This window comes from Arvicanthis niloticus, chromosome X (genome assembly GCF_011762505.2).
Source record: "Arvicanthis niloticus isolate mArvNil1 chromosome X, mArvNil1.pat.X, whole genome shotgun sequence".
Classification (NCBI taxonomy): domain Eukaryota; kingdom Metazoa; phylum Chordata; class Mammalia; order Rodentia; family Muridae; genus Arvicanthis; species Arvicanthis niloticus.
The window spans coordinates 12,922,190-12,984,064 of record NC_047679.1 but is presented as its reverse complement, the minus strand read 5'-3'; the positions used below and the strand labels follow the sequence as shown (position 1 = coordinate 12,984,064).

At 40.9% G+C, this 61,875-nt stretch overlaps 1 long non-coding RNA gene and 2 pseudogenes across 1 annotated transcript; all 3 read left to right on the top strand.

Annotated features, from left to right (window-relative positions):
- The first annotated feature begins 13,601 nt into the window (after window positions 1-13,601).
- Window positions 13,602-14,427, top strand: LOC117694880 (non-selective voltage-gated ion channel VDAC1 pseudogene; annotated as a pseudogene).
- A 16,888-nt stretch (window positions 14,428-31,315) lies between these two features.
- Window positions 31,316-32,302, top strand: LOC117694603 (GTP-binding protein Rheb pseudogene; annotated as a pseudogene).
- Window positions 32,303-34,485: 2,183 nt separating this feature from the next.
- LOC143435521 (uncharacterized) lies at window positions 34,486-45,460 on the top strand. Its single transcript, XR_013105892.1, has 3 exons — window positions 34,486-34,678; window positions 40,084-40,304; window positions 41,269-45,460. It is a non-coding gene; the product is annotated as an uncharacterized LOC143435521 (long non-coding RNA).
- Window positions 45,461-61,875: the final 16,415 nt, after the last annotated feature.

The following is a 61,875-nucleotide window of genomic DNA, read 5'->3' as shown; positions in this document are numbered from 1 at the left end:
GCTCACTCCCAGTGTCCATGGAGTTTCAATCTCAGGACTTGGCTTTGAGAGTTCCCTTTGGCTTCTATTCCATCCTAGCTTCAGTGAATCCTTCTGTTGCACTCTGTATGATGGTGGGAAGTGTAAGGCTCTGTCCTAGCCTGAACCATTCCCTTTCTCCCTCTGGGCCAACAAGGTCCCTGAAACCTAGTGTCTACCAAGGACTGGAAAGACATCCACTGAAAGAAACATTGTGAGCAAAGTTCCATGGATCCCAAAGGATCATTATGCTCTTTATTCTTGAGTCTGTGAATTCCCTAAATTAAGATTGCTTAACCCTGGAGAAGTTCTCAGTCTCTCTCTCTGTCTCTCTGTCTCTGTCTCTCTCTGCCTCTCTGTCTCTCTGTCTCTCTGTCTCTCTCTCTCTCTCTCTCTCTCTCTCTCTCTCTCTCTCTCTGTGTGTGTGTGTGTGTGTGTGTGTGTGTGTGTGTGTGTGTGTTATTTATCACCATGGAAGATAGAACTGTGTGTCTTTCCCCACTCCCACTTTCCCTTTCCCTCAGGGATGGCAGTGGATTTATAGTGGATCTCCAGTAGGTAATTCAGCAAATGTTCCCCCAGGGATGCAATGACTGGAAGACAGAAGGGCCCAGCATTCCTGATGTGGTTTCCTGTTGACTTACAGGCTATATTCAGATACTCTTCTGTGCCTTTAGGAATGATTCGATGTCTTGTAGACTGGAAACAATTTCTAGTATTAAACAAACTGAGTGAAAAGCTACATTTTGCTAACAAACAGCAGAAACCTGAGACGAATCTTCGGAGACAGTACTCATCATCCACGCTGCAATAGGCATTGCATTTGTCTTCTTTTGTACAACCTTTTAAAAATCCCTTGGAAGCAGATAACGTCATATGCACATGGGGAGGAATAACATTAAGATTCAGAGCTATGCAGCATCTCAGTATCTAGCAGTTAGATAGGCACATGAGCTCAAATTCTAGGGTCCATAGGATGGACTGCACCACTCAGGAAGTCCCCTTCAGCTTCCCCCAGCTGCTGTGTCAGTGCTGTCCCTTCTTCTGGTTGCTTGGGCTCCCAAGCCTATTCAGGAATTCCAGTTCTCAGCCTCTCAGAATCTCCTTGTGTTAAACACTATCTCCAGCCCCATTATCCAAAGGGAGCCAAAGTCCACACTGATTCCCACTGTGTTACTGAAAGAGGACAAACCTCAGAACTGTCAAACAGAGGGAATACTTGCTCTGTACATGCCAGTCTTGAGCAAGAAGGTGTATCAGCAGAGTTAGTTTACTAAAAGGTATATTTTACTATGTTGAGAGGCAGTACACAAAATCCTTGCATAAATGCTAACTGTGATCCTAAGCCTATCTCCCCAAGGCTGCTCAGCTCTGTGATGTATCTTAGCTGAAGGTCAGGCCCAGTCTCTAACAGACTCTGATTTTAGGTCAAGAACCAGGGGGAGACTCTCCAGCAACAGGGCAGTTCACGGTGTTCTCTCTCCAGATGTGCAGAGCTGAGCATTGCTCTTGGGTTTTGCTTGTATACAGTCCAGTTAATATCTTGGAGTTCCACAACTGTATTTGGTCATCTTTAGTGAGTTATGTCTCTGGCTTGTGGTTATCAGGTACAGCCTTGGGTATAGCAGGATTCCTGACTAAGCTATTTTTCTATGTCAAAGTGAATTTTTACTATACACATTAAGTGTCCTACCTGCATTTGAGGGACACAGGTCCTTGATTCAAGATGGTTTTCTGTATCCCACAAAGGTCAGGGTATCTTCTCATCCCTCAAGCCCACACAAGCTCCATGAGAATATAGTTTATTTATCAATCATCCTGCCACCCAAAGGCCCACATACAATGAACCCACCAGCACCCTCAGAGGCCACCAGGCTTGGGATGGCCAGCAGCTGTTTCACCAGGGTGAAAGTCCACTTGATGACCAGGAGGTTAAGACAGATAATGTCAGAGGTTAAAACAGATGGGGAAATGGTATCTCTCTTAGTTCCTCAGAAAGGTTTGTATAACAGCATCGATAGTAGCCTGCTGTGGAGAGCTCTGCCCTACATTCCAAAGGCAGCTTGGTCTTGAGCTTTGACCCAGCATTGTCTTCTGGGAATTTCAGCCTGCATGGAGAAACAGCACTTAACTGGCTGGCCTCCTGTCTATCTTTCAGGTTATTTAAAACATTTGGAAAAGGCATCACAGGTTTTATTCTCAGTTTTCCAAAATACCATAACTAATAGGCAGAGAGGTCATAAACCTTCCTACACTTCCACCAAAGGTTTTAGTGATCACCCCGCATCCCAGAAGGGACACATTGATTTCATTCTTTAAGAGCCATTCTATTCTTTATGGGCCCCTAATTTTGTTGGAAACCATCTCCCTTTCAATACCTCATATTAATTTATTTAACTTTTTAAAATTATTTCCAGGATGGGAACATATACTCTAGATTACGTGAGGGAATCAGATGGTAATTTTGGATGGATCCAAGAGGTCAAACTCGGGATATCAGGCTTGGGAGCCTTTACCACTGAGCCAGCTCACTGGCCAGAATTCCTTTTAATTGTGGTATCTGAAGCTCCACAGTTCTTCATCTGAGGTCTGCCCATGGGTCAGGTGTTTTTCACATTTCACTGACAACATTCAGAGATCACTGTGATCTTCATTCCGTGTTCCTAGGTCATTAAAGAACAGCCAGGAGACTGCAGAGAGCACATCCTCCTTACCACAGAGCTTGAAGCCCCAGGGCTAGGACTAAGGTGAGGGTTCTCACAATCCCCTGCATACACTGTTTGTCAAGTGTGTACATTCCGTTCTTCTTTCCTGAGCTTATGAAACATGTTTGGTTGGGGAAGGGGTCATTTTTTTGTATGGAGAACAGAAGACAGTCTCGGGTTTATCCCTTGGATGCTATCCACATTTAATTTAATTTTATTTTGTTTTATCTTAGTTTTTTGACACTGCGTTTCATATTGGTCAGTAAATGCTGGGGAAACATGGATATTCCAAAGTCTCCTTCTTCGTGCCATGCACTGAGATAACAACTCTGTACCTGTAGACGTGGCTTTGTTGTTGTTGTTGTTGTTTAAAAGTACATTTCAGGGATTGAACTCACATCCTTATACTTGTATGCCAAGCACTTTATTGACTGAAGTATCATCCACAAAATTCCATTTTGATGTTGTGAACTAACTCTCCTATGCTTGCATGTCATGGATGTAAACTTTTAAATTCCAGAAAGTAAAAACAACAGGCTCCGCTATTTACTTGTTCAGTTTCACTCCGACAATGTATATTCTTCCTTTAAGCTGCTATATTCATAAAAGCATGAGGTTGACACAATTGAAAGGAAATATATGTGTTCATATGATGACTATGGCATGGGAAGTTTGACTTCAGCATATCCTGTGCTGAAGGCTGCCTGTATACTAGATGTCTGTGCCCATGGACCTCTGCACCTGACTTCTGAGTCCTCCAACTCCTATCCAGTTCCTCTTCACATGAACCACTGCCCCAGATTCTAAGTCTTCTAACCCCTACTGACTTCTTGTGCCCATGGACCTCTGTCCCAGACTTCTAAGTCCTCCTCCACCTCCTATTGACTTCCTGGTTAGTTTTCATGGCACATGTTGTCACCTATAATTGGTAGATGAGCATGCTGGATATTCTGTTTCAGTATGAAGGATGTTTATTGTCCAGACCTCCTGGGAAAGCCTACTGTGTTTCATGTAGAGTGCTTGATAGAGAATATGTCAAGGTCCTAGTCCAATATCAGTTTGTAGTAAAAGAAACAGAGATAGGGGGAAACCTGATTCATAACTGTGCACAAAGTACCCTGGCTATGCCAAGAAGAGGAAGGAGGAGAAAACAAAGAAAAGCAAGGAACTCAGAGCAGGAGGAGGAGCAGTGTGTCTCTGTCAATGTGAATCAGCATACCTGCAGTAGACATTCCTATGATTTTGGAAGCCCCAGGCTTGACTCCATGCTATTAGACACTGTTGTAGTTATTAATGTAATCTATTTCAGAATTCTGTACATGAGTTCTGTACAGACCTCATGTGCATCATTTTCTGCTGTGCTGACCCCACCTCATCCTGTACAGATCCTTCTCAAATGCATTCTTCCTCCTCCTGTTCTTCTATTAGGATTATTATCTCCTATATAGAGATTAGCACGTGTATACAAACATATCCAATACATATTTTATATGAACACAGATGGATGAGTCTAGTTGGCCTTGCTTATAGGTGTATGTGGTTACTGTATTCCACCAGGGGTCATATGACCTAGCAGGGGCCTCAGGTTTGCAGAAGACTTATCTCCATCTCTCAGCAACTGTTGTGCTGCTGTAGTTCTTCCTCTAGGGGTAGCACTTGTGAGATTGTCTCCAGCCATGTCGGCAGGACAACTGACATGGTCACAGTGCTGCCCCCCTTTCAGGTAACCTCATTGTTAAGGTTATATTGGTGCTGCCCCCTGTCATATACAGGGGCCAATGCCTCCCAGACTGACATGCTAGTCCTCTGGCTCTATGGTCTTTCCTGTCTTTCCTCTGCAATGTGCCCTGGGTCTTCCTGTGAGCGTTGCATTCTAGATGGGTTAATTATGGCTGTGGACACCACAGTCATCGTTCGTTCTCTGATTTTTGACCAGTTGTGTATTTCTGAATGGTCTCCCTCTGGTGAAAAAGAAGCTTCTTTGATGAGGGGAGGAGTGACACTTTTAACTACAGAGTTTTAAGGATAAGTATTTCTGATGCATTTAGAAACTATACAGGTTTAGGAAACTGGCAGTAATCGGTTGTACTCTAGGTTCCATGACTACCTGGACAAAACAGGCATTAATTCCCTCCTTTGGAGCTTGTCTTTAAGTCCAACTAGCTAGCTATTGGTTACATCAAAAGTATAAGTCCATTGTCGCACCTTTTGGGATATCTTGCCATTTGACTATTGCTGTGATCTGTGTTACAGCTAGATAGGAGTATTGATTGAATTTGTCCTGTGGATGCTTGAATAGCTCCAGTTCTGTGTCCTCAGAGAGGAGGCTTCCTGATTAGACACAGTTCAGTGTCTGAAATGTATGGAGCCTTCAACAACTGTGTTTTAGTTTCAAGTTGTGGGTCAAATAAAGACAGTGGCAACAACCTTTAGTAACCTTTGGGCTCATTTCAACCCCCCCCAATCAGTAACTAGAAGGGAGGTTTGCCATGCCTGACACTGGGGTTTCAGTCTGCTGTTCTTGGTAGGAGCATTTTCTCTCAAAATGGAATTACATTTTTAAAACTTTGTATTCATATGAGTTTTTATATACATACACACATGTATCTTATACATACAAATACATGAAATTTGAATTCATCTTGTATTCTTCAATTAATATCTATATTGCATTTTAATGAACTATAAAATAAAGTTACTAGAGCATTTTCAAACATCCCAAGTGTTATTAATACTTTCCCCACGTCTCTTTCTCTATCACTGAGGGAAGTCAGGGAGGGAACTCAAGGCAGGAACCTGGAGGCAGGAACCCATGCAGAGACCACTGAGGAACACTGCTACTTACTGGCTTGTTAGCTCATAGTTTGCTAAGTCTGCTTTCTTGTAGAACACAGGATATGGTATCCTGCACAATGAGGTGAGTCCTTCCACATCAACCACTATTAAAGAAAATGTCCTCCAAGCAAGGATGCTTGCATTACACAGGGAAGGAGGAATGGAATGATTGTGGAAGGCAGATGGAGGGAGCGTGGTGGTTCTGGGTAAGATATGGGGAGGCGCAGTGAGGATGGCTGGATGGCCGGATGGCCAAGAGAATCAATGGAAAACTAGAACTGACTGAATGTTACTCAGCATCTCCAGGAAGAGAGAGAGACCTGGGGATAAGGGAGGCACCAAAGAATGAGCTGGGGTGTCCTTAACTTTGACTCACAGCACTGGGGATATGGAGCCTGGGGAGGCTGCCTCCTGTGGCCTCTGCTCTCCCATCACTCCGGGTTTCACTTTCAGGTCCTTCAAACATTTGGGGTTAGTTTTAGTGCAGGGTGATACATTTTGGTCTAATCTCATTCTTCAGTGTATCCAAGTCCAGCATTCCCCGCCCAGAAGCTCAAGATGCTGTCTCTTTTCCAGTGTGTATTTACCATCATTTTCAAACATCGGGTGCCTGTAGGTACCTGGACTTAGGTTTGGATTTTGGCTTTGGTTTCATTGATCTACATGTCCTGTGTAGACCAGGACAATGCAGTTTTTATTGCCACAAATCTGCAATGTCTCTTGAAATCTGGACTGTTAGTGTCTCCTGTATCCCTTCCACACCCTCCTCTCTGGGCTCTTTTGTGCTTCCAAATCAATTAAAGTGTTTTTAAGTTTTTCTCTGAAGAGTGTCAGGAGGATTTTGATTGGGATTGCATCAATTCTCTGCATCGCCTTTGGTATAATGGTCGTTTTCACATTGTTGTTTTTGCTGTGCCCAGGAGAATTCTTTTCATCTTCTTGTGTACTTCCCATGAAGATATATTGAATTTTGTGAAAGCCTTTTTTAAAATCTATTGAGATGTTTATGTAAATTTTTTTCAGTCTAGCATATTAATTATTACGCACATTGGCTAATGTGGATGAACTCTCCCCGCGTCTCCTGTATGGAGACAGCTTGAATGTGATGTATGATTTTTCCCCCATATAATACGTAATAAAATAGATTCTTTGGGGGATCCACACCATATATTCCTCTCAGATTTGCTTGTCAGTTCTTCCCTCTCCTTCCTCCAACATTGTTACCACCTCCTCTAGAAAAAACAACCAATCAACCAAACAACCAAACTAACTAACTAACTAACTAACTAACTAACTTACTTACTAACTAAATCCAAAAACATTCCAATTTCGGTTGTCTGTGCATCCACTGAGATGCTTTCAGACTCTCAGAGGCCTGCCCCCTAGATGATGGTGAGTCCTCTGCCTCCTGCAACCCTGCTGGAAGTCATCTACTGTGGAGGGTTGACACCCCAGCATCCTGTTGCAGTTTTTAAGAGTTTACTCTGATGGCTTCCTATCTGGGCTCTTGCTATTTGGAGGGTGTTGGAGGGTGTTGGAGGGTGTTGGAGGGTGTTGGAGGGTGTTGGAGGGTGTTGGAGGGTGTTGGAGGAGGTGACTGTTATGGTGGAGATAGGGGTTGTCACACAATTCTTCCATGTCCATCTTCCTCAACTGTGTATCTGCAGTCATTGATAGCACTGTGAAATTAGCTTATGTGTTCATTGTGGACTAAGGGAGCATGGCTTCTGGGCTTCTACATGGTTTCTGGCATCAGCACAGACCAGGAACAGGACTCTCAGTTACAGTAGAGCCACAAACCCATGTGAGACCCTATGTTGCAGCTGAGATCATAGACATCAATGTGGCTCCAGCTGCAACATAAAGCATGGATATCCACGTGAATTTCAATGGCAACTCAGGCCACACTGAGACATGGCTCTCTGTGTCAACAAAGAGAAGACATCACCATGACCTTGAGTAGCAGAAAAAAACCACTCAGAACATTTTATCCCCAGCAGCAGCCACGTGACCTTCCATGGCAGCATGTCCTAAGAATATCAACACACGTCCTGCTGTAACACCTGTCATGAATACCTTCATGGCTCTCAGTGGTAGCATAGAACATGGAAATCAACACAGACCAGGCCAAAATAAGACCACGGACCCCCATGGCCCTCTGTGGCAATATAGGCCAGATATCACCATGGACGCAGGTGGTAGCCCAGGCCACCTGCATGGATGTGCACCACCCTCTCACCTGTGCCCACAGACATGAACAAGGCTTCAGGCTGCAGCACAGACAGCAGACATTCATATGGTCTTTGGCAGTAGCTCAGGCCATGGCCATCAATACAGCCCCAATCTCATTAATGCCATGGAACCAGACATGGCTCATGGCTACAACCAGGACCAGATTCTCACTAATGTTCTCATGTTGCTGAGCAGGCCACTCACATTAATATGTCCCCCTAGGTCAGCACAGCCCCAAGACATGAACCAGGCAATGGAACAGGACATGAATGTCCATATGTCATGAGGTGACAACACAGTCCTGAGCCTGCGTCTGTGTAAGTTCCAGGCTGCTGCACACCCACCATCCTGTCGAACCCACCGGGCAGTACAGAATCCACCATCAACCTCAGCCCCCTCTCTCTCCAGTCCCCACAGTAACATCCCCAGTTCTATGTCTCCCCACAGCTCCTGCTCTGCCTGCAATGCTCAGTGCCTTCATTTCAGCCATCTCACTTGTCACCTTTGCTTTTGTTGCAGTAGGACCCGTCAGGGTAGGTTTACCGTGCACATGCAAGCTTCTGGTAGTGTGTGTGCCAAGCCTGCCAAGCTGGCTAAGCCGGCTTACTGGGCCCACAGAACATATGATCTTTTTAACATATGCTTGTGTTCTGTTTCCAAGTATTCTGTGGAAGAAATTTGAATCTAAAATGCTGGTGTATATAGGATTGTAGTATGGTTGCTGTTGTTGTGTCTTTAAAGGGTTTTGTGGTTAGAATAATACTGTCTCCCTGGATGCTGTGTGAAAATGCTGCTTTTGCTTCTAGTTTTGAAGTATTTAGTAAGTTGAAACTTTGAAACTCTGTTAGATTCTGCTGTGAATCCATCTGTGCCGGGGCATTATTTAGTCAGAAGGTTTTTAAAAATTGTTTTAATCTTTTTATTTGTTTAACCTGTTCACCTCTTACTTTAACTTTCCGAGTTTCCCATGAATCTAAGAATTCATCCATTTCTTATAGATTTTCCAACTTAATGAAGTATATAGTTTTAAGTATTGTTTTACAATGTTCTGAGTTTCCTTGGAGTCTGTTTAACTGGTTCCCTGTTCATCTGTGATTCTGTTCATTGAGATTATCTTTTTCCTTCATTTGATGAGTTGGGCAAAATCAATCTTAATTGATCTTAATTTACTGCTGCAAAAAAAAATCAAATCAAAGAAAAGAACAAACAAACAAAATGAAACAAAACCAAACCAATAAAAACACCTGCTTTCAGTTTTGTTGGTTCTTTGCAATACTTTGTTTCTATCTCCTTAAGTTCTGCTCCAGTCTTCATTCTTTCTTGCCATCTACTGGACATCTGTTAGTTTTGTTCTTGTTTCAAATTCTTGAGTGGAATTTCAGCCAGTTATTTGTGGTCATTCTCACTTTTTTATGTGTAGGAGTTTAGACTTAAACGTATTGCTCATGGGACAATGTTTAACACGTATCTGAGATTTTCTGGTGTTCTTTTCATTTTTATTTAATTTAAAGAATATCTACCTTTTCATGATGTATGTTTGAGTGTTGGTTAATCTCTACGGGTTTGTATTGTGTAAGTACTAGGAATTCCTGTGCTGTTCATTTTGGGTTCCATTCCAGGGTAGGCACAAAGGATGCATGGAGTTATTTCACTTTTTCTGACTGAGTTAAGGTTTGTTTCATATTTCAGGGTGTGATCTGTTTTAGGAAGATTTCCTGAGGTGTTGAATACATGTATGTTCTTTGGCATTTGGGTGATATGGCCATAGATGTCTGTTTAGCTCATTAGATGTATACTGTCAATTATTTCTGATATTATTCTGTTTCTTCTCCAGAGGACCACTCTGCTGTAGAACATATGGTAGTGACATCATCAGTTGATGCATCACAGGTAATCGGTGTCTTTTAAGTCCAATCTAGTTTTTATGAAGTTAGATGTGCCACAGTTTGGTACACACATGCTATATGAATTGTTCTTACCTCTTGGCTTTGTGTGTGTGTTTTAAAGTCTACTTTAGTTAGGTACCAGGATAGTAATACCTGCTTGGTTCCTGGTCTCACTTGCCTCAAATAGTCTTTCCACTTGTTTGCTTTAAGGTAATGAAGGTTAAATGAGGTTCTATACAAAAAGAAGCTGGATATTGTTCATTCATTCATTCATTCAGTTAATGTGTATCTTTTGATTAGGGTGCTGATGCCATTAATATGATTATTGCAGAGTAAGTGCTAATTGTCATTTTCTAGGGGTATTGCTTTTTTATTACTTGTCCTTTTGTGCTTCAGTAATTATAGCTTCATATGTTCTTATCTTTATAGTCTCTTTGCTGTGCTTTCTCTTCTCTCTGGTCTAACAATCTGCTCCCAGGGTCCACTGCAGGGCCCACTGCTGATCCTGTCCTTTAGCCTGCGTCTATCCTGGGAAGCTGTTCTTTCTACTTCAACTTGTACAGATAGTTTTCCTAGCTACTGCAGTCTAGATTAGCGTTAGCCATCTCTTAGGTATGGAAGTACATCTCTCAGGTTCTTCTGGGGTTTACGGTTTCTATTAACAAGTCAGTTGTCATTCTGAGGGGTTTTCCTTCATATGTGACTTGTGGATATTTTCTCCTTCAGCTTTCAGTACTCTCTTGTTATTCTGTTCCCAGGTCTTTTACAAATGATGAGCACTGGGGAGTTTGTTTTCCTGTCCTGTCCTTTTGCTGTGCTATGCTTTTGTGGAATCGTGGTGGGATGTCTTTTCTCACTTTAAACAAGCTCTTACTATGACCTTATTAACGATCTGATCAAAGCCTGAGGTCCTTTTCTTTCTTTTATACCTTTCACTCAAACATCAGGGCTTTCATGGCATCCCATATTTCCATTATGTTCCTGGACTATTTTTGTGTTTCTTTCTTATGTTTGGCATGTGTGCTTCACTTCCTCTATCCTAAGTCCTGATATTCTGTCCTGCACTTGATCCATCAATGATTAAGACTTTTTTCCTGAGTTTCCTATTTCAGTTATTGAGTTATTCAGTTTGCTCCTCAGATGAAATCGGGGACATACAGGGTATGGTATGGCCTTAGACTCACATCTTTGTTTCTGCTTAACTTCTCTTCAATATGTCTACCCCTACACTGAACCCAGTTTTCAAATCTTCTCGTTTCATTTAGCTGGTTCTTTTTTTTTTTTTTTTTTTTTTTGACATCTCTCAGACGTTCATTGTTATCCCTTTTTTCAATCCATGGAGCTCTTTGTTTGTGTGTTCTTTAAACCCTTGACTTCTTTGATAATGTTTATGAGTTTTTTCAAACTTGTGTCCTTGGGTCCATCTGGGTACTAATTCTCCCTGGAGGACAATTCTGTAAGACTACTGGATTCCGGGGTGGGGATGCCTTTTTGGCTGTTCGTATTGTCTATGCTTCTATGATATGACCTCATCTTGTAGACTTCTTTCTTTCTCTGTGTGTCTGACATGTGAGAGTCTGGCCAGCTTCAGGCTGGGCCAGTGCAGAAGGTCTGTAAGCAGAACTAGTAGGGTGGGTCGTCTAGAGATGGTAGAGGTGGGCTTGTTTGTGGGAAACTCACTGAGGAAATTCTGCCAGAAGCTACACATCTAGTGTAGCCTGACAGCATAGACATACTGTGGGCTGGCTTGGTTCCCTTGGGACTTGCCAGGTAAAGGCTGTGCAGGAGATGTTAGACTGGAGCTAGGCAGAAATGTATGAAGATAGCAAGGGGAGGCTTTTATACACACATGTTCTGTACCTAAACTCTTAATGAGGTGAATTATACATCCATTCATTGATTCATCCTGTTATATTTGTTATCATCTTCTGTCTCTGTCCCTTTATTAACAAAGCATCGGTGAGTTTCTTGAGTAATGCCAAACACGTCATAGAAAGCAAGAAATTGTAAGAAAGGCTGACTTGACTATGAAAGGCCCTCAGTCACTTGCTGGTGTAATAGCACAGCTTACTCCATGATGGAAGTGCCATTCGGGCTGGAAAACTCAGCATATAGACAGGGTCACCTGCCAAATATGAAAACATGGCTAATCCATAGTTCTGGGAAAATCTCTGGATGCAAGAGCCTTGCTTTGTGCCTTCTGTAGTTCTGCTTCTGGCTAACTGTTTGTGTCAACTGAAGTATGTCAGCCCAGAACTTGCTGAGTCTGCTTAAATGCTTACCCTGAGAAAGGCTCAGTTCTACACTGGGGTCCCAAAGAGTCAGTGTAGTCACTGGCCAGTGAGAGAGTTTCTATAGGCTTAAACCTATGTCTGAGTAGTCTTGCCTGGTGATAGCCTACATTTCTGGAAGTTCGATGGATATCCCAGAGACTAGACCTTGAGACACAGGGGATCTCATAGTCCCATAGAGCACAGAAGGATGCAGTGGTCAGGAGACCCCTCAGGGTGCACAACCTGAGATGTTCCAGGTCCCCAGGGCTCCCTTTGATTAATCACTGCCTAATGCATCTGAGGGGTGTGCCTGATGTACCTTCTCCCCAAAATGAAACTAATTATAAAGTCAAATGTTCTGTCACCTCTGAAGCTGTGTCTGGTTAAGGCACGTTCTGTTTGGACACACAGAAGAGGATAGATACAGCTGCTGATTCAGTGTCTTTGATCCATAAAATGTCACTGGATCCTTCTCTCTGTTCAGGTTCAAGAATGCATGAATGTGTGGTGGTCAGCCCTAGATGTTCTCGTTCTCTCTCTCTCTTTCTCTCCCCCTCGCCCTCTCTCTCTCCCTTCCCCACTCTGTGTATGTGTGTGTTTCTGTCAGTTTTGTTTTCCTGTATTGACCAGTAGCTTTCTCTGGTATATGACCCCATTCCCAGCCAGCTTAAGACCTGTACTCTCTTCTGTTGGGACCAAAATCTGTTTGACTCTGCCAGGTCACCCTGCGAACATACAAAATCCTCCACCTGTCCCAATCCAGGAGCAGGAGCCCTACTTACTTTATTTTTGCTTGACTCCTGTTCAGCGTCTGGGTTCTTCAGTGTATGGAGGAGTGAAGGACCAGGGCCTCTTATCCAGAGACCCTGCCATCTAAGAGGAATACACAGGGGGACCGAAATAGTTCCTCCCTGGTGAGCATTCCCTGAGCGCCAATCCTTCCTTGTCTAAGCAGCTCCAGGAAAGAGAAAAGTTCAAAGGAAATAAGAAAATTCTACTTTCTTTTTCTTGATTCATAGCACCTTTTTAACCAATGATTTGTAAAACCTGTCATTCTCTTTAAAATGTTTAAAAAATAATGCCCCTGTGCTGATGGTGTGGCCCAGCTGATCACAGCCAGATACTGCAGCCTGGACAGAACTTTGTCCAACAATGATCAAGTAGACTTTAAACAGCTTTCACTAGAACCCTTTTAAAAAGTTTTAAAGACAGCGGCTAAAAAGATTGCCTTTGTCACCTGTTATGATTTGTATATGCTTGGGCTAAGGAGTGGCACTATTAAGAGGTGTGGCCTTGTTGGAGTAGGCGTGTCACAGTGGACATGGGCTATAATTCTCTACTCCTAGCTGCCTGGAAGCCAATCTTCCACTAGCAGCCTTCAGATGAAGATGTAGAACTCTCAGCTCCTCCTGCACCAAACCTGCCTGGATGCTGCCATGTTCCCACCTTGATGATAATGGACTGAACCTCTGAACCTGTAAGCCTGCTCCAATTAAATGTTGTCTTTATAATAGATGCCTTGGTCATGGTGTCTGTTCACTGCAGTAAAACCCTAGCTAAGACATCACCTGCCTATTTGCTGTGCTCCCAGCCTCCTCCCAGCAACCCCTGCCATAGCTGCCGCTGCTCCCACTGTCACCACCTCTGAGAACATGGCTGTGCCTCCCACATACACTGACCTTGTCACGTCTGCCAGGGATGTCTTCACCAAGGGCTAAGGCATTGGCTTAATAAAACTTGATTTGAAACAATACCTGAGAATGGATTGGGATTCACAAGCTCAGGCTCTGCCAACACGGAGCCCACCAAAGTGAACGCAGTCCGGAAACCAAGTACAGGTGGACTGAGTATGGGCTAGCATTTACAGAGAAATGGAACACAGACAACAACACTCTGGGCACTGAGATCACCGTGGAAGACCAGCTTGCTCGTGGACTGGAGCTGACCTTTGATTTATTTTTCTCTCCTAACACTGGGGGAAAATGCTAAAATCAAAACAGGGTACAAGAGGGAGCATATCAACCTTGGCTGTGACATGGACTTTAATGTAGCTGGGCCCTCAATCTGGGGCGCTCTGCTGCTTGGCTAGGAGAGTTGGCTGGCTGGCTACCAGATGAATTTTGAGACCTCGAACTCCCAAGTGACCCAGAGCAACTTTGCAGTCATCTACAAGACAGATGAATCCCAGCTTCACACTAATGTGAACGATGGGGCAGTTGGTTGGCTCTATTTATCAGAAGGTGAACAAGTTGGAGACTGCTGTCAATCTCCCCTGGACTGCAGGAAACAGTGACACTCACTTTGGAATAGCAGCCAAGTATCAAGTCGACCCTGATGCCTGCTTTTCAGCCAAAGTGGAACAACTCCAGTCTGATTGGCTTAGGGTACACGCAGACCCTAAAATTAGGTATGAAACTGACGTTGTCAGCCCTGCTGGATGGCAAGAATTTCAATGTGGGTGGCCACAAGCTTGGTTAGGAGTGGCATTTCAAGCATAAACGAATATTGTACAATCATTTAATTTTAAACTATTCTGCAGCATAGCTACCTTCAGAATTTAGTTACCTTTTAATGTTGTATGTTGGGGATGAGAGACTTGATAAATACATTAGACCTCCAGGCTAAGGATGACTAGGCTTTAAGGTGTTTACCATTTCAGAGATACAACAGAAATACCATGTCCTTTTTAGCTGTAGGTGTGGGTTGGGGAGGAGCCCCTCTAGAGATGCCAGGCTGCAAGTAAAATGTGGGAACATGTGGACCCTTTGTAAATCAGTACCCAGTCCCCAGATGAAATTCTGACTTCCTGAGCATGGCACCCTGGTGTCCCAATCCTATCTGCTCAGAAGATGTACACACCTTCATGAAAGAGATGTTTTTAGACAGATTGTCACACCCTGTTCCCATCATGCCCTGTTCCCATCCCAGCTCATCGGTTACCTCTTTTACACCAAAAGTAGTCTTTAAGGTGTGGTTAGCTATTTCTTTTGTGCCATTTTAGGGTGGAGAGGGTGGGCATGATGTAGCCAGTGTTTCAGGACTTAATTCTTCCTTGTGTTCTGGTGTGTTTTTTTTCTTTGTTCTATTTTTTAAAATTTCTTTCTTTTCTTTTTTTTTTTTTTTCCATTGCACCAGAGTATGAAATAGCTTCAGGGTTCTCCGTCTCTAAGTTGGTGAGGGGTTGTGGTCACACCATGACTACACTAGGTATCTCAACTGACTCCTCTTGTACCCTCACCACTATTTTCTAGCATTTTAATGGGTACATTATAGTCTTCCATTTTGTGTGGAATTAGCTCCTCCCCTTCAAATGCTGTAATTAAGATCACTTAAAATAAAACTTGAATAAAATACTGAAAAAAGACATCACCCATTCAGCCCAAGATATTAGAAAATTTATAATTTTTTTAAAAAAAAAAATAAGTAAATGTAGTCCCAAGTTGCTGGAGTTAGCTTAAAGTATGCTTAACAACAAAGAACAATTTAGGCATGATTTTGTGGATATTCTGAAATCTACCATCTCCTCTGAAGATAAGACATAGTTAAATATACAAACAAAACAGAATTTTGGTGTCTTACCCTCTGTCAGAAGAAACCAACCCCCCAGGACTAGCCTAATACCAAGTTCCTATAATTGTTCAACTAACCAGTTCACCTACCTACGTCCAGATTAAACAAGACCCAGTGATCCTGGCAACAAAAGGGGAAATTGCCATCCTCCATATTGCCTGGTTGAAGAGACAGACATCCTGGTGCCCTGGCTGTCACCCTGGAACATACTCCTCCTACCTGTGAGGAAACCTGGACCTCCAATTCTCATGAGTCTGATTCGTCCAGAGAAACAGGTGTTCACTGTTTGCACCTGAAAAAATGTATTCTTTATCCTCTCAGAGGTGAGTAAACTAATCTTTGCTTTCAAATGGACAGACACAGTGGGAATTTACAGCAGATGACACACCAGGATTAGGTTGCCCCAAGATTTCAAGATGCTACATGCAAACACCCCTGCCCTTCCTTTGAGGTTTCCTGAGAACATGGAATATAAAATGACCACTGAGGGACTACTGCAAGAGCTACACTCCATGGGCTACAGAATATCAGGTAAGAACGCCAGCTTAGAATATCAGAGGTTACATATCTAGGCTACTAGCTGAGAGGGAAGGCAAAAGGAGGCTGTCTCAGAGTACGATGGCTGCCATCTTTCAGATCCCAACTCCAAAGACTAAAGAGAGACTCAAGTGTTCTTAGGTACAGCTGGATATTTCTGCCTCTAACACAGCTAGTATAGCCCAGCATCAAGACTATTATAGACCAGCAGAAAGGATATTATAGTCTAGTTCAATGTGGGACACTAGCCCCTACTCTCCACTGAGACTAAACTAAACAAAAGAGGTTTAACCTAAATGTTTGAGACATGAAATGTCCTGTGACATACCTGTCCTGTGACATACTTGTCCATAGAATGGGACCCTGTAGCCACGGGTTAGCCCATCTGTCTAAGAGTTGTTGTAGCTACTGCTAGGCTAAAGAAAGAAAGCAAACAAGTTAACTCTCAGTCAGGATCTTTTACTCACAGCACCCTATGACAGAGTAGAGGCCTTCCTCTAAGGAGGACCAGAATCCTGGCTGTCTAATGACTGTGTGACCCAGTACCATTCCTACTCCTGGCCCACCCTCAAGTCTGGTTTGAGAAACCCACCTCCATCAGTTCAGCCATGCTCTTGCCTGATGACACAGGTGCTCATCCATGACTGTCAGGAAATGAAAGGTGAACCCAGCTATCTGGGAGCTTCAGTATTTACTATAATGAAAACTATTTGGGCCCAAGCCAGGTATCTTTCCCCAGAGATCAGAACTGATAGATCTGACCCCGGATGTCAGATGTGGAAAAGGAAAGTCCACCACAATATACACAGACCTTAGGCCCATATGGTTTTACTACCTCACATGACCACAGTATGATTTATAGAGAAAGAGGACTTCCCACTGCTGGGAACATTAAAAAATCTTGGCCCTCCTAGAGGCTACTTGGCTTCACCACAAACTGGTATCCTCCATTGCCAGGCTGCTGACCTGGCTGCCTGACAAACAGCCCTAAAACCAGTGGGACCATTGATATTCCGTCGACATACCACAAAGTGATACTGCCTAAGACTCCATGCTGAAGAAGAAATGGACAGCTCAACCCCTCAGGTTGGTGGAGGACGCCCGAGGGAAAGATCATTCTCCTAGAGGCAACTACTGACAGGACTCGGTAACTGACATTCACCAGGCTTCTCATCCGGGGTCCACAAAACTTTCTGAGTTGACCAGACCAAGGTGTGTTATACCTGGACTGCACAGCCTAGTGCAGTCTAACTCAGCCAGGTGCCAGGTTTGTGCAAAAGTAAATAAAAAACAGAGAGCTCTTTCCCAGAAAGCTGTCAGAATGAGAGACCAATGCCCTGGTGAGTTCTGGGAAAACTCTCTTCCCCAAGATCCAGCCTGCTAGGGGATGAGCAAACTTCTTGCAGGATTTTGTAGATAGCTTTACTGGTGGGAAGAAGTGTTCCCCCACCAGACTGAAAATGCTCAAACTGTAGCTAAAATGCCCATCCAGGAACTGGTGTCCTGATTTGGCCTCTGCCTAGTAATGGGGTCTGACAATGGCCCAGCTTTCCTAGCCAAAACCTCTCAATTAATAGCTCAGGCTTTAGACATGGATTGTAGAACTTCACTGTGCTCATAGACCTCAGAGTTCTGGCCAGGTAAGACAAATAAACAGGACATTAAAAGAAACTATCAAAATTCTCATTAGAGTGCAGAGAAGGATGGGTGGGCCTCCTTCCCTTGCTTTGCTTTAGACCTACTGCACCCCATACAGGAAAGGATTTACCACCCATGAGATTATGTTTGCACGGCCTGCCCCTCTGCTTCCCAGGCTCAGAGACCAGCAGTTGTCAGAACTCTCTAGCAATTCCTTTGTCAAGTCACCACAGACCCTCAGTCCTCCATACAGGTTGTTCATTGGACTATCTGAGAGATTCAGCTGGCCTCTGAGTTCACCATAGTTTCCCCATGTTTGAGTCCACTGATACTGTCTGGGTTAAGACAGTAGCCAAAGCCACACTGAAACCAACTTGGGAAGGTCCCTATAAGTGATTCTCTCCACCCCTAAGGACATGAAGACAGAGGGGAGCTGGAACTAACCTAGAAGGGCAAGCATGAGGTGATTCTCTCCACCCCTAAGACCGTGAAGACAGCTGGCATTACAGCATCGATCCTGACCACACCCAGGCCAAGAAATGGGAAAGTCACAGAGGCTGTTGCCAAATGGACTGTCTCTGGACTCTGGACCAACTGAAACTAAGGTGCCATTGGACCCAGGGCCCTTCCACTTCCTGCCCCTCTAACTTCTTACAATGAGTATGTTTGATATGAATACAGAATTATGGTCCAACCCCTGCCACCCTCAGGCCTCAACTGGAAACTGAGGAAGACAGACACAAGCAACATGTTAGCTAGTGTGACCTCTACTTGCTGATGGCTACCTTAAGTGCCTGGTTGTATGGAGACAAAACACATGGGAGAATTTATGTTTTGAGGGAGGAATACAATGTAGATGCGTGCCTTGCATCTGAGTCCCCTAGTTGTCAGACACAAGGAAGGTTCCAGTGCAAAAATTGGGGTTGTAGAATGGAAGCTTCCTAAAATTTTCCTTTAAAAAAGTCTGGCCTTTAGGAAACAGGAAACCTGGGAAATCAGACTCTATGCCACAGGAAAGGACCCTGGAGATAGCGTTAAGCCTTCCTAGTCAGCAGTCTTCCAGGATTGCTGGTTATCCCTAACCATTCAGCCCTGTACTACACAGGGATAGGCACCAACTACAGCTACAAGAAAAATTAATTCCAACATAGTGGTTTAAGCAGTGCACACTTGTTTTCTGGGTCCCACAGTCTGGTGCCGGCTATGGATCTCTTGAGTTCTTACGTTAGGTTCACCCAGAGGTGAGGTGGGGTTGGGCTCTTACCTGAGACTCAAGTATCTGCTTCCAGACCTGTCACAGGAGGGACATAAATCAGCTTCTTCTTTATAGAATCATTAGGAAGTCTCTCACTCCAATTTTTCTGTTTTCCATATCTGAGACTAGTCCTACCACTGTACTCCCTTTTTGGTTACATAAAAAAAAAATGTATGGAGGTAAATAACGCATTGTCACACAATCCAAATGTATGCTAGCATAACCTGCAACTGTGAAATCAAATGCTGTCAAAACTACAGTGTCCACTCTAAGTCTGTCTCTGCTCCATGGTGGTGTCTGCCATGCAGCTCAGTGGTGGAAAGCTATGCCTTCCTTTCTTCCCAGTGCACATGAAGCCTGTTTTCTCTGTCACTGCTGGCGTCAGCTTTGACGGGTCTGTTCTGGTCGTGTTCCCAGGTTTCTCCACTCCAACCTTGTTTTCATTTGGACACTGAAACATCCTGATTTACATCTTCAAAAATAGATCTTCTTTCGTAATTTAGGAAGGGTTCTTCATTGAAGCTGCTTCATGGTGGTTCACATTTTACAATCATTCTCTTTTGTCATATAGTCAACAGAAATATGGTTTGTGGTCTGAAAACTGAAGCCTTTAGTTTAATTTTCTTTTCTTTTTTTTCCTTTTGTAGCTACATTAGAAAATCATATTTTCTTTGAATAAAAATAGTTTTAACTCTTTCTTTTTGTTATGGACAATTTTAGCCATCCACTTGACTATGTATGGAGTCAAGTATAACCTAACCAGCTGGGGAAACTGGTGAAGGATTTTCTTGATCAGATCATTTGTGGTGAAAAGGTCCACCCTAATTCTGGAGTATTTGAACTCAGAAGACCCACCCTCAATCTGAGACACACCATCTTCTCTGCTTGTAGTCCCTATCAAAGGACTTGGAAGAAGGAAGCATCTTTTTTTTTGCCTACGTACCCTTTTCTGGTTATTTTTTTTATTTTTTTGTAAACTTATAGCTCACTTAAAATAATCTTAGTGGAATTAGAACTTTATCATTGTTTGAGGCACGCTGTTAAAGTAGCACTTAAAAGTGATAACATGAATTTCAATTAGCAGTGACCATATAAATCAACAGTAGATCAATTTACCCAGTAATAAGGAAAAAATGGAGTAAATATTCCTAAAATAACAATAAAATATCAGACCACCCAAAGGTCATTCTTTTAAAATACAAGTAAAAACAATTGACTCTACCTAATAAAGTGACTTGGGCAGAAACAAATTACCAATACTGGACTTAAGACTATAAATAATTTCTGAGCTCCCCTACGGGAATCTTGTGGAAGAGTGTTTGGGGGTTGGGGAGGATTGACGGATCTGGAGGGATCTATGACACCAAAAGAAGACTTACAGAGTCAACTAACATGGGTCCTTGGGGCCTTACAGAGACTTAACTACCAACCAAAGAGCATACAGAAGGTGGACCTAGCCCCCACACACATTTGTAGCAGATGTGCATCTTGGTCTTCTTGTAGGTCTCCCAACAAGTGGAGCAGAGGCTGTTGTCTCTGACTCTGTTGTAGGCCTTTGAATCCCTTTTCATCACTGTGATGCCTTGTCTGGCCTCAGTGTGAGGATGTGCTTAGTCCTGCTGGAACTAGATGTCCTAGGGTCAAGTAGTACCCAAGGGGGAGGAGTGGATTGGTAAGGGTGAGACTAGGAGGAGAGGAGGGGGGCTGAGATTGCCATGCAAAATGAATAAATAAAAAGTTAATGGAGTTAATGAGCAAAAAGGAAAGGAAGGAAGGAAAGAAGGAAAGGAAGGAAGGGAGGGAGGGAGGGAGGAAGGAAGGAAAGAAAGAAAGAAAGAAAGAAAGAAAGAAAGAAAGAAAGAAAGAAAGGATGGATCATTGTGTTCCTATTGGTTGCAACGATTGTGAAAGAATGCACACCAGTAGATGACGCCTTACATGTGATGGATGAGTTTTCCAAAGCAGGAGTAACAAAATCTGTCATTTCATCACTTCTTTTCCTTTGCTTTACTTCATTTTTCTGGGATTTCTTACTTACCTCAACATTGATGATTTGGAGCAGCTTTCATTTTTTTTCCTCTTGGCAGTGCTTGGATTGTACCATATGATATCTTCCGCCAGGCTACATCCATGAATTTCCCCAGTCAGGTTGTACAGATGTTAAGTGAAATGTGTAAGTCTCACTTCCACTTATGCCCTTTTATCTCACCCACTTCAAAGAACCTTTAGCCTGGATGTTGAGATATGTATTTCTGAGACACACAAGAGGGATGAGCCTGTGGGCCTCTTTGCAGGTGATGAGTTGTATTAAACAAGGTTAAAATAAATATAAATAATGTGTTCTTATTGTTAAGAGTCCTTCTGATGGGGTTTTCCCCTGTTAATAAGCAAAAATGATGAGAGATAGGCTGATTTGATTCCTGAATTCACAGCTAATAGACTCTGCCTTGCTGCTCTAGTTGCTATGTGCAAAAACAAAACAAAACAAAAAACCAACAACAAAAAAACCCCACTATCAAGCAGCCAACTGAACCCCCTTAAAATACTGCTGCCAGTTTTGAGCAGGCTCAGTTGTGGCCTGGCCAGCAACTGTTTCAAGTAGCTTTTGAGGACTTTGCCAGAAACTTTTTACTTCAGGCTAAAAGGAGGCACATGGACTGTTGTAAACTGGTCCAAAAGAGACAATGGACGCTTAGTTGTTCAGCTCACTCAGTGAGACAGCCAGGAGACACTCTTTGGTTCTGCCTCCCCCAGTTTGCAGTATTTGGCCAGGAAGACAGGGTGGTATTTTGTTGGCTATTTTAGATTTTTATCATTAGTGCATTTGGTAACATGAGGAAGAAGTAGACATGACATTGATAGCCACAAAAGAATCACCATGACACAAACAGAAGGAACTGGGGAATGGGCAGAGAACTAGGGATATAGAATAGAAGACTAAATAGCCAAGAAAGAAAATCTACAGGTCCTGACCACTGAATGCATTCCATAGACTTGTCTTACCTTGAAAGCAAGTGCAAAAGGTCCCAGTTAACGCTGGCCACTATGAAGAGCTAGGGAATCCTGAAACCTAGGCTCAGAAGCCGCAATGCCAAGGGCTGATGAATCCAGAATTCCAAGACTACACAAGAGCTGTAGCACTTGGAGGGTAAAGGTCCTAGAATCTTAAGAACACAGAAGAGCTGTAACAACATAGTGAACCATCTGTGGCTGGTCTTGTCTGTCTGCACCTTCTACTTTGTATTGACAGGTGTCAAGGAACATAAACTTAGCCAGGGACCTGCTACTCTTCCTCTTCCCATGATTGCCATCCCCAGTAAAACAAAAGGACCCCAACAGATGACAGGTAATGCTTCCATCATAATATGAACAAAATTGACAAGTGAAAGATTAAATTGACATTTGCACTCTTCCTATTTTTCCTTCCTTCCTTTAATGATTTGTCTTCCTATCTCTCTGAGAATGTTTCCATAGTCGAATTTTTAAAGATCTTTATTTCATTGTCAGTTATGTGTCGATATATGTGTGGATATGCACATGTAAGTACAGTTGTTTGTGGAGTCTAGAGGAGGGTGTCAGATCCCCTGGAGTTGTAGTTAAAGGTTACTGTGAACCACTTGACCTGGGTGCCGGGATCTGAACTCTGGTTCTCTGGAAGAGCAGTATATGCCAGTAACTGCTGAGCTATCACGTTAACGATCTGTAGTAGCTTTATCACAGTTAAACATAAATATTTTCAGTTTTGTTGTTTGTTTACATCTGCAGGTGTCTTGATTGATCCTGTCATTTTAGAAATCTGTTTAAGCAGATATAAAATTAATAGCTAAGAGTTTATTTTAGCACTTAAAAATGCATGGTACATCCTTTGAGAGTACATGGTCTCCAATGAAAACACATTGCCATTCAGTTCGGCACAGTATTCTATTGGTACGCATGATGAATAATGACATATAACCAAATTATCATTTTTCTCTCTAAAAGTTTTATATTTTTTCATTTCAGAAGTTTATGATGATCTTAGGATGCATTTCTTTTGATTTATCTATCAAAATATCATTCCACTTCTTGATTATGTATGTGCCTTGCATAAATTTGGGCTATTCAATTAATGACTTTCTCAAATATTCTGTTTTACCTTTTTCTCCTCTCTGGAATTTAGAAGAGACATGTTATCTCCTGTGAAATGCTATGAAGCCCTTTCTATCTGGTTTATCTCTGTTTTTCAGATTGGACAATTTCTATTCGTTTTATGCAAGCTCTGTCTTCTATCATGCTCATTCTACCAAGTTTTTGCCTAATTTCAATTATTATTAATTTTTCATTTTTATAATTACATTTTGGACTGCCAATATTGCCCAGTGGATAGAGGTATTTGCCACGAAGCCTCATGAGGTAGGATCCATCTCCAGCACCCACATATTGAGAACCAATTCCTGTAAGTTGTACTCTGTCCTTTACAAGTATACTGTCACTTGTACACAGACACACACACACACACACACACTCACCAACTAAATAAAGGTTAAAATGTTTCAGTTTTTTAATAAATTAAATTTATTTTTATATTTATTTTTGCTCTTTAAAATTTTTTACAGATTTATTTTATTTTATTTTACTTTATTTTATTTTATGTGTATGGGTGTTTTGCCTGTATGTATGTCTCTGTAACACATGCATGTCTGGTGCGCATAAAAGTCATAAGAAGACTTCAGATGCTCTGGAACTGGAGTAACAAGACAGTTGTAAGCCATCATTTGGGTGCTGGAAATTGATGCTCTTGAAGGGCACTCAGTACTCAACCTCTGGGCCATCCCTCTAGCCCAGTGTTTTCTTTTAAAAATTATTTCATTTTATTACTTAGTACTATTACTGATGATGATGATGATGATGGAATATAGGCATGCCATGGTGCACAGGTTTGTTCACTTTGTGAGAACATAACTTTTTTTTTTTTTTTTTTACAATTTGCACACTTTTAACAAAGAGGGAATGGAAGTAAGGATAAATAACATTGAGAATGTTTAACAAAGCTCAATCCTTCTCCTGACACTTCCTCAAGACTCCCAGAGATCCTCCTAATGCTTGGCTAGGGGTCCTTCCATTTGTTTTTATCAGCTGCTGGATGAAGCCTCCAGAAGACAGTTATTCTAGGTTCCTGTGTACAAGCATAGCAGGGTATCAGTTATAGTGTCAGAGGTTGGCTTTTCTCCCATGGGGTGGGGCTCAAGTTGGGGCAGTCATTGGTTGGTTGTTCCCTCAGTCTCTGCTCCATCTTTATCCCTGTGCATCCTGTAGGCAGGACACATTTCTGAGTCACAGTTTTTCTGACTGAATTTTATAAGCTTCCTAATATGTGGATATTAAAAAATAGTCTAATTGGAATTGCTCTATATGGGGGAATAGATAATGTTCCTTTTAAAAACTCTAAACTCTTAAACAAAAAGGCCAGTAGCAGGGATTGGGACACCTCCGTTTGAGTTGTTGGTCACGTGGGTCCCAAAGTACAGGGTATTGCCACTGTACCTTGTTGACCATCAGAATTTGAGGGTAAGACTCCATTGCTGAAGATGCCACACACTCTGGTCACACGACTGGGAGAAATCAAACCGGTACTGAACTGGACGCCTTGTCCTTAATGGCCAGCTTCCATACTACTGCAGTAGCTAGGAAGGCTTCCAAGGGAGAAAATGTACAGTCTTGCCTTGATATGAACCTTGTGAAAGACAAATCAAGATATGCCCAATGGCCCAATAGTAGCACAAATGTCTTGGGGGTAACCAAAAAATTTGGGTGGATTTAAGGCTCACTCAGCAGGTAGAAACTCGTGTCTGGTGTGAGTAAACCTCCCCAAGAACTCATAGAAAGGTCATAGCCCTTAGGGGAGCACATACTATTATAATTTTGCTAAACTGATATACATTCTAATTGCTTTCTAAATACTTATCCTCATACACATAGATCTGTCTAGCTCACACCTCTTATCAGAGAAGGTTCTTTTTGCAGTGGTTTACACAAATACCCACAGATCGTCAAAATGCAGGGAATGCATGGCTGTGGAATTCTCATTCCCAAATGAGACCTTTGTGTCACACCCTCTTCCCCCAGGCTCGGGGAACAATGTAAAACTGTCTTCTGGACATTAAAGGAAGTAGCACTCATGAACTCTCAACATCTACAGTTGCTTACACAAGAGATGTAAAAGATTAATCTAGTCAATATTCCACCAGGAATAAGGCACGGATGTTTCCTAAGGTTTTAGTTACAGTTAAGAAGCTACAAGCAATCACTGACTCCCAGAAAAGAGGAAATAACTCAGAGGTGGGGCCCCTGATCCTGCTACAGCAGAGCACCTTGCACATAGGCAACTAACTGGACTCAGTAAGGTAGGTGTGTGTGTGTGTGTGTGTGTGTGTGTGTGTGTGTGTGTGTGTGTGTGTGTATGTGTGTGTGTGTGTGTGTGTGTGTAAAGTTGAGAGGGAAATTGGAAGGTATGTGGGATGGGGGACCCAAGAAAAAGAAGAGATGAGCTTACCCATAATCTAACCGAATTAAAGTGGATTCATATAGAATTAAAATGTAATACTATGAACATTATTAAGACAGATATATATGTATGTTTAGTGTCTTTTGCTATGTGATTCTATCCATCCTTGGGACACTGCAAGCAGCAAGACAGTTATTAACAGATTTCTCCTTCCACCTTGGCCCAGAAGTATCAGTAAAAATTCAATTTACTTCATAAGGTTTTTTAAAAATTTTTTAGTATTTTATTATTAGCAACAGAAAAGATATGAAGACAGAAGAAAATTCAGACTATACATGGTAAGTTTTTATCTTGACACCATCTCCTAAAGACCAGTTTTTTTCTCCACACTCTTAAGCCATTTTTCAAGCCTATAATTTTAAGAATTAGAGTGATGTCCCAACACCTCACGTACATACTCATCCTTTTCATATATTCTTGATAATGGTATTTCCTCTTCATTGAAAATGTAGCCTCATTAAAAAGTTGGATGGAAGGCCATCTCCTTCTTCAAAAGAATACAAAAGTTAATTCAGCAAGGAACATGTATAAACATCACCCCCGAACAACATTCTTCCATTATTTTGGCTTGCTAAGTTAGGATTCTACCTGATGGAAAGTAGTTATTTTCAGCTACTGCTTGTGGGGTACCATGATACTTGAGCTGGGATTGTTCATACCACATTTACTGAGTTGTACGTAATGAAGCATACTGCACATTGAACAAACTAAGTGTGGAGTTAAGAACTTTGTAGCAGCAATGAGAATGGCATCCTCCTTAAAATGGCTTTGTATCAATGGTCTTGCCCAGACCTATGTGTTTCTTAAAATGAATCATGTGCCTGGATTCTGAATAATCCTAGTGCTATGACAGATTATTTGTGCATGTCAACTAGCCATTGCCTCTCCATAAACACTGTGTAGGTTGTTCTGAGGAAATCCTTATATCTGGTATATATCAGCCTATTTGTATGGTGGTTCATGAAAGTGAAACATTTGTTAAAGGGGGGAAACATGTTTACATAGCATGCCATGAGTCACACTTAGAAAAGCAAGTAGCTTACTAGGACCATTGCAAAAGCCTTTGTTGCCACCACTACCTTATGTCTTATGCCTCTGTCACTGTGATGTAAATTCTAAAGTCATAAAGAGAAAAGGGTAAAATCAAATCTAACTTATGTAGTGGTCTCTTAAAATCTAGACCTATAGACAACCATTATCAAGGGGTGACCATAGCTATGTTAGCATGATGTTTTCTAGAGGAATCAGTTTTGAGTATGAACAGGGTAGAGAGGACTCCTCTTAAAGAAAGAGATGATAAAGAAGGGGGAAAGGGTTAACAAAGGGAAGCGCTAGAAGGAAAAGAAAATGTGGTGTAGAAAGATTTAAAAATTTAGAAACATGTTCAAAACTTGAAAAGATTGGAAAGTCAATATGAATTAGGTATAATAAAAGATAAATGGGTTCTGTTGACTTCTGTGTCCATGAAACATAGTTTCTGCATAAATTTAACATCTAACAACTGCCGAATTGCACAAACTGGCAAGTGGACATATGCTAATTAATATGGTGGTTCAAGTTACATGAGAATCCTTCTAAATTGAATGGAGCCTGAAGAGGCCACCTCCTGTAACCAGGTAAGATTTCCAATGGAGGGATTGGGACAGCAACTCAGCTACTAAACCTTCTACCTACAATTTGTCCTGCCTACAAGATGTGCTGGGGAAGTGTAGAAATTGTGGGAGTGGCCAACCAATGACACTCCAGTTTGAGACCCGTACCATGAGAAGGGTTCAGAGGGCCAGGAGCCAGAAGCTGGATAGCCTAGGAACCTATGACAGAGCTTAAACATGAGTGGCAAAAACGTCACTGAAATGATCCCTAATGATATTCTGTATAGTCATATTAGTGCCTAGCATAAGTGTCATTTGAGAGGCTTCACCCAGCAACTGATGGAAACACATGCAGAAAGCCACAGCCAAACATTATGTAGAGCTCAGAAAACCCTGTAGAAGAGAGAGAGATAAGAGGATGTTAGAAACCAGAGTGGTCAAGGACATTACAAGAAAACCAACAGAATCAACTACCCTGAACCCATAGGGCCTCACAGAGACTAATCTACCAACCAGGGATCCTGCATGGGACTGACCTAGAATCTCTGTGCATATGTTACATTGTGTAGCAAGATCTTCCTGTGGGACACCTAACAGTGGGAGCAAGAGCTCTCTCTGACTCTTAGGACCCTTTTCTTCTACTAGGTTGCCTTGTGTAGCCTTAATAGGAGAGGAGGTGCCTAGTCCTACTGCAACTTGATATGCAATGACTAGTTGATAGCCATAGAGGCTGGCTCTTTTCTGAAGAGAAATGGAGAAAGAATGGGAGGAGGGGGGACTTGGAGTCAAGGGGAAACTGCAGTTGGGATGCAAAATAAATAAAATTAAAATAATAATAAAAATACAAAAAAGGTGGTGGGGGCACCTCTGGCCAAATAAGGTAGCACACAGTTGTAACATCACTCAGGCAACTGAAGCAGAAAGATCGCAACTTTGGATCCAGCGTAAGCTAATAACAAAAACTTTGTGCAAATTCTACATAAAGGAAGGAGAGGACTCAAGAAAGGTACTGTATAAATAGGAAAAAGGCACATTAGAAGGGCTAACAAGTAAATGCAAAAGATAGCAACAAAATAAATATGAAAGCCTAAAAGAAAATCAATAAATATCTGGAATCATGAGAAAAAGTACAGAGCAATAACATTAAAGAATGAATTTTCATGCAAAATGCTTAGCAATATATGGCCAAGTGAATTAAATATCACATGTAAGAAAGGTGTTTCAGCATATACAAACATCTGTAGGCTAGAGATTTATATCAAGGGTCTTCCTCAGCCACTCTCATGCTAGAGAGACTCTCCTGTCTGTGCTTACAGAATGCTGGAACTATGGGCACACACTTCTGTACCTGGCTTTATTTTTATATGGGTGATAGGGGTCCTAACTCAGGTCCCAACTGAGCTATGTGTTACTTTTCACACACACACACACACACACACACACACACACACACACACACACACACACCTAGAAGCATTCCCACCAAGATCAGAAGCTAGTTAAGGTTATGTATGTATGCTTCCCAGTATTCAACATTTTACTAGAATTGGTAGTGACTGCAATGACACAGTAGAAATTCATTAATTGCATAAAAGTTGGAAGGTGAGGGGAATGCCATCTGTACTTGGAGAAGATGTGATTTTGTGCCTGAATGGCCATATGTAATTAATAGTAATTCAAATGTAAAAAAAAAACAATCCTTAGAAGAACAGGCAATAAAATCAACATAAAGGACGACCAATTACAGAACAAAATGATAGCAAAGGTGCCATTTCAAAGAGCACCGAAAGAGATACAGATCTGCTTTACAAAGTTGTGCCTGCAATTAAAATATTGCAAGCCTCAAGACCTGGCTGATAGTGCACTTGCCTGGTGTGAGCAGGGCCCAGCGTTCACTCTCTACCGTAGTTTAAATCACAATCAAAGTGAACAGCTCAGCTGGGCATTACAGCTCACCCCTATAAACTTAGCACTTGAGGGGCTGAAACTCGAAGGTTGTCATTAGTTTGAGCCCAACTTGGAAACACAGTGAGTTCCACAGGAGCCGGGCTACACAGTGAGATTTATCTATATATAAAATAAAAATAAAAAGTAAAGTTAATCAACCTAAATAGTAGGAACACAGTTTATAGTGTGCAAAATGTATGTGGGGAAATATTTAAAACCTCCACAAAACGCACAGGCACATATTTAGCACACACACACACACACACACCCACCCACCCCCACCCACACACACACACACACACACGTAAATGCCATGGCCATGGAGAAAATATATGGAGTTCAGAGCACAACTTTTAAGAGTCAACATTCTCTTTCCACCACGTAGGTCTAGGGATTAAACTCGAATTCAAGTACCTTTACTCACTAAAAGTTTTTTTTTCTCCCCAAATGAATATTTAGGCAAATGGAAAGATTCTCCTAATTTTAGATAAGAATGTTTAATATCTTTAAATTGTCAAACCTTCACAAGTAGAATTTTAAGTTTAAAACAATTCCAATAAAATTAAACACACTTCTTTTGTAATTTAAATTAAAATATAAATAGGGGGAAATAGACAAATACTAACTTTATATGAAAAATAATAAACATTTAAGAATCTCCATAGAAACATGAAGAAAAGCAACAAAGTCTTTGCAGGAATAAATGCAGATTACAGAGCCTCTGTGATTAAAATAATATAAATATGGATTTAAATTACCAATAAAAGTAGAATAGAATAAATACATAGAAAGAACTCTAAGTGCATGATGACAGTGTCAATTTATTACACTGGAACAAAGATAACCTTTTATGTTGGCGTTGATGGCATATGCTGAGTCATATTAATTTAGGCTGAGGCAGGAGGATCACAAATTCAAGACTAAGCTACATGCTAAATGAAGATGTAAATAAAAATAAGCAAGCCTTTAAGAAAAACAGTGGTTGGGCAAAGACATAGATATTTGTGAAAGAAACAGAGACACAGTATACCTTACAACATTGTTAACTAGATCAGAAATCTAATTGTAACAAAATAGTTACAAAAGCTAGTGGAGTTTCCTCTAGCTTTTTCTGATATAGAAAAGGTTCTGAAACTATAAGTCAAGAAGCAGATGCAATGGAAAGGAAAATAAAAGATTGAGAAATGTGACTACATAACTCTGGTCAAAACCATAATTTCTTCATGATGTAAAAAAAAAAAAAAAAGGAGAACAGAATAAGCAAAAATTAAAAAAAAAAAATGTAATGGCATGACAGCTAGAGGCTGCTTTCCCTATAGCATCCACAGGGTGGCGTGCAAATGGCTCTAACTCCAGTTCCTTAGGTACCAGTACCCTCTTCTGGCCTTTGTGGGCACCAAGCACACATGTGGTACCTAGATATACACATAGGCAAAACATCAGTACACATGAAAGAAATACATAAATAAAAATTAAAAATTTGAGTGCAAACAAAGGAAACAGTCTTAGCATAGATAATAGACAAGAAGTTAATATTTTGAATATATACAGAATTCAAGGAGAGAAAAGAGACTTTTGTTTCTGAAATCACGCTGTTAGTGTTTTTTTTTTTTAAATCAACAGTAAGATGTTGGCTCTGTTATTGTCAAATACAAACAGAACTTGGGGCTGGAGAGATGGCTCAGTGGTTAAGAGCACTTGCTGCTCCTCCAGAGCCTGGTTCCCAGCAACACATGGCAGCTTACAACTGCCTAGATCCCCCAGGCTCCCAAACTCAGATACACATGCAAACACATGCGCAAACGCACACACACACATACAGAGAGAGAGAGAGAGAGAGAGAGAGAGAGAGAGAGAGAGAGAGAGAGAGAGAGAGAGAATGTATAATTTTAAAAACAAAAAGAAGCCAAGAAGCCGGGTGGTGGTGGCACATGCCTTTAATCCCAGCACTTGGGAGGCAGAGGCAGGTGGATTTCTGAGTTTGAGGCCAGCCTGGTCTACAGAGTGAGTTCCAGGACAGCCAGGGCTACACAGAGAAACCCTGTCTCGAAAAACAAAACAAAACAGCAAAAACAAAAACAAAAAGAAACTATAAGAGAACATTTAAAAACAGAACTAGGGGGGAGGTCCCGCGCATTCGGTTCTGGGCGGTTGAGCAAGCTAGAGAACAAGCCAGGGAGAGGCAGCCACACCCGCAAAGGAGCTCTGTATGCCGGGTTCCCCCCCCCCCACCCCCCATAGTCTGAGCCAGAGAAGCCGCCGCCACCGCCACCGCTGGCCACCGCTGTGGTTAATGTGGTTGGGCTGGGGCTGAGCAGGCCACCAAGATGCCTCAGTCCAAGTCCCGGAAGATCGCCATCCTGGGCTACCTGTCTGTGGGGAAGTCCTCATTGACAATTCAGTTTGTTGAAGGCCAATTTGTTGATTCCTACGATCCAACCATAGAAAACACATTCACCAAGTTGATCACAATGAATGGGCAAGAGTATCATCTTCAGCTTGTAGACACAGCGGGGCAGGATGAATATTCCATTTTCCCTCAGACATACTCCATAGATATTAATGGTTATATTCTTGCGTATTCTGTTACATCAATCAAAAGTTTTGAAGTAATTAAAGTTATCCATGGAAAGTTGTTGGATATGGTGGGGAAAGTGCAGATACCTATTATGTTGGTTGGAAATAAGAAAGACCTGCATATGGAAAGGGTGATCAGTTATGAAGAGGGAAAGGCTTTGGCAGAATCTTGCAATGCAGCTTTTTTGGAATCTTCTGCTAAAGAAAATCAGACAGCTGTTGATGTTTTTAAAAGGATAATTTTGGAAGCAGAAATGATTGATGGAGCAGCTTCACAAGGGAAGTCTTCGTGCTTGGTAATGTGACAATTCTGCTGCAGAACCTTCAGACACTGGGAATATATTCCACATGAGGAAGCAAACTGCCCATCCTCCTTGAAGATAAAACTATGCTTCTGTTTTTTTCTGTTAACCTGAAAGATGTCATTTGGGTCAGAGGTCCTCCCCTTTCAGATTATGTTAAAGTCTGACTCTGTCCAAATGAGTTCACTTCCATTTTCAAATTTTAAACAATCATATTTTCAATTTATATATTGTATTTCTTAATATTATGACCAAGAATTTTATCGGCATTAATTTTTCAGTGTAGTTTGTTGTTTAAAATAATGTAATCATCAAAATGATACACATGTTACACTATTAACTAGGCTTCAATATATCAGTGTTTATTTCATTGTGTTAAATGTATACTTGTAAATAAAATAGCTGCAAACCTTAAAAAAATAAAAACAGAACTAGCATGTTCTGTTTAAATACTTCACAGTAGAGAATTCTATAGTGTAGCTAAGTTTAATGACTTCTTTTTTAATAGTGTTCATAACTTCTCATATATTAACATATATGTGTTTATTAACACTTAGTGTGACTCAGTTACCATTGACTGCTTTGGGAGGAAAGAAGGAAGTAAACAGAGCCACTGACAGGATGCACATATTTGAACACATCTGTCTATCATCCATGTATCCATGTAGCTATCTACCTACTTATTCTCTTCCTCACCTATTGTTCCTCCTTCTTTGTTCTTCTCCCCACTCCCTCCCTATGTACTTTCATATGTGTTTCTGGTAGTCATAGCATACTCCATAGACAAGCCCTGTGAAGTCCTGTATTACCGCTGCTGTCAACAGCAGCAACTTCCAGCAGATAATTGTAAGTCTTCATCTCAGCTTCATGAACTCTCAGGAATAATTGACACACAGTGCACAGTGGCAACATCCATCTAGTTTATTTTTATTTTGGGGGGAGGGGCACTATTTGTCAGTTTCCCTTGACCAAAATAAAAAAGTCAGCAACCCCTTCTTTTCTTTTTTCTTTCTCTCTTTTTTGGGGGGATCTGGAAATCTTTGGTGTCCCACAAATCCAGTGAAAATATAAGTGAAGACATCTTTTGCATATCAAGCTTCTCTTCTTACCCCCCTCTCTGTGTCCACAAGCTCTCAGTGACACCCTGCCATGGGTGATGCTTGCTCATGTCCATTTTATGTAGCCACTTTTCAAAGTAACTATGGGGCTGGCTCTGTGATCATATTTATATAGTGGGGATAATGTTGAGTAGTTTCTAAATGCATCTCTTAAGAAAGCCTGGCAGCTTCTCAACTGAAACTATGGGAGTGTTAGGTGCCTTCTAAGAAGTCCAGGTACCTCATCAAATTGTTGATGTGGAAATTTCACTTGGTAAGGGACAGCCAAGTTTCCATTGAGTCTGGTTTTCTAGGTTTCCCTGCTAAAGACCCTGAAATTTGTGATAAGAGGCTCAGACTTCCCAGAGGAGTTCAATCTTCAGTTTAAGATATCAAGTAAGTTAGAAGAAGAAACAACAACATGGTGGGTGATTCAAAGCCAGTTGTTTTTTTGGGTTTTTTTTGGTTTTTTTTTTTTTTTTTTTTACCAGTTCTGCTCCACTCTCCCCCATACAAATATTCATTTTCTTTAAAAATTTCCTGTTCATTGAAGAAAAATATGTGTCCCATCTTGCTTCTCTGGTCTAATTGTGTGTATCCTAGTGGATGGTGTTATACCTTACAAAAGAGGTGCAAGAGAGCTGTTTCTTTTACCACATCAAGATGCAGCAAGACCTTCTATTTATGAGGAAGGAACAATTACCAGAAACTGAACCTTTTAACATTGCAATTTAATTATATTTCTCCCTTTTTCTCCATCTTTGGTGCTTTTGTCTTCAACTTCCCAACCTCTAAAACGTTAAGTAATGAGTGTGTATTGTTTATATATGACTCAAAGTGGTTTTTAGTATAACATCATGTTTAGACTAAGATGCTTTCCCTTACCAAAGCCTTCTCATTGTGTTACCATCATACTCTACACGATTTGGGCTTTCACTGCGATTGAAGCATACCTTAAAGCCATCGTTACCGGCAATTATCCCTCTCACAGTGTTGTGTGCAATTTTATGGTCCAACTACATTATTAAAAACTGCCATCTGTCACAGATGTTTCTGTCGTTGACATGGATTACATAGATATCTAGGACATCAAATTCTTTCACATATGGTGCTGTAATTTCATTTGAATTTGGAATATATATTCTCATTAGAGGAAAAAGTGTTACACTGTGATTTTTCTCACAATTGTCATATGTTATGAGTGTCTGTTTGCATTCCCATTTCGTGCATTCAGGTGACTCTGGATGGGGTGGGCAGTTGTCCATGATGCACTATTCAAAGCTATCTATCTATTTAATCACCTATGGTGTTGAAGGGATATATTCCTTTCATTAATATTAATTACATATATGTATACAACATATTGAGATAATAGTCACGTCAGTCACCCTCCCTTATCTCACTCCCACCCATGATCCCATTGTTCCTGACTTGTCTGCCTTCTAATTTCATTTCTTTTCTGTCTGTGCAGGTCTTATGCCAGTGGTCCTGACTGAAAGAACGATACCATGTGCAGAAGACAGCATTTCAAAGCACTCTTCTCCATGTTCCTGCTCTCAAAATCTGTCCACTTTTTCTTTCATGATGTTCCCGGGTTTGGAGATGACAATAATGATGTCCTCTTTAGGGCTGAGAGCTCAAGAGGTACTTGCTTTCAGCACATCAACCAGGTACGAGTCTCTACATATACCACCCTCCATTATTAAAAAAATAAAAGAACTTCCTCTGGCCCTGGCTAAAAGCAGCACTAGTCTATGGATATCAACATAAATATTTAGAAGGCAATTTGATTATATGTCAAGGACACATTGCAGATGCTACTTCCAACCCTTAGACCCTGCACTGTATAACCAATTGCTTCTGATTAATTTCCTATTGCTACTATATCAAATTTCCACATACATAGTAGCTTACACTCCCTACAATTATTACCTTCCATTGCTAGATTTCAGTACTCACCCTAACCTGCCCTTCCAACTCTGATCCAGTATAAGGACTTGCCAGACTTCTCATGAAGAACCTTGTCCAGAGCAGGAGAGATTTGAACATATGCTTTTTAGTCCATCTCTTTTGCTTGATAACAGCCACTTTGAAATGAGTTCTCTTCTCTACTGTGGCCGAATTCCCTATAAATGCTATATGACCATAGCATCTTCTAAGGCAGTATAAGTATGGCATGGAATAAATCTGATTTTACATATATCTTACTCTGCTTTAAGCAGCTCTGTACTTACCATGTTGATATATTGAGTCAGATGGGGATAAGGGCTATAATGAAATTCTTCATTAAAGGAAAAGAGAATCCTAGGTTAAAGTTACTGTCGTCAAAATGGAAGGCAAGTAGGAGGCAGAAATTAAACTCATCTGGGGGCAGAATAGTCAAGTGGGCTCAGAAACACGCTAAAATCTTCAAGTGTCTGGAACCTAATGTTTAGGAAAAGGAGGAGGAATTGGGGTTTAGAAACGCCCAGGAACAGCAATGTTTTTCTGTCCTGTGTCAACTGCACATTAAAGAATGTATAGTTCATTATTTCTCCACCATAGGCAGAGGGGCAACAAAATGTTCCAATGTCACATTAAGGAATGGAAAAGGGGACTTCCTTTTGGAGTAGTTTGACCAAGAGTGAGCACCCATTTAAGGTCTCCACTTCTCTCCATATGTCTTTTGCCTGTGGTCCATGGCCTCTCTATGGTGCTCCTCTGTTTTATGTATCTGATCTGCCCCTGTTGCCCGTTTCTAACAAAAGCCTTTGCTCTTTATGTATTGAACATTATAGGAAATATGGTATGGAGAAGAAATGAAGAATTCCTTTCTACAGAAACTTTTAATCGGGCCCACCCAGCATTCCTAATGAACAGGCACTCATAGTGGCTTTGGGAACTGCAAAAGAAATTCACATTCCTGCTTCCTACTCAGAAGTTCCTGAAGCAAACCCCATGACAAACCTAAATGCATAAGCCTTATCTTTGCTGTCACAGGTTGTTTATGGCCTAGCCTTGGGCAAGGAATAAGCAAACAACTGAGAATCTTGAACAGATTTTTTTAACAGGGGAAGTATTTACTTTGCTGGTCTCAACTGACCCAGGATAGCTACTCAGTATAAGCTCAACCTACATCCACGTGTTGATTCTAAGATTTGTGTAAGACTTGGTTTTTTTTTTTTTTAAGATCACCTTCACCCTCTTTGCTACTTTCAGCAAATGATTACCACAACATACACATATCCACACATACATTATTCTAGGTAAGAGGCATGAAACAATAGTACATGATTTAAGATGAAACCTGTGCATTGGCTTAGGCTATTTCTTTTTAATAATTCCCCTGCATAGTAAGATTGGCTACATTGTTTTCTTACAGGCAGATTAAACTTAAACAGACTGAGTACACAGTAGGATCACAGTTATCTACACAATCTTAAGTGACCCCAAGGTATATCATTAACTTGCTTGCAAGGTCTGATAAAAGTTCAGTTTCTTCAAATGTAAGAGTTATTTCTAGAAAATGTACTATTACATCACACCACTTACATGAATCTAATTCCTTGAGTTTGGTGTCCCACAAAGCCCTGGTCTCTCTTAGCTCTTTGTTGGTTATCTACTTCTGTTGTCTGGAGAGGTTAAAGACAACGAACAAGGAGAATGCTCACGGCTCCATTTCTTCTCACAGGTGGTATTACAAATAACTCATCAAGCACCCTTAGACACATGAAAGTTTCAAAGAGCTGGCCCTTTTCTCCAAATCTAGCCAGTATCTAAGTTCAGTTTTGAAATGCCTTCATTAATTAAGCGTATCCTCAATTGGTAGATCCAGATTTTCCATTGTAAATGTGAGGAGATATGGAGCTGGAGAAAGTCATTTATGTAAAGCAGGTGCAGACAGGATAATGATTTCATTCTACATATATTATTGCATGTTCAGTGTGCCATGTATGTTGTTAAAGAGCCTTATGTGTTTTGGAGAGTGTTGAACAATAGTAACATTGAAATAAAACACCTACAATGTTTGACATTTTGTTAGGAGATAGTTGCTATGTTATAAAAAACAAAGATAGGAAGACAAGGAAACATGGGAGGTGTTTAATTGGGTACAGGAACAACTTTTAAAAGACAAATAAGCGAGACAAATAAGCTGTATGGTTTTCAAAGAGTTAGGTTTGGGGATGTTTCTGGCAGAAGTAACAGAGAAAGATACATGTAATCCTTAGATACAGATGAGGGAAACTTCTATCTGGGAATTGGGAGTGTAGCCAATGAAGAAGCAGAAAATCACAGGATGTGGGGTGGGGTAGGGGGAAAGGTTATAAGGCTTTGTAGACCCAGGGGCAGAGAATTTTGTATTTCCTACAAATGTTGGTTGTTTCTTAAAGCCAATGGTGTTTTCTCTGCTGTCTCTCCCTGCTTATAACCTTGGTGGATATTGGGATTAAAATCCTACCAATCTTTGATAAAGGAAAGGAATTGGACTGATTAAACAAAAGGAAAACATGCTCTTACATTGGATGTCTGATGACAGCTTTAAGTACCATAGTGAAAAAAAGGCAAAAAAGCCTCTTAGAGGAATTTAGTAACAGTTCTCTCTTGTTTACACACAGGGTTCAAAGTTTCAGTAACCTGAGCTCAAGTAGCTTGTCTGGTCCATAATTCCACTAACAGGATAGATAGATTTTTGGCTCCATGTGTTCTAGTAGCAAGATACAGACCTTACAATTTTCCTTCTAGAATACTTCTTTTAACATAGAACTATCGGAAAACTCTTCCTCTGCATCTAGTAAAAAGTAACCTAGATCTTAATTGCTCCTCCTTGTTGACTTTGTGGAATAGACCTTTACATCTTCCTAAGGTAGGAACTGGGTGTCTCTATTCCTGATGCTGTGCAAGTACAAGCCCACAGAACCTACAAAGACACCATAGAATTACAACCCAACATTTGGGATTTAGAAGTCAGTAACTAGGTCACAGTACTCTTGCACCTAGGAGCATTCTCCCAAGGACTAACATTATCTGTGAACAATTACCATCTTGCTTTTCGGAGTTTAAGGTTCTTCTGAAGGTTGGTGTCCTGTGGTCTGTCTGCTGAATTTTTGCATATGGCAGCAAGCCCAACCTTACATTCTGTCACTTATGAAAAAAGGAATGAGTAGGTATGTAATGATTCATTCTTGTGTAGAAACCTAAATATATGGCGAGAACTTTCAATAGATTTAGCTCCTTGAAAAACATGCTCGGTTTCCCTGATACTTCACATTCAAATATTTTGGGACGCAACTCCAGAAGTCAAAGATATTTTCTTAGAAATTCAAATCTTTATTTTAATTGCCAACATGAGTTGCAATATGCTTTCACATTATCTCAAACAAAGACTATATACAAATGTTTATGTACAACCCAGAGGTAGATAGTACAATCTTTCACTGGAGTGCTGCAAATAGAATTGAGCTCCATCTTATTATAATAATGTCTAGGATAAATCACAAAGCATGGTTTCATAGGATAGTGTTAGCATTAACTTGGGACACATGTTTTGTAGCAGAAAGGATGCAACAGTTAAAAAATCATAGTCGAATAGGAATGTAGACAAGTGGATGAAAAGAAGAAGGGCTGTAATATTGCTTGTTTACACTTAAGGCTTTCATTATACCTTCATGAATCATTTTTGAAGAATTATTTTACTCTGTGTGTGTATATGTGTGTGTGTGCTCATGTATATGCATGCATATAGACATGTGCAAGCACGTGCCGTGTATGTGATTGCCAAGGAGATTAGAAGAGAGCATCAGATCTCTTTGAGCTAGAGCTCCAGTTCTGAGCTACCTGACCTGAGAGTTGGGATCCAAACTCAGGTCCTCTGGAAGAGGACCAAGTTCTCTTCATTGCTTAAATATCTCTCCATTCACTCCTTTAAAATTTTTATATGTTTAATACTTATAATATGAATGATATTATATGTTACTATGTTTTATATGTATCATGTATATATTTTTTCTCTAAAGGGTAGTTCAAAGTTAATAAGAAAGTTATTGGAAAATTTTTCTCCATTCTTTATTTTTTGAACTTCAATCTCTTAAAAATCCCACACTACTATATAATTATATAGGGAAATATAATCTAAAAATAAAGGGGGAAATGTTTGCTTAATCACTGACTAAGTGTTGTGAAAATTCCTTTCATGGGACTATGTGGACAACATCTATCTCCTCTTTATAAAGTTCCAATGACCAACCAAAGTATGATTCCACCAAACCTCACCTTGAGGAACCAATGAATTTGTTAGGCTTCATTAAGAGCATTAAGAGCATGTAAATAGGATCGTGGGAATCCAAGAAGAGTCACACGGCAAAGTCTTCACTCAGTATGGATGATAACACAGCTGCGCAGATGGAGCCCATTCCGTTACTATTTTCTACCATATGTACTTTAGTATCTCCGTAGAATCCCAATCCCCCAGTGCCACGTGCAATTAGAGGAAGAATAAGTATAAACAGCTCACAGTAGTGGACAGAATCTCAGGAGGGTCCAGTGCCCCTCCCTACCCCATCCTATTAGAGGATCTCAACTGTCAACAAGACCTGTTGCTCACTTGCAAGCAAGCACAGCTGATCCAATGAATATCATGACCATTGAGCTAAGAGAATCATGTTCTACAAACACTAAGAAATCCAGTAAAATTTATCATATGACCCAGCTGTATCTATCCTTAGTGTATGCTTAAGGGACTTGACATTCTACTCCGTGGATATTTGATAGGCCATGTTCGTGGATGTTATATTCACAGTAGCTGGGGAATGGAAACAGCCTAAATGTCATTGAACTGACAGATACATAATAAAACTGTGCTAATATGCACTACGGAATACTATTCCGCTATAAAAAATGTAATTGTGGACTCTGCAGGCATTTGCAGGACTGAACCAGAGAAGCTCATATTGAATGAAATAACTTGATGCAGTAGTTTCCTCAGAGACTGAAAGATTCCATCCTTCAGGGAAGTTTCTTAATCAGGAAGTTAAACAATTCAGAATAGCTTCAGGGATTTCGTGAAGCTGACCAGATTCACTGGGTTCTTTTTGTCCAGGAGAAAACAATAAGGACTGCTGGGAGTCCCTCTCAGACAAACCAAGCTACAAATTAGACCCTAAGACTAGACCTGCTGCCCAGAAGAAGCTGAAACCAGCCCAGCTGCCTGGAAGAGTTTTAGAGCAACTGAGTTACTTGGAAAGGAAACCCTCCAACCTGTTTAGCTGCTTGCAGGCTGTGCAGTGTGCTCCAGATTCCCATTTTGTCACCCGTGCTGAGGTGAGCTTTGGTGATGCAGCTGTCTTTGAGTCATTTCTTCTCCTATAAGTAGCCAGTCACCTATATTCCTGTAAGAAACCCAAACAAAACTCATTGGTTCACTGAGTTGGAGTTTGGTGATATCCATACTGTGGTCTGTCATGGGCTCCCTATCAAGTCAATAGATGTGTATTGAATCTTCTCAAGAAAAAAAAATCTTGTCACATAAAAGTAAACCAGACCCAAAATGAGAAACATCGCATGCTCTTTCTCATCTGAGGTTCCTAGCACCAAGTCTTCAAATGGCAGGATACAGCCTGGAATAACTGCAGAGACCAGGAAAGTAAAGAGGGATGGTTGTGGCAAGGGGGACAGAGAGGGGAACAGTCAGGCACAAATGATCTGTAGTGTTCGGGGGTCCCTTTGGAACCACACTAGCCAACAGTATCAAAAGAAGTAACTTGTTCTTGTCACTGGCCTTTCTATGTTTCCCTTTGCTGTCCAGTATGGGCATTGCCCCCTCACTATAGGATTACTCCACTTAAATTTTTAAATATATGGATAGGTACATATTTTAGGATGCCTCTGTGAAAAGGTTTCCATGCAGCCTTTTCAAAAAGTCTTTACTGATAATTATGCCTCCCTTTATTATATGCAATCATTAAAGTTATTCTTGCCACACAATAACTTACCCTATGTACTCAAAAATATATATTACAAATTTCTAATATTTATACATATCATTCCTTCAATGGAGTATAATTATCCTGATACATAAAACAGTTAACCAACACTCACAGAAAGCACACTGATAGGTAACAGTTTCCTCTCAGATAAAACCTTCTATCTTGGGAGCAGCTTATTAAGTCACAGTGTTCCAAAGGGAACTGAACGACCCTGTACTTCAGAGAAGCTGGTTAAGTCTGAAGTAAACAACAGCTTCAGGAAGGTCCTACAATTGACTAGATTTACTTCATCCCTGCAGGCTTGCTGTTGCTGTGAGGAAACACCATGACCTTGGGGAAGAAAGACTTTATTTGGCTTACACTTCCATACCACTGTTTATCATAGACGGAACTCAAGCAGGACCCGAACCTGGATGCAGGGCCTGATGCAGAAGCCAAGAGGAGTGCTGCTTACTGGCTTGTCCTCATGGCTTGTTCAGCCTGCTTTCTTTTTTATTTATTTAACTTTAATTCTTTTAGTTAATTCACATCCCACTCACTGCCTCTTCCAGGTCACCCCTCCCACGATCCTTATCCCCTCCTTCATCCCCCTCACCTTCTTCTCTGAGTAAGTGGGGACCCCCCTGACTATTCCCCTAACCCTGGCACTTCAAGTCTGTTCAAGGCTAAAGGCTTCCTCTCCCACTGAGGTCAGACAAGGCAGCCCAGCTAGAACATATCCCACGTACAGGCAACAGTTTGTGGGATAGCCCCCATTCCAGTTGCTCAGGACCCACATGAAGGTCAGGCTGCACATCTGCTACATATGAGCATGGAGGCCTAGGTCCAGCCTTTGTTTGCTCTTTAGTTGGTGATTCAGACTCTGAGAGGCCCAAGGGTCCAGGTTAGTTGACTCTGTTGGTCTTCCTGTGGAGTTCCTATCCCCTTTGGGGCCCACAATCCTTCCTCCTATTCTTCCATAAGAGTCCCCAAGCTCCATCCACTGTTTGGCTGTGGGTGTCTGCATCTGTCTGAGTCAGCTGCTGGATGGAGCCTCTCAGAGGACAGTTATGCTATTCTCCTGTCTGCAGGCATAAGAATATCATTAATAGTGTCAGGGATTGGTGCTTGCCCACGGGATGGGTCAAAAGTTAGGCCAGTTATTAGTTGGCCATTCCCTCAGTCTCTGCTCCATCCCCGACCCTGCATTTCTTGTAGACAGGATAAATTTTGGGTTGAAAGTTTTGTGGATGGGTTGGTGTCTCTATTGCTCCACTGCAGTTCCGCCCTGGCTGCAGAAGGTATCAGCCTGCTTTCTTATAGAACCTGGGATCACCAGCCCAGGGCTGGCACCACCCACAGTGGGCTGGACCCTCCCACATTGCTCACTAATTGAAAACATGCCCTACAGCTGGGTCTCATGGAGGCATTTTCTCAATTGAGGTCCCCTCATTTGAAATGACTAGCTTGTGTCAAATTGACATAAAACTAGCCAGGACAGTCCATCACTCTCCAATCTGAGGTGCCTAGAAGAGACTTAGATCAGCCTAGCAGCAAGCAGAGACCAACTTAACTACTTAGAAGAAGTGAAGACCAGCTTCCTGAAAGGGGCACTATTGAACCTGTTTAGCCACCTTCAGGCTGTGCACTGTGCTCCAGGGCTCCAAATTTTGTGAGCTGTCACCCTTACTGGTTTTGGTGATAGAATTGTCTTTGTGCAATTTCTGCTTCTTTGAGTAATCGCTATAAAAAACTTATTGGCTCATCAAGATGGACTTTGGTGCTATTGGCTTCTTCTCTGGTAAGTAGATGTTTTGTTCAGTTTCCTTGAGAATGATGTCACCCAACACACACACTCCATAATTTGAGCACTTCTAGAAAGGATAATTGATTCCTCATGAATACCGTGTAACCTGTGATCCTCACCTTTGAAATAATATAACCATGTGTTACATTTTGCTTCTCAATTGTTTATTTTCAGCTAGCTTGCATTTCAGTTTTAATAATTCCTTTCTTAGATTTGCCCCACCACGGATGCCTTCTTTGACTGTTAATTTCATTCGGGATCTTTTTCAGATAAATGATTTTTTTTTATTTGCATCCCTTTCTGAGGAAATGAGGTTGTGTTAGAGCACTGAATCAGTCATTCATTCCTCACTGCTTTTTTGAAACATGTCAAGTTGCCTTAAAACTAATGCTGGAAAATCTTCATCAAAAATTTCATTCAGATTAGCTTGTTACTCTGATCATGAAACAAAGGCATGATTTCTGGTGAGTTCTTGGGGCCTGTTGGCATGTAATGGCATCTCCACATTGAAAGTCTTGGTATTTATTCCAGTGTTCACAATCCACTTCCTGCCTGTCCTTCCCATAGTTTAACGAAGCTGCTTAATTTTTATACCTGTAGTCACGCCTGCTCTTTCAGCACTGGATCATGTGCAAACCTGCTGTTACTGTGTTGTACTGTTTGAACACTAGAGGCCTAGTTTTGTCCACACCTCAGTTGGCATGGATTTCAGAATGAATTGGGAGAGTACATGAGGCTAGTCTAGGGTCTCCCTACAAGTCACATTCTACAACAGGGTAGCTACAGACACTTTGTCCATAGTTTCTAGCTTGTCGTTATTGAATTCTCCTTGGCTCTGGGAAGAATAATTGTGGAGAGACTGGCCTCAGGCTCTTCAGCCAAGCTTGTGGGCATCAGTACCACAATTCTATGTCAAACTCTTATACTAGTCATCCATGACTAGTCTAGTGATGGATTGAACTAAAAGTCACACTGCTATGGGCAGTCCACTACTGACATGGACTCATGACACAAGACTGATAACTGACACAATCAGCCACTGATGATGCTGCCTGCAATAGAATTCCAACAAATGTGTTGGGACTCTGCATCCCTGCTTGCTGGAAAGGATATTCCAGTGGTTCTCTCCATGGGCACTGGGCCTGAGATTAGGAATTGTTGCACCTGCTCAATTTTTTGTTTGTTTTATCTGCCTTGCATTAAATTACAAAGTAAAAATCTTGCCTTGTTCCCACTGTATAACTGCAGTAAATATAGTCTTCCATCATGCTACACTGCCTGAGCCTGATATAATGTTAGTGAAGCTAAAACCCCTGCCATCAAGGGTGACATCTAACTGAATGTCTCTCTCCCACACGTGTAAAGACCTGCACAACCTCATGGGTGCACAAAGGTAAATGCTGCTGGAGCAGATGGTAGGTAGTTTTGTCTAAAGTTTTGCCTTGAGGCTTGCCAGCCCTTTATCTGATGTGTGACTTTGCTTCTTCAGCTTTCCAAGGTATGTGACAACCTGTAAGACTCCACCTTAATAGGGCACAGGTCATTTCTTGATGCCAGGGAAAGCCTAGAAACACCATCTACAATTTAGTGTGTAGAGCTACCCATGTTTCTGAAGTTAGAACCCATCAGTCACAAGTACTAAGGTAAACAGCCTAACATACAGAGTCACAACTGTAGAAATGTGAACAGTTCTTGGGAGAGGTGCCTTGGGCATGTTCCAAGTCTAGAAGTGATGCAGGCCAAAATGTAAGACTGTTTCACCAAGGACTAAGTGTCCACCAGATGTCAGGGCAGGTCTAAAGTCCGTTCCTTTGAGCTCTGGCCTGGATACCTGTTGGGAGCCAACTCCTAGCAGAAAGCGGCTGTCATCCTTGCAGCCATCTCAAGCTATATACCCTGACAAGAGACTTGTTTTTCAACAGCCTACAACAGCTGAAGCACACTCTGATAAACATTTTGTTTATCCCACATATCTTGTTTTGCTGTTTAGTGCCCACAGCTGCAAGGCACACGTGCTATCCATGCCTGCAAGGTGTGTGGTGCACGTGCTATCCACTATACACACCTGTAAGGCATAAGTCATATCCACACCTGCAAGGCACGTGGCAAAAGCCTATAAGTACCCCAGATTTCCCTTCAATAAATGAGACTTGATCAGAACCTCTGTCTTGTCTCCATTCTTCTCTTCCTGTCTCTTTATCCCCACTCTCTCTCTCTCTTGCTAGACCCTGACCCGCAGACGGAAGTGGCAGCTCGGGCCAGGACATTTTGGCCTCCAAGCGTGGGCCAGAGAGCAGGCTGCAACTGATACCAGTGCTTATTTTCTACCTAGATTTGAGTGACGACCCAGTGGAGTTCCAAGGCAAATTACTGTGTTAGCATTCTGCCTTTCTTCCCAGCAGGTAGAGTCTTGTTCCCAAGTCTGCCGTGCAAGTGTGAGAGAAAGGTAGTATAGCCACTCCCATGGCTACATGGCTATGTAGTATCAACAGCTCTATTTGTGGATAGCAAATTGATGTTGAACTCTGTTAAGAACTGGCTTCCCTGTGGTGGACCTACTACTGGATTTGAAGTATAAAGTCTAGACTTAATTCTTCTCCCCACGCCCCAGTGAGAGGTGTTTCTCCCCAAGTTACTAGGAGTTGAGGGAGGGGTGACATGGACAACTCTTTCTTTTCTTTTTTTTTATGACCACTTTAAATTTATTTACATGAGTAAACATTATATATTTTAGATATCTAAAAATATTTTATAACATTATTCCTTAAGTAATATTTGTCTTACTTGATTTTTCAAATTATGTCAACATTGTTTTTTTGTTTTTTGTTTTTTGTTTTCTTTTCTTTTTTTTATTAGATATTTTATTTACACTTCAGATGGCATCCCCTATCCCCATTCCCCCCACCCCCCTTAGGAAACCCCTATCCCATGCCCTCTTTTCCTTTTTGCATTTATACATTTTTTTTAAAAAAATGTTAATCATAGGCTTTATAAGTTTGGAATTGTTCAATCAGAGGTGTAACCCACTGACCGACCTAGATATAACAACTATCTTTGACTGGTGGAGATACATGAACATCTGCCTCCCTGTCTCCCCCCTCTTTCTCTCTTTCATCACCTAGCTTCTCCTCTTCTTCTCCTCTTCTTACTCCTTTTCTTCCTCTCAGTACTCCTCCTACCTTAGCTCCTCCTACACATCACCCTTCCTGTTAAAATGAAACTTTTCTCTCAAAATACAATTAGAGCATAATTATTTCTTTTCTGTCTTCAATGTGAATTTTCTTACTATTATAATAAAACCAAGTACTATGGTAGCTTTGTCTATGTCTTTGTCTTGGGGCTTGCCAGCCCTTTACCTGATTGTTTTTGCTTCTTCAGCTTTCCCCTGAATCCTAGCCCTAGAATCAGAAAATGAGAGTCACAGGAGACTGGGAGATGAAAACTTACTGAGGCAGATGTGACGTTATTCATTACCAGCACACAGTTCACAGATAGCCATGTAGATTGACACATACAGGGGAAATCTGAGGAAGGAGAAATACAGCAGGTAAAAGCTGGCAAAGACAAAGACAAAGTTGAAGATAAAGGCACAAAACTGTGACCACAGGACATAGTTATATACAATTTTCACAAAAGTGACATTTTGCCAGGGGTGGTTATATAACAGACACATCATTGCTTAATCCTAGTTCCCAACTCAGACTTCCCTGGATGTACAGTATGTTTATCCATATCAGTGCCATGTTGTATAAGTATTATTGACCCTTATGGCCTTCTGTTCACTTCATATGGTCTCTTTATTGACACCCCCATCCAATATATATATATATATCCAATATATATATATATATATATATATATATATATATATATATATATATAATCAAGAGTATTCTATTTGCATGTATGTCTGCATGACAGAATAGGAAATCAAATGCTATTGCTGATAGTTGTGAACATCCATGTTTTGCTGTGAATTGAACTCAGGATCTCTGGAAGGGCAATCAGTGCTCTTAGCCACTGAGTCATCTCCCCACCCCATAATTACTGTTTTATCATTTACTGTTCCCTTCATATTTTTCTTTATATATACATATATTCAGAAATATTTTTCTGGGAGTTCATTGTGTGTGGTGGCCATGAGATGTTCTCCTGCATAAATATAACTTCAGAGAATGTAATTGTCAAAACACTACAGCTATTTTGCTTTTAAATGCATTACTATGTTGTGCTGAAGCCAACATAGTATATCAAATATATTTGATATACCTTTGATAAGTATATCAAACGGCCAGTTGTAGCAGGGACCCATTCTTGGGGGAAAACATGTTTGCATGAGAGACACTGGTCTTTTCTGAGAGTCAACTTCTTATTAAAACTCCCCAAGGGCTCTGCAAAACATTTCATAGACTACAGGGAAATCTAATATATTTCCACTCAACCTCAATCCCAGCCATGTTTCTTGGTCTTTTGGCGCATTTTTGGTCATATAAACACTTTTGTAATGCTTGCAAGTTTATTTTTGTTTTGTGTCTTTGTTTTTTAACTATTAAATTTGTTTGAGAGTTTCATATATGGGTACTATACTTACATCACTTCTACTCTTGCCTCCCCAACTCTTGTGCCCTTACTCCTGCTCAAAATAGTGCCATATCCTTATTTAATTAATTACTGTTGATACATGTAATGTGCATATACAAATATAAACTACAAATACACCTACTGGTTCCATGTAGTCTTGCTCTTGTGTGTTTGTCCTTAGGAATTACCACTTGGGATTGGATAACCTATTGGGTAAAACTGATTCTCTCCCTTGACACTCTTTGACTGCCTGTAGATCTTCATCTAGGGGTGGGGTCTTAGGAGATTTTTCCCATCTAGATTGGCATGTCATTTGGTCCTGTCACTATTCGGGTGTTTTTAGGAGGCACGCAGGTCCTTATGCTCACAGATAGGTACTATGGATCTTGGAATGTTAAACACACAGGGTTATTCTTTCAAGGGAAGAGATTCATAGCCTGTTATCTGCTCAGAATGCTGGGAGCAGACTTGGTTAATAGCCTGGTGGTTTATATGGCTGAAGCCACACCAGATTCTTTCCCGGACTCTTATGGGAACTTATGAAACTTTTCCTTAGTCAATCTTTAGAATCTATCTTTATGGATACTTCATACATACTTTATAAAGAGTTTTGTTGTAGTCACATCTGTGCTTTATTTAACTTTACTTTGTTCCACAAGAGTTATGCATGCTTTATTATGCACTCAGGACTCAGTTAATTATCACCAGGAAAGTTTTCACCAAATTGTTCTGTGCTAAAATATGTGTAAAATAAACATCTCAGGGTCAAACTCCTAAAGTTTGAGCCAACGTTAGCTATTTAGTTGTGGTGAACCAAACTGCTGCCTTCTTGCCTCCTTGGGATCTTTTTTCTGTTCTCATGGTTGTCGCAGAGACCTATCCAGATGTTGTGGCAACCGTTCTGCTGAGATTTTATGAATGCAGCTTCCCTATCTAGAAGACATTATTGCTTTTTAATCTTCTGACTTTTGCCATCTTTCTGCTACACTTTTTCAAGTTTACCTTAGCCTTGATTGTAGAGGTTGAATTCTAGATGTTTTGTTTGTGGTGGGAATCTCACAGACATTTAGTCTGTACATTTCAACCAGTTGTGGGTCATTTCATGCTATTAATTTCCATGAGATCTTTCTCGGCATACTTGCTATTGGCATAGTAGAAAGGTTACCAATTTTTAAATATGATTTTGTATTGCAACACTTTACTGAAATTCTTAGTGTTTCTAGATATTTTCTTTGGGAATTTTTTGAATCTCTTTTGTATACTGTCATCTATCTGCAAACAGGAATAAGTTGACTTCTTATTTTGCTATTTATATCTGTTTAATTTTCTGCTCTCACTTATTGTTCTCACTAGTGCTTCAAGCATTACATTACATTACATTACAAAGATAGTGGACTGTCTCATTCCTAATTTTAATGGGATTGTTTTCAGTATTTCTCCTTTCAGAATAATGGATGCTGTGGGTACGACACATAGCCTCTATATGTGAGATATAACCCCTTCAATCCTAATTTCTCAAATTTTCTCATGCTTTTATTAAGCATGATAAATTTTGTCAAAGGTCTTTTTTATATCTATTGAGATAATTCCATGAGTTTATGTCCACTTATATAATTTATTATACTCAAATGTACATATGTTGATCTACCCCAGTATGAAGCCAACTTAATCCTGGTGGATGATCTTTGTAATACATGCATATATTCAAATATTTGCAAGTATTTTATTGAGGGTTTTTGCTTCTATGTTTATAATGATATTGGCCTGCAATATTTTTTGTTTGTTTTGGTTTCGGCTGCATTGGGTTCCACTTGGTTTTGGTAACAGAGTCACAGTGGCTTCCTAGAAGGTGACATAACTGTTCTTTTTCTCTCTTTTTGAGTAACTTGAAAATATTTCTTTCTTTTTGAGTAATTTGAAAAAAAATTGAGTGATTTGAAAACTGTAGTTCTTTGAAAGTATATTTTTTTGTTGTGACTCCATATGCACCTGGACTTTTATTGGTCAGAAGGTTTCTTACTTGCTCTGGGTTTATTTAAATTGTTGGTTTCTGCTTGGACTAAATTTGGTGGTTCAGATGAATAAGTAAATCCTTACAATTCTACGTTTCAAACTTAATGGAGTATACAGGTTTTTAAAATTATTCCCTTATACTATTCTGAATTTCTTTGGTGTTTTGTTGTAAAGTATCCCTAGTCAACTCTAATTCTGTTATGTGAGTCTTCTCTTTCTTTGAAAGTTAATTATGCCAACAAAGTATCAGTTGTCTGAACATGGTCATGGCAGGATGTAAAGTGAATAAGTAAAACAAAAATTAAGTTAAAAAATTTTAGTGGTGGCGCACACCATTATTCTCAGTACTTGGGATGCAGAGGCAGGTGGATTTCTGAGTTTGAGGCCAGCCTGGTCTACAGAGTGAGTTCCAGGACAGCCAGGGCTACACAGAGAAACCCTGTCTGGAAAAAACAAAAAAATAAAATTGAGTCATGTGAGATATCTGTGTGTTTGTGAAAAAACTCCAAGAAACCAAGACAAGAGTCTGGTGACTTGAGTTTCTTCAGAAACAAGAAATTGTTCTTAGATTATGCTTTTGTGCCCCTCTCAGGTGTAGCACACAGGAGTGAGTTTACATCAGATTAGTCATTCTAAATAGCTATTTTTATTTCTTTATGTTGTTATTTACTTATGGGGGAAAAATTTGCTTTATGCTGCTTGTAGCCACATGCTGTTTGCCCTTGTAATTGTACACAATTCTCATGTGACTCCTCTTTACCCTCAGAGAATAAATTGTCTGATGCTCTGAATAAAGTTGGCCTTTGCATGAGACTTTAGTCTGCCTCATTTGTCAGCTCTATTCTCCTAGGTTCCACAGCCTCTAAAGTGGTGACAATCAATCAGTCTTGTTTATCTTATAGTTGTTGATTTTTTTCTATTGCCTTTTTTTGTTTCTATTTCATTAATCTCTGCTCTGATTTTTATTATTTCTTCCCATCTACTGGATTTGGGTTTAGTTTGTTCTCGTTTTTCCAAATTCTTATGTCATGTCATTAACTCATTTATTTATGCTGTTTTTAAAAGTAGGTACTTAGAGCAATAAATGTTTCTTTTAGGATTGCTTTTATTGTGCCCCAGAAGTTTTGCTATGTTGCATTTTCCTTTTTATTTAATTTTGGAGTTTTAAATTTTCTTTCTTAATTTTCTCCTTGACCCATACTTCATTCAATTTTTTAATATGCATGATTTTGTATCTTTACTAGAGATTGTTTATTTTAAGCTTTATTGGTTTGTGATCAAAATGAAAATACAAAGTATTTCAACTTTTTTTATTTGTTTAGCTTGGCTTTGTGTCCTAGGATACAATCTATTTTAGGGAAACTTCCATGGGCAGCTGAGTATAATGTATAGCCTTCAGAGTTTGGTAGAATATTCTATAAATATCTGTTACATCCATTTGATTTATGATGCCATTTAATTCCAATTTTTCTTTGTGTTTTTTTTTTTTAGATGAACTGTCTATTGAGGTATTGAAATCACCTCCTGTTATTGAGTTGGGGATAATTTGTACCTTGACATCTAATACTTGGATTTTTATGAAACTGGATGTACCAGAGGTTGGTACATTCATGTTGAGGATTGTAATGTCTTCTTAGTTAATTGTTCTTTTGATAAAAGTGAAGCGTCATTCTATATCCTTTCTGGTTAATTTTAGATTGATATTTATCTTGTTACATATTAGGATAGCAACAACTTTTTGTTTCTTGATCCTACATGCTTGGAATAATTTTTTTCATACTTCACTCTCAAGTAGTGACAATCCTTGACGTTAAGATGAGTTTTTTTTTTCCTAGAAAACAAAAAGACAAATTTTGTTTGTTGATCTATCCAAGCTAGCTGTGTCTTCCTATTGGGGAACTAGGGCCATTAATATTTAAAGTTATTGTAAGGTGTGTGATGATTGCTGTAATTTTATTTTTTACTTTTGCTATTTCTGTTCTTAGTTTTCTTTTTGTATCTCAATAATTATAACTTCATTTGTTTCTTTTTCCAGAGCTTCTTGAGTATGCTTACTTATTTCTTTCTTTAGTTCAAATAATACTTCCAGTATGTAGGGCTGGATTTCTGGGTATGAGTTCTTTCAGCTGGTTTACATGGTAAGTTGGTTTTTTTTCTTCAACTATGGCAGATAGTTTTTCTTGTCTGGATTGTCATCTGTAGTCTTTTAGAACTTGGAATATATTATTCCCAGATCTGCTGGCTTTAAAACTTTTCATTGAGAAGTCAGCAATTATTCTAATGGGTTTTCCTTCATGTGAGACTTGTGTTCTCTCAAAGAAAAAGGAGAAGGAGGCATTCCAGGATTTGAAGTGAGTTAAGAAACTGTGGGGACAAGGGGTGGCCTGAGGAAGATTTAGACTAACCATGGAAATAAAACCCTGGACATGTTTGTGAGGGGTTTTATACTTCAGGCTAACTAAACTGAGTAGACTCACCCTAAATATGAGTGATGCCATTCCATAGGCTGATGTTCCTGACTGAATAAAATGGAACAGGAGCTGAGCATCTGTATTTATCTCTATCTCCTGTCTACAGATATCCAGATACCTCAAGCTTCTGATTCCACATCTTCCCCACCCTGATGGACTCTAACTGTGAGTCAAAATAAACCCTACTTTCCGTAAGTTGCTTTTGTTAGGCATTTTGACATAGGAAAAGACACAAAACCAACACAATGTTTCCTCTCACATATATAATATATTTATACTGAGATGTATTATTCTCTGAAAATAATAAACAGCAAAACAGATCACATGATGGGGTTGGACAAGAGAGATTGACAGGCAGATTTATTCAAAACATGCTATATGAATATATGAAATTTTCAAACAATAAAAAATAATTATTTTAAAAAAGAAAACAAGTGACAATTTCAGCCAAGGAACCATGTGCAAACTGATGCAGCCACTATATAAATAACTGTGTAGCTTTCTCAAAACACTAAAAGTTAAATGGCCATATGACCCAGCCATAGCATTCTTAGGTGTATATATCTAAGGCACTCAAAGAGATACTTACACATCCACATTTATTGCCACTTATTCATAATAGTTAGGCAATGGAGTCACCCTAGATGTACATCAACAGACAAATAAGCCAAGAAAATATACAAGTATATACTGATTTTTTTAAAAATATAAATTTACTTACTTTACATCCTGATCACAGCTGCCGGCCTTCCTCTTCTGACAGTCCCTCCCTCACACCCTCTCTCTCCTCAACTATCTCTCTCTCCTCAAAGAAGAAGAGGCCTCCCATGGATCCTATCCTGTGTGAGGTAACCCAGACCCAGAAAGAGAAATATGGAATGTCATCACTTATAAGTGGAAATTAGCCATAAAGTAAAGGATAAACATGCTATAATCCACAGACCCAAAGAGGCTAAACAAGAAGGACAATGAAGGAGAGTGCTTGAATTTCACTGATAAAGGGAAAAATAGACATTGGGGGTGGACAGAGGGAGGGGACTGGATGAAAGAGGAGATGTGGAGGGAAACAAGAAGGCTCGAGTGTGGGGAGGACATAGAAAAAGAGAACTACTGGAATCAGTGGAGGTGGGGGGCATTTCTGGGACAAGCTAGAAAGGTAGGACAATGGAAACTTCTAGGAACCTATGAGGATGACCCTAGCTAAGACTCCTAGCAATAATGGATAAGGAACTTGAAATGGCCACCTCCTGTAACTAGTTAAGTCTTCCAATGGAGCAATGGGTACACAAACCCAGCCACCAAATCTTAGATCCACAATTTGTCCTGCCTACACTGATAGTTTTTAAGCAGTAAACAAAAGTCAAAGCAACACATTCATGGGAAAGTGATGGAACTCAAAAATACTTAAGTGAAAAAAAGACAAAGACAAATAGCATGTTTGCTCTCTTGCTTACATTCCAGATTTTAAATTTTTGTTCTAGTCAATATATATGTATAGTTATGGATATAGGCCTTGAAACTAGAAAGGAGACTAGGGGATGAGAAGGGGGAATCTTAAGGGGGAGGAGAAAACATATATCAAAATAAAAGGGGAGTGTGGTGGTGGTTTGAATATGCTTGGCCCATGGGAAGTGGCCTTGTTGGAGGAAGTGAGTCACTGTGTAGGCAGGCTTTGAAGTCTCCTAGTGTTGAAGCTTGGCAAAGACCCAAAAGTGAGTCTCTCCTGGTTGCCTGCAGGAAGACAGCCTCCTCCTGGCTGCCTTTGGATGAAGATGTAGAACTCTCAGCTCATCCTTCAGGACCATGCCTGCCTGGATGCTGCCATGCTTCCCACCCTGATGATAATGGACTGAACCTCTGAACCTGTAAGCCAGTCCCAATTCAATGTTGTCCTCTATAAGAGTTGCCTTTGTCATGGTGTCTGTTCACAGCAAAAATATCCTAAGGCAGTGAGCTATCAGCACAAGGCAGCTAACTAATGGAAGGGGGGTGCATGATGAGTACGGGAGAAAGAGAAAGAAGAACATGACATAATGGTAACTTTGCATAAAATGCCCAAATTTCTCTGGGAAGAATAACAAAGTAAGACAGCTGTGGATATATTCAATTGGTAGAGTATTTGGTAGAATATATGAGGCATTGGTTTCAGTCACTAGCACATCATAAAATGGGAATGGTGGCACATGCCTATAATTCCAGAATTTGGTAGGTAGAAGCAGGATAATGAAGAAGTCAAAGTCATCCTTTTCAACACAGCAAGTTCAAGGACATAATGGATACATGGAACTCTGCTTCAAAGGTAAATTTATGGGAGCTGGAGAAATTGATCAGCACTTAAGAGCACTTTCTGGTCTTGTAGAGGACTCAGTTAATGTTCCCAGACCGTATATGGTGGCTCACAAATCCCTGTAACTCCAGTTCCAAGGGAACTGACACTCCCTTCTGAATTCTGCAGGCACTAGGCACACACATGGTGCCCAAATGTACAGGCAGGGAAAACACTCACACATGTTTGTTTACTCGTTTAAACATTTTGCTGAGAGTTCTACATATGGATCAGCAGGTATCAGGAAGACAGATTGAAACTGGACCTGGCTTGAACTTCTCAAACCTCAAAGCTCACACCCCAGTGACACACCTCTTCCAACAATGACACACCTCCTAATCCTTCTCAAATACTGCAACTCCCTGATGCATTCAAATATATGACCTTATGGGGGCCATTCTTATGCAAACCACTGTAGAAGTTCATGAGAAATACATAATAAATTGAATCCTGGCTACAGCTACGCTCACACATCCTCTCAGAGGCAAAGGAGAGGAGGGGGAAGAACTCTTCAAGGGCAAATGGGAGGGAGGCAACATTTGGAATGTAAATAAATAAAATAATTAATTCATAATAATTTTGAAAGAGGAATAGATATTAAAGGAAGAGAACTGTGTTTGAATGTGGCCTGGTCTGTTTACAATTTTCTATTTTGAGTTTCTAGGCATTTCTTCCCAGGCTCCCTAAAACCTATATAGAACACCTTTAGGTCTTCCTTTTCAAGGTCAGGTAAGAGATGCTAATCAAACCTCTAGGGGAGAGTCATCCTTCAGAGGGCCTTAAGGAAAATGTTGCAAGTACTATTCTTGCCTCTGGGACTTCTTTTGGGAGACTGGGTATAGATGCTGGTCAGGAGAATCTCAGATGCTATTTACATCTCTGAACTCTTCTTGTGGCATTAGATTGTGAATGTTGGCCCTGCCTCTGTGCACTCCTTCCTGAAGTTTGTTGCACTTCTGGCAACCTGTAGATAAGGTCTCCTACATGCTGACTGCCTTTAACCAGATTTTAGTTCCTGAAAACCGTGCAGTTGTGTGTCAACCACACCCCCATAATCTAGTTCTGCATGTGGTTATCATTTTTCCAGGTCTGTAGATCACAGAGAGTCATGGGTGAAGAACACACACATACAGAAGTTCTTTTTAAAATGGCATTCTCAGGCTGTTGTAGTCAGGTGATTGGTGCCTAGAAGACTGAGACCATGAACTTTCTGCCCATCTTTTTTTACTTGCTCCTGTCAGTGAGGAGCTAGAAGAATGGCCCAACAGTTAAGAGCGCATACTGCTCTGGCAGAAAACTCAAATTTAGTTCCTAGCACAGACTTCAGATAGTTCCCAACATCATCTAACTCCAGATCCAGGGTATCCACCACCCTCTTGTGCTTCTGGCCTCTGTGGGGAAACTGCACCTGTGTACACACACACAGACACACACAGACACACACACACACACACACACACAAATCTATTTTTTCAAATAATATGAAACAAGAATGAATGCATTAGAATTTGAAAATGCAAACAAACAAAAGAAAAAAAGAGCCCAAGGCAAAGTACAAGACTCAGAGACACACTTCTTTGCACACTCAGGAGTCCCATAAAAACACTAAATTTGATGCCATAATATGTATTCAAAGACCCTGGTGCAGACCCCTGCAGGCCCTGTGCATGCCTCTTTGATCTCTGTGAGTTCATGGGAGCTTTGCCTGTGTTACTAGGGGCTTGTTTTCTTGTATACACACAAATTTTAAAATGCAATTTTAAAGTGTCTTTCTGTCCATCAGTGAAATTGCACTGCAAACATTCTGAGCCTGTCTGGTGTAAGCTGCAATTCTCATTGTCTGCTGTTGGTGCTTCCCAAACTAAGCCAAGCTCTCTGAGAAGGTGATAGACGGTCTCGGTCTTTCCTGCTTGGTAAAACTTCCTAAGATATAGAGATTTGAGGCTTGAACCCACCTCTTCTGATAACTGTCATCCAACTCTCTACATTTTATCCTGGAGAGATTCTAACTAGAATGTGCTTATGTATCTGATCCAGCTATATTTAGCCCTGGGAGAGGAGGTAGTGAAGTAGAAAACAGTCAGAATATAATGCCCAAAACACATTTCACAATAGAAGATGGAGCTTTTGAAAAGTGTCCCAATCAAAAAATTCACTCAAGCACTTCAAACTCATCCTTGGCATCTGAGGTCCTGAAATGGAAGTACTATAAGACTATGGGGGCCTGGTCTGTGTGGCTATAATTTGGCAACTGCTCATGGAGACGAAAGTGCTTGCAAAGAAAAGGGCCTCTGGAAGTGAGCACTGGAATCAGTAGCTTTCTAGTGGATTACCTATCCAATGGATTACCTATCCAATGGATTACCTCTCCAACAGCCCTTGGGTCACGATGGCCTCCCCTAAATCTCTCAGCTCCTCTCAAAAGAAGACCAACGTCTTCATCTTAACGTCTTGCATGTTTCAGGGCCTACCAGCCCAGAAACACATGTCAAGTCTCCACCAAGTTAGTGACTCAGAGCCAGGAGAAGGGGTCACAGTCTGATTTATGCACAGGCCCTCTAAGCCCAGCGCTAATCTGAGGCAGTCAGCACTGCCTTCAATCTCATCACCTTTTCTCACTCCAGGTTCCTCATGCACTGGGTGATTTCCAACATGGGTGTCTTACCGACAGTGGTCCTGGACATGGAACCTGACATGTATATGCAATCATGGCCTTACAGTTGCTTATTAAAGCAGATGTCTTAAAGTGTGTAAGACACTTTTTGGCTCTCCCTTCTGTCTCACAAGGCTTTTAGCTGCCACCTTGTATCTTCTGATCCTTCTGCCACTGAGATAGAAAGAACTCTGTGCATGTTTCTGTGATGGAGGAAAAGGCTTGGGGAGGGTGTCACTTGCACAGTGACTGAGGCGTGGCATATATGACTGGAGAATAACGGGAGGAACCAGCATTTACCCAGTATTTATGAAAGCTACTGTTTACAGCAAAACCACAGTGGGAATGGAGGAAGGACTCTAAACAGGAGTCGTGTGTAATTCTTTTCTGGGTGCCTCAGCATAAACACTAATCAGTTGCACTTCAACTCACATGTTGATTGAGGTGCTCTTAAGAGGACTTGTCACCAGGCTTCAGTCTTTTTGTGAGAATTTTTATAGCTGATTGTGATATATCTTGGTCAGGGTTCATCCAGAAATTGATTGTAGTGAAAAAAAAATTTGGAGATTCTACCTTAAGGATGGTAAAAATATGAGCATAAGAGTTTCTAAGTCCCATACTCTGGGCAGATGGTATTCTAGTAGAAAGCATTAAATTACCTATGAACAAAACTGAGAACACTTTGGGGGGGGGGGATGGAACATTTAAGCATGGATGCAGCCTATGGAGCAGAATGGTGCTGAGAAGATTCCACACAATGTGTATGTGGAAAGCAGGGGCTTGGGATAAGTAAATTAGTGGGAGAAGAAAAACTACTGGGAGTGACTCTGTGTCCAGCTCAGTGGGAGACAGTGCATACATGATATTTGGAGGGTCTGAGTGCCATATCTAGCACCTGAAAAAGAAAAGATAATGATTGTGAGATATACCAGGGCTTCCAGGAGAGGGACAAGAATCATTGGCAGTACATAGGACTGCCTGGTCTTGCTTCAGTGATAGAAGATGCACCTAACTCTCAAGAGACATGAGGATCCAGGGAGTGGGGAGGTCTGGAGGGGTGTAGGGGTTGAGGGACATCCTCTTGGAGACAGGAGAAGCAGAATGGGATAAGGAACTGTCAGAGGATAGACTGGGAGGGGGATAATGACTGGGCTATAAAAATTATTAAAGAATAATAAAAAATAAAATAAAGAAAGCCACAAAAAAACTGGTACCAGCAGCCAGAAGCCTATGGAGGTGGTGATGGGACTCCATCCGAGGGAGCTCTCCAAGCACTGTAACAGTGTAACTGTGACCACCAAGATGTAAAATGTTCCCTAGGACATCTCATGTCGGGGATGAGAACAGCTTGGAGACTTTGTTCCTGGAGGTAAACTTTCTCCCAGGAAGAGGGTTCTATAACCACAGATAAATCTACATATGTGCGTTTCCTAGCTTTTGAATCCTTTCTATAAAATAGCTATACTGATAACATGAGAAAAAGTGAGAAAGGAAGAACCTTTCTCTCCTTCCTTTTGTCAAAATCTGTCATTGTATCCGTTTCCTTTACTAATAAGATCTGTCTTCCAGGTCTCTCAAGCAGTGAGCAAGTCACGGACCCCCGTACAGTTTTTCTATCAATGTGAGGCTTCTAGGCATTTATGACCGAGTCCTTGTTGACTGTCCTGGCTTGCTATCCTGTGATCTAGGAAGAGTAACTGAGTGAGAAAGGACCTAGGCTTTGCACAGTATGGCTCAGTATTATTATCTCAGCACCTAGGAAGCAAAGGGATTTCCACGAATTCAAGGAGTCCAGCCTGGGCTAGAAGACCTAGTCTCAAAACAAAAAATGGGCCTAGGACCACAACCTAGCAGTTACAGCTCCTCGTATCTTCCAGGACTGTTAATGATGCACAGTGCAGACATCAGTACTAATTTTTGGAGAAATTATTCCAATAGATAAAAGGATCAAGCTACTACCAATTTTAGAAATGACAACTTACCATTTATGTATGACAATACTGCCCTTCAAGGACTGTCAATCCAAGTTTAGTCACTGCTTTTCTAATCAGGAGGGCATTCAAACCTAGAAGAGTGCTAGGAAAGCAGCCAACCATGGTTTGGGAATGGCAGTGCATACTCTGAGAAGAATCTTAGGAGTCTTGCCTTTAGGCAATGAGTGGATAGTGAAGTATGATATCTGGACAGAATCTGGCAAACAGGCAAGTGAATGAGAGAAAATGAGATAGTAAGTATGTGGGCCTAGGTTCGGGACTGTTAGGGGGACTTTGTAAATTAATAGATGTGTATTTTGTTCGGGTTTTAAATTTTGGATAGTATGCTTACAACTGTAGCATGATTTCAAGCAATCTGTACACTAACACGGGAAAGCATTAGACTATGAGCACTGTGTCTCTGTATCAGAAGGCTGTGATCATGTCGTATTAGTTTCAGTGTTCATAGTGCAAGTGAAAAGTTAGCTCCAGTGACATTCTGAAGTGGATCTCGAACTCTAGTATATTACATCTAACAATAAGTATATAAAAATAGAAGGCAGTCATCAAGGATCATCACATGAAAGGATACAAATCCTTAATTCATTAATGAAATGAAGCAACAGGGACTGGAAGATGGTGAGTTAAGAGTCCTAGCATGAGGACCTGAGCTCGGGTTCTTAGCACTCACATAAAAGCCTAGACTGGGAGGTACAGGGAAGGATGGGGGCAAGAAGATTGATGGGTTCCCTGGATACGAGCCTAGCAAAACAGTCAGATCCCAAGTCAGTGGGAGACCTGGTCTCAGGAGAACACGGTGGAGAGTGACAGCTGATAACTGACATCCTCCTCTGCCCCTTAGAACTGCACCCATGTGCACATAGGCATGCGTATCTGCATACACATACATATACCAACAATCCTACACATAAAATTATAAAAAGAAATAAACTCTGTCTGTCTGTCTCTCTCTCTCTCTCTCTCTCTCTCTCTCTCTCTCTCTCTCTCTCTCTCTCTCCCTCTCTCCCTCTCTCTGTGTGTGTGTGTGTTTGTATTATGCTAAAATTAAATTTTACAAATGCCTAGGGCTGGAGTGGACACAGGTAGAGCAATCAGCACTTTCAAGCCTGACTATTAGAAACACAATTTGGTTTGATTAAGAAAACAATTTCCCTCTATTAGCTGAAGCTCAGCAAACAACCTGTCAGCATTTCAACTCTCTGGTCTACATCCAACAAAAAACAAGTTTGTATGGGCGTGTGTGCATGTGTGTGTGTGTGTGTGTGTGTGTGTGTGTGTGTGTGTGTGTGTGTGTGTTTGTGTGCACATGTAAAGGAAATATAAAGAGATGGCCACAGCAATGCTAAGCGCTAATGAGAATAAGAAGCCTAAGAGTTCAAATCTCTGACAATAGGGCAATGGATGGATTAATGACCACATAGCCAGACTGAGAAGCTTTTGCTGATTTACTTGCCAAACAAATGGTCCAGTTAAGACTTATGAGGAGAAAGGGCGATAAACAACCCCCTGCTTGTTATTTCTAATGGAGGGAAGATGTGGCTTCACCCAAAGCCTTTGAACATTTGATCTTTCCAAAGCACACAACTCAGTTTGCTGCATGGCTTCATGTCAAAGCCCTCTACCTTCAGCACTGCCCTCCTGGGACTCAGATCATCCTGTGTACTCTTGTATCTTCCAAAGGTGTTTCAAGCTCATTCACTAAAAAGGACAGTCTCCAAGGTCTCTGGACATTTGTCTTTCTGATCACATCTGCTTTTCCAATGGACACACTTTCCAGCAAGGCTTACACTCTTGCTTGTCCCTCTCATGCATCAGTGCCTCGTCAGACCTGCTGTGCTTCATGTTAAAGGACTTGCACCATTTCAGCATGTTGGACCCTGTGTTAACATTATCTTCTGCATGAGTTCTGGGAATCTGAAACTTGAGGTTACCTGTGGCTGCCTAAGGCATTAGGTTTTTTTTCCTCTGTCTCTCTTACTAGGTCAAGCTCTCAGCCAATCTTTAGCACCTCCACCTTTCTCCAGTTCCCTTGAGACAGACACTGGTTAACACTACTTAGTTTTTGATGACGTTTGAGGTAACCTCTGGAAGTAAAGGGACTTTTTCTCAGGGAATAAGACAAAGGTATTGGAAGTATTGCTTAGTAGTTGTGAAAGATTCAGATAAAAAAAAGTTACTCACTGTGATAGCAGCCAAGGGCTTAACCGTTGCAAGAGGACAGAAACAACACCAATACTACTTAGAGTGGGACCAGTAGAGGCTGGCAGGTCCCTGTTGTCATGCTTTGGAAGCCTCAGCTAGGATGAAGCTCTGGGAATTCTTCCTCAGGGGTTTCATGGAGATGAGGAGAATACTGTGGGGGTAGTGTGAGATAGTAGATGAGCAGAGAGATCAGAGGATCATTTTATGACAGAGCAACCAAGTGAGTACTCAGTGCTCTTGAACAATGAGAATGCCACAGAAGCCCATTCCTACAGTGAGTTCCGAAAGGGTCCACACAGGGGTGGCATGATAAAAATGTTCACTCGCCTTCCTATAAAGCTCTCAGCATGGTGAGGCCTTACATTAGGAAATCAAGGAATTTAATCAGCAGGTAGGAAAGGAACCCACTCCCTGACAGGCATTATTGGAAGGGGAACCCTGAGATGGTAAGAATGTATAATCTACCCTAGAACAGACGCAGACTCATGGAAGCTGATCTCTGTTGTCAACTATGGTGGCTCCAAGTAAGGCTTTCTTATTGATGTTGCCTTCACTTTTTTTCCTTGCGGGCTCACTTTCTGTGAGGCTTGCACCCACCCAGAGCAGGAACTCTCCAAGCAGTAGAAATCCAGAGATCACAGATAATGCCTCTTCTGATAACAATGTATGACAATACACATGGAATGTTGGTAAGCAGTGAAGTTTACACAAATTCCAGAAAGTGTATTGGGTTTACCTCATCTATTGCTTACCATCCATATGTCAAATCTTAGTCTTTAACCTGCTGGGGTTCTAAGTTCATGCAGGTGATTCAAGGCTTCTACCAATAAATCATTAATAGCACAGACTAGTTTATCCCAAGACTTCCATATAAACAAAG